The sequence below is a fragment of the Homalodisca vitripennis genome, chromosome X (assembly GCF_021130785.1).
Source record: "Homalodisca vitripennis isolate AUS2020 chromosome X, UT_GWSS_2.1, whole genome shotgun sequence".
NCBI classification, from domain to species: Eukaryota; Metazoa; Arthropoda; class Insecta; order Hemiptera; family Cicadellidae; genus Homalodisca; species Homalodisca vitripennis.
The window spans coordinates 5,675,863-5,747,951 of NC_060215.1; the positions used below are offsets into that span (position 1 = coordinate 5,675,863).

Sequence of the window (72,089 nt, forward strand, 5' to 3'; positions counted from 1 at the left end):
AAGTTCAGTCGGGAAATGGCTTCGCGTTCCGTTAAAGAATAAAGGAAGTCATCTCTGAGATGAACACAGATACCACCACCTCTCGCCCCTCTCGATCTGCAATATGACAGAAGTCTCATAGCCCTGAGTACACAGTCCGTCACTAAGTCTGGAGTGGAATGCTCAGACAAGCAAACTATGTCAATATCGAGACTGTGTAGTGCTGATTCTATTGGGCTGATTTTATTTGTAACTTACTGCAGATTCTTATATAATATATTTACGTGTGAGTTGATAATTTTATAACCAGTTCGTTGTTGTAACTTAAATACCGCATAACCGAGTCATAAATCTTCTACCTGATTATTCGTTTATAAATAGTTGTTATTATATTAAATTAACACTGTATTTAAATGTTTTTTGATTTTAAAATATGAAAAAATTTAATGCTTAGTACAAATATTACTCGAATTGCTTAAAATAAGAAACTATGTATAGGATGTTGCTCTATGTTGTTGGCCTGAGTGAACAATCAATCTCTCGATAATTGTCGAACCTAAGTAAACAGAAACCACCCTTCTCCCTGACCTAAATTCGGCAGTAAGAAAGGCTACAACATCTATCACACATGCTTGCTGCTTTTGTAGATTTTAAAATAGAGTTTCATACTCAATGCAATTAGTTAACGATTTATATCCAAGCAAGTTTACTATGAAAGTTGAAACTTTTGTAAATGATTGAAATGGATTTTTAAACCTTTCTCTTTGGTTTGTTTCTATTCCCAAGTAGATTCAAAAATTTCAGTAAGATGTTGCTTACTTTAACTTAAATAAATTTTTCATTTTCATGCGAAAGCCTGTCTTAGAAAGTTTGACGACGTCGTGTTGTGTGAATTTGGCAGACAGTATATTTAGAGGCTCAGATTATAACTGAAGCTCATTTGCAGAGAAATGGCAAAGTGTAGGATGTTTATACTTACAGGGTCTAAGGGCGGGACTACTACTAAACGGACTGTAGGTACACATTGTAAAAGTGTTGGGACCTTTTCTTAAATACTTCTTAAGGGGTGGACACTGGATCCACGGTCCCGCCTTGGACCCACTGTCCGACTCATTAGTTTCTTTGACAAGGGTTTGTACTCACACCGTAGCACTTGAACAGATGTTTCGAGATATATATTGTACTAAATATATTTAGACAGTAATACCTTTAGCAAATCTTACAACATCTTTTGTCTTTGTTTCTTTGTTGCCGGACAAATATAATGAAATCATGCAATGAAAATCATACGATATTACAAAATGCCATAAATTAGTAGGCCATGGAGGCTATAATACAGGATGCAGTCGGTCATGCCTACCGTAATATAATTAATACTTAACAATAACGATGCAATAAATAAGATATATACTAGTGAAGAATTATTTAAAATATTATTAATAAAGTCTAACTTGCAATAAAATATTATCACACAATTATAATATTCAGTTCTTTCTGTCTTTACAAGTATCCGTTTGTTTACTTACAAGAGTTTCAAACATAAGTTATTTATGCTACCGTGATTGGAATACAAGTAATATAGCGGTAAAGAGTTAAGCAAAATCTATATACATTAAATAATGTCGGGTTGGTTACATCATTTATAACTCAAGAATGGCTTACAAATTATAATGATCTTCATTTGTTTTAAACGCTAGTCAGTTTGATCATGTTTCTCTCCCAAGATATGATGCTGGAATTTTGCATACGGAGACTGTGCGTTGAATTCTATCGCGTGGCGTGATACACGTGATGTTGTATTACAAGAAGCCTCAGTACATTTTAAGATAAATTTATTTAGGAGGAGTTATTTTACAGCAGGATCTGACATGTAAGTGTGTTGAACTTTTAAAAAAAGCTGGAGTTTGGGAGGAGGGGCTTTACCTAACTTACTCCTAAACTGAACATTGACGTCCCCTTGTATTAGAAAACAAACTTATTTTGTATGGATTAGATAAATTTAGTAATTTATTATGACAGTGCTACAATGGATTGTTATTTAGTTTCGGTAATGTATTACATATTTAATTCGTAGTTGCTATGATTTGTTTAAGAATGACTTGAGGTGCTCTTAAAACCGTATGCAATAGGGATTAGGGATTCATATTTATGTATTATTTAATTAACCCTCGTCCCGTTATTTTGAAAGTGTTATCCTCAAGTTCAATATTGGCAAATAGTCGATCCACAGAAGTACTTCATTTTTCAGGCTCGAAATATAAACGTACATTAAAATATTTTTACACGAAACAAAGATACTGATTTATTGATTATTGATTGGTATGTAATTAGTATTTAGATTTATTTAAGTATATAAATAAATTCAAAGCCTTAATTTAGATGTACCTAATTTATTCAAATTAATCACAATCTATATTAAACAACACGTGTCAGAATGTTTTACTAAAATGATGTGAAAAGTTTCCAATACACTTTGCCACCATTGATTTCTTTACATAGATTGGCAGAACGCAATGTTTTACATTTTATATTAACCATTTGACCCATTTGTGTGACACTTTAAAAGAGATTATTTTAGTTTTAATGTACATAAGAGAGTGGCAGATCCATACTTCAAGTGGGCACGAGTATAGAGTAGAATTTGTACAGAAGCGAACAAAGTGTAGACAATGAAGATATTCATCACTTTAACCCATTTATACCTTATAAAGATGGTGGCTTTGTTTTATAAAAGTAATTCCAACACAAACCATGTGGGCACGACAATAGAGTAGGATTTGCGAAGAAGTGCGAAGGAGAATTCCTTGACTAAAGCAGACGATGCTATTTACAGAAACAGAAAATAAGAATTTTAGTTAAATCAATAATTTTCTGATTTATTCTATTCTAATAGTTATATTTTTGAATAAATTTTCTAAGGCACAACGTAAAAAGCTTCATTCCAAGATTGTACTCATCGATATAAGACATCGTTATAATTTAATCATAACTATATTTGATCATTAATTTCGATTTAAACGCAGACCGAATGAACACTCCTATATATTCCACGTAAAAGCTATCGTTTCAACATGTCTGTTCTCTCAAAAGTATCTCTATGTTTTTACCAAGCATTTTTGGGTTTTCCACTGAAATACAGTTCAGAATCAGGTACAGACCGAAAGCTCACGTTTTCTAGAGCAGTGTTTTGGTGGGGATCGACACTGACTTTTATACAAACAGGATTACTGTGTAGTAGCATTTACGCGTACTTATCATCAGATGAAACTCTAAGAGTCCTACAAGTTTCTATAACCATACTTATAATCTCTGTAGTGATTACGGAAGTTGTAATACTCCTCAGCTCTGTCAAGAAATATCCAAAGTTCATTGATGTTTACAACACTCTGGAGAGATTTGACAACAATATACAACTGGAGCCACCTAACAGTTGGATGACAATACAATTTATTTCTTTAGTCGTTGCTTTAACAGTTGTTCCAGTACTATTGGACGCAAATGGCACATATCGTTTATTACTTTTGGCAAAACATTACAAAACAATCATCCATCTAACTGTAAGCTTTCTTTCGTTTGTTATGACAAACTGCAGACATATTTGTATGTTGATCCAATTCCATGAGATCACGTATAGTATTGCCACGAGGTTCAGACTCATTAACGCCAGGATCAGACAAGAATTAATCATCCACAGCTATAGGCAGTCCACGAGATACCAATACCTGCCACACATCAGTCACAGACCAGACACAAGATCCATTACTAAGATCAAGTCCTTCATGACCGCTTACCAAATGTTGCGTGATGCTACATACAAAGCGAATAGCTTCTACGGTGACATCCTAACAAGTTTAATCTTCTGTAAGTTTGTCTATATCACCGTAAACTTCTTCATGTTTTTCTTGGCTTTTGGATTGGAACCTTTCATGGGCACGGTTTTAACAGGAACCTGGACCCTATGCAATATCTGTTACTTGGTACTGATCGTCTCCTCGAGTTCTGACGTCACTCAAGCAGCGGACGAGACTGTACCTATAATCTGCAAGCTGATCAACAGACATCTAGATCCGGTATTGAAAAAACGATTGGAATCGTTCTTGCTGCAGCTCAATACTCAAAATGTGGTGTTTTCAGGAAGAGGATTATTCCAGATTACAAGACAAACGCTAGCTACAATGGCTGGAACAGTGACCACCAATCTGGTAATCCTTATTCAATTTCATTCCCAATTTAAAAACTATAATTTTTAACAATATAAATGGTAATTGATTCAAATTGACAATTAATTAGGTAGTATTAACTCCCACAAATCATCTTAGAATAGCTCATCACTACGTAATTGTCTAAGAGATAACACTATAGGATGAAACTAAATCAGTTGAATGTCTTCGTGTTATACTTTAGATTGGACAATATAATACAAACAACACAACCATGGGCATTATAAGCTAACCTTTCATGTCAGGGTAAGTTGTTTAGTCATGTACACAGTTTTAACGTGTCTGTGTGAATTAGTATGTGTAACTGTTCTCTATTTTTGTAACAATGCTCTTACTTTATTTTATATTGATATGTAACTAAAAAATTATACTTGTTCAAAAACTCACATTCAGATTACGATTATTAAATAGGCTCTTTAAATAGCCGACTTTTGAATAGTCCTTGGCAGCCATAATTAAAGACACATGACCTACGATGTGTTGCGATATACACAAATTTTAATGCGCCGGGTCTTGCTGCCGTTTTGAGACAACTAAATTAAATTCGGTTCATTATTATTGACCGGACAATATTGTTTATATATATATATATATATATATATATATATATAATATATATATATATATATATATATCTAATGTACTGCTCTCGCTCTCTAAAATACTAAAAGATACAGCCCTTTTTAAGGTGTAAATACATTTATAAAATTTGTTACACTTTGTGAATTCAAATTTTAACATTTTGATAAATGATATGAGCACATGTCTAGTACTTCTATTCAACAGGATTCTGCTCTGGAATGTTCAGTAAACTCACATCAACCCGGAGAAAGCTATTTAAATATAAAGAACATTCATGACTAACGAAGCGTGAAATTTAAACAAGACTTTTAAAGATCATCACTGAAATAAATATAATTCGATACCGTCATGTAAGGTATAACATGAAAAAATACCGCAAATCCTATTTATTATGGTAATTATTTGGTTTTTACTTTATCGAACTCAGTTCAAAATTATTGGAGGTATGTAAATATAACTATTAAAAATCTCGAGCAGGCGTTTTTGTGGTGTATAGCATTTCAGCATATTCTGCTGGCGCAAGACGCGGAAAACAGCGATTGTATTCATGACCTTGACTTAGCCCTTCTCGCACAGTACGAGCTCTTTTGAGAGCCGTAGGCGTCATTTTAGTACATGCTAGTTTAACTGGTATTGCAAATCCATGCTTTTGGCTGGTTTTATGTTATAGAAGAAAATATTGTGAATAAAAATAAAAATATCTAATATTTCGGGTCCTCTACAATGTTTAATTGTTTAGACTTATAATCAAGTGCGGGGTGTTTTTTCTTCTAAGAAATTTCCACTATAAGTTTACAAATAAATAAACTATATTGTATGGCAATCATGCAAACAGTAATATTTTTCAGCCCTCAAATTGTTACAGCACACGTTGCTCATGACTAGTAACACAAAAACTTGACTACAGAAGCGAGCTCTGTGCTTGTAAGGACCCCTAGGGCATAGCTAGGGGTATAATCATTCTTCCCGTATAGATCTGAGTGTTCTATCCATTCATTTGGTTTCAAGATAGCAATTCTGTACCAAAATGTATGCGGCCCACGCAAAATTCAATACGTGAATAGCTTACTAGAAATATCCCCATTAGAATACTTGCATATGTAGTGAATGAAATTTAAACGTTGTTGCTGGCCAGAACTTCATGTTATTGTAGGTAAATTGTGGATTTCATTAAAACGTTCCTTTCCATAACCTGGGGCTGAGGTTGTGTTATTATTTACAAAATCTTGGTTTCTTGTTGACTCTATTGGTATCATTCTTGAACAAAATGTGTATGCAGACATTTTTAAAAAATCTCATATTTATATTTTTTAATATCTTAGATTTTTGGACCTGTATTTGTAATAAATAGACTGTTTACGATTATGGGGAACTCATAAAAATAACGTTGCAAATCTAAACTGTTTAATTTAGTGAAATTGATTTATTGAGTATTAATCCTTTCATTCCATCCTTTATCTTCTTTGAGTCTAGTTAATTATTGACCGATTAAGAATATCAGCTGGCATGAATCTCGTATTAGAATCGTTAATATCACTTACAAATTATCTATAAATGTTATACCTTAGCCATAACGTGTGCAAATATTAATCCGTTGAAGTATTCGAATGTTTGATCAATCAAATATAATTATAATAGAAATAAAAATATATTGTTGTTTTGTGATACATCATATTTAATATTATAATATGTAACATTTGATCTATTTACGTTTTTTAAACACTCAGCCTTATGCAGGAGTTAAATAATTCAATAATTAATACTTTGTTAAGACACTTACTTATGATTTAGGTATTTTTGAGTTTACTAACAATCAATGTACTATACTATAGATAAATTGTATTGTTAAAGAATTTATTTGTATTGTAATTTAATTGTGATAAGCAGCAATTTTGTTTCTTACTCTTAATTATGTGTTATTCTAAGTTTATAATTCAATTGACTTGAAAACCAACTATCACGATTTTTAAGAACAGATTAGGAATATTGTACCCCACCGGAAGAAATGAAGTAAACAATATGTTCCTTATAACTGAACTGACTACTCAACCAAAAATAAATTATTTTATAATCTGTAAATTCCCGATGAGACCAAGAACTTAAATTCATAACCTTAGGTTATTTTACATGTAAGTGTATGTTGGCTAAAACGCATCATTATAATTAAAACTATCCCAAAAACACACAGTTAATAGATTTTAGTGTTAGGCAATTTTAAGAATAGACTGAAGTTAAAAACATTTAGTTGTTCATGGATGTAAGAATAAGGAGAGAAATTCATATACCTAGTTAAGACAATTTAGAGTTTGAAATTAAGTCCATACTTAAAGAAAATTATGCAGTTCTTGCCAACGTTAATGTTATAACTTTATGACCAAGATAAGCCATCACTGATATTGGTACAGAATTCCAATTACTTAACTATCAGCTATAGAAATTACATAATGGTTCTTTGCAGGAAGGACAAATAAAATTTAATATTTCCAGAATAATAATTTTGAAACTAATTAATTTTTATACGAATTATGTCAAATAAAGTAAGCATGTTACAAAAAAGGTTTTATTGAAATAGATGAAAACAAATGTACAGATCAGAATACGATATGTTCAATGCTATATAAGAAAAACTTTATTTGGAATAATAACTGTCCTGTAGAATACGAATATGTAATTTATTAAAGTTTTATCAAATAAATATGTAATATTATCAATATTCTAAGCTAGTTCTGTAGAATTTAGTGTCATTTTGTTTCAATGTTATATTGCAGACAAAATGTATACAGTCAAACGAACATGATTGTTGTGTGATTCCTCATGTATGCGTGTTTGAACGCACTTGTGGGATGTAATTATTTAAACTTAGATTGTAACTTGATGTTAGGTTAGTTATCCACCTGAGGAAGAGATCAGTTTGCAGATTTCGAAACGATGTGATTCCTTATATCACTGTATAGTTTCAAATGTCCGGAAAAATGTATGTATAAAACTTTAAACTTTTGCATCCTATATTTTACTGTAGTAAGTATACATTACTACAATACGTGTATATACTGTATTAATCATTAATTTTATTTAAGAATGTTTATCACAAAAACGAATTGATGAAATAGTACTAAAATACACGTTTCGTCTTTATTTTTTCATTTACTAGATACTTAATTATAATAAAGGTGCAGTTTGGATTATATCTCGTACATTGTTGTTTTATTTGTAAATTTTTAAGAAGAGATTACATAAACATAATTTTTATTATCAGTATTTCAAACTGTGTTTGTTAATACGCCGTCTACTTTACATTTAATGAAACTGTCTGATACTGAAATAATGTTTTACAAATTACACACTTTAATCAAAATAACTACATGTTTTACTATTTTTATATTAGGCTATATTAAAGAAAACTATTGTAATTGTAGGAATATATATAAATTAGTTCCTATTGAAATAATGGTTTCTATAAGGAATGTGCTGACATGAATAACGTTTACAAGTTTTTTATGTCAGTATCATACTACACTGTGTCTATACTTTATTATAATATAATTTATAGTATTGTGTAATGTATTATGTTATTATTTTAATGTGACTTTGTAATTTAATGTTAAATTTTGTTGCCAATAAATATAAATATTGCACAATTAAGTATTATTTCATTACGAATATACTATACATACATATACAGAATTTATATACAGTCATGATACTCTTCTGTTACTAACAAAATAATTTTTACAAGGTTTCAAAAGTATCAACAGCTCCTTTCATCAATTGCATATCCTTTCGAGATTTTTCATTCATAAGAAATTATTTTGCACAAACATTGTCCAATACTAAATGTGACGAAAATTGTACAATTTTAGAATCGAGATTTGTTAAAAGTTCCACTAAACTTTGTTATTAAATCTATTAGCATGCTGATACAGGCTAAATCAAGGTGGCCACCCAACCTCATGGACGAAATGGGATAAAATAATAAGTGTATTACATAATTTTTATAAGTAATTGATCCCTTTATTGTATTAAGTATGTAGGAATTCTTCGGTTTCTTCATTAAATCTATTACGTTTTTCAACTTTAATTTGATAAAATTAAACAAGGCAAGATTATTGATATATTAAACATATTTGGCTGTAGTGTATACAATCCTATGCCATTTTATTAAAGAATCTCTTAAATGAATGAATCCTGTTCAAAAGATATAGATAAAAATAAAATTTGAATATGGTTTGAAAATGGAACAGAGAGATAATTACCTTGTCTTAAGTCAAAAGTGCTGATGGAGACCTCCCAGTTCTTTAGGAGTCTTGTGTAATACCTGGTGCAGCGGGAATTGATATAGTCCAGAACGTGATTATTTTGTTGGAAGCAAGTAAGTTTTGTGGAATATGGAAAACTGTTTATGGTGATTAAGGTTTCTGCCCACGACTTGTATTTACCTTATTGATTTATCTAGATAAGCTACTCAGTTAATATATTTCTTCCATTTTGGATTAGTTTTTATAATACCATCGTTCAAGTACAACATAAACGTTTGTAAAAGACAAATGTATTCTTACTCAGATTTCAATGCTTTGATTGATCGTGTTTTTTTTATTGTATTGCACAAAATCAGAATACCCAAATATGAAGTATATGCCCATACTACAAATAAAATCACAAAGCCATTACAAAAGCCAAAACGAGGATCACAACGGAAACTTATCTTTTATATTAATTTATCCTCAATATTAAGGTCTAATTTATTCTCAATATTAAGTATAGGTTTCTTGGTAAATCAAATTTTAGTTATGTCTCCACAGTGTAAGGCTAAAACTATAATTATTAAAAATATCTCCCATCATAAACTGATTACGATGGTTGTGGGTCTTAGAAAGAAAAGGTTATTCCCCGGTAATTTCTGGTAAAAATAACCCAATTTATATCTGCCATCGAGCATAACACTGTAAATAAAATTGTTTTTCTACTATAAACTTGGAAAAAATAATAATGAACTGCCCTTAAAATAGGTCGGCTGTTGAAATAAATAACAAAAACCTAATACAATATAAAAGTGTGACCGCGTCACCTTTTTATTAAACTGCTTGCTTTCACTAATATTAAAAGGAATAAAGCTTTCATATTGGTGTTGAGTGTTTACATAATATTGTCATTTTATAAAATATTGTAATTTTGTTACTTATCAAGAATATTATTACAAACCAAAGAGCTGTGTTACTACTGTAGTATTAGACTGAACATTTTAGAGATGAGGTATTGTCCAAAAATGAGTTGAAAACGGAAATCTACACGTCAAGGTGATAGTGTACGGGAAAAATATAAAATGTATTTATTCGTAAAGATTTATTACTATTGAATATTCAAATACACTGGCTGGTCAATCAAGTCAGAAACTAAATTGACGTTAAACATTGTGTCTTAGTCTAAACCTATGGTTAAAAAAACTTGTTGCCACAAAAATAGGAATGCAAATAATGCCGACACACCGCAGACGCCGCGGGCCGTGTGGTGCGAGAAACGGCAGAGGTTTCTCCCAGTTGTAAGCAAAATCATCTCCAAGATGGAAGTTAATTTAAACTCAGAGTCGGACAGGGAATTTAACATTTTTACAATTCTTTATTGTTTATAAAAATAACATGAAATTCAGCATACTGACAAAAGATATTAAAAGACGCGACTTGGTTAAACATAAGGCAAAATACAACTTTAGTAAGTGAAGAAGCGAATTTAAACAAGGATAAACTCACGACTGACTACAGGTCTTCCCTTAGCGGGCAACATTCCCTAGCGGAGAGTGACGCTCAGCCAAGTAATCTTCGTCTTGCATCATTTTAAGTACAAACATAAGTTTTAGGGGCACAAGCCTCCATTTAACAAATAATATTTATTGTAAAAATTCATTATATATAGGCCCCTAACCTGTATACAAGTAGACACAAACAGAGTCCACTTGCGTTTGCAAAACTATAGAAATAAATCAAACCTGCATTATCCGCTGACAAGCATCTACAGGTATGTTTTACAGGTAACAGAGAATATTAGCTCCGTTTTAAGTATTTGAAAATTTTACCTCCTTTTCTGACACGGTAACCATTTCCTAAGTTTCATGAAATACCTTTTATTTTTTTTAATTATGGTAAATGTAAAATTATATTTTAAAACTTGTTTATTCATGCGCGTAGTGAAAGTTATTTCAATTAAATGTAATTTTATCCTCAACTCTTAATATTAGTTTTCTCTACACCAACAACTGTGTTAGCTTATATAAACATTACTTTCCCAAATTATAAGGTATTTTGGTAACATGAAGCACAGTCCTTAACGTGAAATAAGCGAATTTCGACTTCATTTTACAAACATACTTGTTTGTCATATTATTTTGTCGTATTATGTCTGAGTTTAACTTTCGTATATTATTATAACGTGATATGCGAATTTTATTATAATGATATTGACATATTAATCTATTCATATTATATTAAAGGCATTATCAGATTGTGACTCAGACTGGTATAGATGATTCAATGTGAACGCACCTGTCGGTCACGTCGCCTGCACACCTCTACTCTCCTGATATTCCAAAGAACCTGAGCTACCTACCGTTCTCTCGCAGAGTGATGGGCTTACCTGTTACTTTTCCATAACAGGTCTACCTGTTACTTCCACTTAAGAGACCTGTTCTTTCTTAACAGGTCTTATCTGTTTATTTTGGCTAATAGGTCTAATCTGTTATTTTTACTAACCGGCTCCGGGCCTGACCCTGAACTGAGCTGTTCCTTACCTGTTATTTCAGTTCTGTCATTATTACAAAAATTGAGTATTCCAAGATAGAGAGATACAAATACAATACTGTTCAAATCCTATAAATTAACAAACTAATCACTCTTGGACTTTTAGCTAATTGGTTAATATTTATGAATTTCAGCTACCTATGTTAATAAATAAAACACATGATTCAATGATTCAATAAATCCTTTTATTTAACCATGTCACACACAAATGAGATGATTAACTGACATTGTTAATTTTAAATATAATTACAAAAGTATTTATTAGTTTTTACAAAAAATGGTACCTAATTTCTCAATACTTACATTAATAAATGATAAAAATATATTTTTAAATTTGCAAAATAGTTAAACATAAATAATTAATAATAATAACTAATTGCTACTCATCAATACTGTAAAGACACAATAGAAGAAATGGTGAAGAATACATAAATAATAATAAATCAATAAAAAATGAATAATAATAACTAATTGGTATGGTACATATACTAACGAAACATATTTTAAAGTTATAAAATATGAAACGGTGGACAATAAATATATAATAATAAATCAATAAAAATTAATAATAATAACTAATTGGTACATATACTAACAACAAATATTTTAAAGGTATAAAAATGGGTGGACAATAAATTAATAAAAATGAATAATAATAACAAAAAACTTTAAATGTTGGGACCAATTTTTAACGATTTTGGAAAATGAGTTCATTCCTCATCATAATCATAAGAAGATTTATTTCTCATTTCCATCAAGTCATCTGGTTTATTATGGAGGAATGAGGAATGAATGAAACTCAACTCAAACCGGTCCTAGTCCTGAACAATGGAAATGGAATGGATCAATACTAGAGAAATAGAATGAAACAGAAGAAACTAGAAAGAAAGAAGAACAGCCTACCCAACTAGTGCTGCAGTCTGGTGGCCAGATAGAAAACTGGACCTGTTATTGAGACCTGTTTAGGCTGTTTTGCTGGCTGGCATATGCGTGGGTAACAGATAACGGCCCGGACTCCCGGTCGGTAGGTCTGTTCTACTATTCTGTTTCCGTTCCGAGTCCCACCAGTCACAGTTCTCGGGGACCTATTAAGACCTGTTAAGAGAAACTGATCGATAACAGGTCTAACCTGTTACTTTATTTATCTGTTACAAAATAACAGATCCGTTATTTTGGACCCATCACTACGGAGTCGCAGCACGCGCCACAGTACCTGATGAACCAACTTGGCTGACTACGTCTCCTGCCAACTTCTGTTCTCCTAATACTCTCTACATTAAATTCTTCCTGTAACAGTAGTATTTTAATTTAGCGATTTAAAAACACGCCTCCACCACATATCACTTTGCACAGTATTTCCAATAGTTTGAGTTTGTTGGTTGTCCGGTAGGTCTCTTGTGCACTCCGGGATCCAGTGAGTGATACAATTATAGAGAATGGATTAACATTGATGGTCTGTAAATTTTTTAAATCCTGAAATTTTTATAAGGAGTACTTTAACACAAAACTATATAATTTACTTTGCATTTGAGGGCAATTTTGACGTTAAGTTGAGAAGATTCATAAAAGACTCATATGAAATACTACAGTTTAATTAGTTATACAGTAACTTAAATGACCCTATACTCTCGCACATGTAGAAATACTTCAATTTCATAAATTTACAGTAGCTTTCCAGATACTATTATAATTACATCTATACCTCACTGTAGGCTTCATTAACATTTGTAAATAACCTATGTGTATATTTGCTCAACCAGAGTTACTCTAATTCGCATAAAAACATAAAGAATATAAATAGTTGCTATAAGTTGGTCTCCAGGTAGTCTTTACCTGTAAAGAAAGCAAAGGAATTTAAGATACCATATAGGACTGTCATTAAAATGGTGTTGTGGGGCAACATTAAAAAATGCTCAAGACAAAGAGAGTCCACTTCACGTGCTGTAGCCATCAGTCACTCAGAATAATGATTCAAAATAATACATCTGTCAATAATCAAAATATAGTTGCTTTATAATATGTATTACGAATTTTAACTTTACAAATTTTAATTAACAATCCATCTTAATTTCCTAAAATAGACGTTCATTGTGAACAACAATTATGTAAATAAGTAATAAGATATGTTAAAACAATAATACAACCCATTCTATAACTTTAAATTTAAAAAGTTTGAATAACATTTTGGAGCCATTATGACGAATTACTAAAGTACTGTTAATTTGTTACTGTTACTATATATAACATTTATTTATTATTATTTTTTTTTTTTAAAGGGGAGGCCGATCCCCTTTTAAGCCTTATTCTGTCCGCCCTCATGGGCCACTGGCCTGTGCGAGGATCTTATCAAACAGAATAAGGGGGAGAGTCGACACAATACAAGGTCAATGGTACTGATAAAAAGTGCAATGGTCACAGACAGGATTTGAACCTGCGTTATCTCTAACTCAGGCCCAAAGTCCAACGACTTAGACCGCTCGGCCATCGGCACTCCCAATTTATCTCCACTCTCCATTTATGGTTATCAGGTTTTATATTTCACCATTCTGTATATCAGTTTAAGTTTAATGATACTAGTTTAATAATAATAATCAGTTAGTATTTAATAATACTTTATGTTAATAAAAATCGTTTTTATGCTAAATACGTATATATAAACAGAATCAATCCAGTGGCCGTCACTCCCATGACAATGGTCGGTTAGCAACTAACGCTCAGCGACAAGGCTCATAAAGTCTACTGCAGGTCGCGATTCTATTTGACTACCTCAACCTCATTCCCTTGGCTTGTTTTTTCTATATAATTGTGCTCGTTAATTGATTGCCTCACGAATCCAGTGATTACACTTCCAAAAAAGGCACAGAAAATTGTTACAGCAAAGTTATAATTATTGATTTATGTAAACGTAAAAAGAAAATTCATATTTTATTTACTCAATCTTCTTTATAGGAATATATGCTTCTAAATGCATTTATTTCTTTACATTGTTTTGGATAGGTAGGTTTAGAGGACTGTTTAAAAATGTATTAAATTATCACTGATCCCAGGGGTGCCAGGTAACCTAAGTTAAAGCAACTTAGAAAACGCACCAGATTATTTTCAAGTGTGTTAATATTATTATCACGTTTCAAATACATTGTATCAAATATGTTTCACTATAATATATATATATATATATATATATATATATATATATATATATTGATAATAATTATAAAACATGAAGATTTTGGAGAAGAAATGTTATAATTACATCAAACTATGACAACCCACCAAGTGAAGAGATTGACATTCCAGTTGAATCTCACGAACTATCCCTTTACAATGAAGAGATTTGAAGTATTTCGTGAATATCTTTATTTATTTCAATTATACAGTATTAGCCAAAATAAACAGTACTGAAATGGTAATATTTTATTATAGTAAACACAGTTACATTTAATATAGATTTTACCAATAAATACAAGTCAAAGGAAGCAAAATCGGTTAAACTCAGGTATTAACATTTTCAATATGATCCCCGTTCAGTTTTAGGCAACACTCGTACCGTTCTTGTAGTTTTGCATCATTTTTATGAATAGGGATTGTTCCAATCTCCTTAATAAACATGGTTATGTTTTCTTTGAGTTGACCGATGGTAGACGGTGGGTCCTCGCGGAAAATATTTTCTTTCAAAATTCCCCTGACGGAGGCGTCCGGTGTTGTAAGATCGGAGAGTGGGCCGAGTAAGGAAAGTTTCTAATGGAGATGAGACGGTTTCCAAAGGTTTGTTGGAGGAAAGCAATGTTGTTAACGGCAGTGTGACTGGTTGCGCCATCTTTCTGGAACCACTGTGAATTTAACAGCAGGTTTCGTGCAAGACAAAATTTCCTGAGGTCTCTCACAAAAAGATCAAGAATGGCCCTATATCTTCTCAAAAAAAAACTCAACAAACAGAAAAAAAACAAATTTTGGACAAGTACAGTCAGCTCTCAAATGAACAATTTGGGTTCAGAAAGGGCAAATCGACGACAGACGCAGTAGTGAGTCTTGTCGATATGATTGTAGAGGGAATAGAATGTCGGAACCACCCAATGAGTGTGTTCTTAGACTTTTCCAAAGCATTTCGACTGCGTTGACCATATAGCATACTGCTCGACAGACTTGGGCCCCATGGCATCAGAGGCGTGCCTCCTTAAATGGCTTAGCTAATTTCTAAGTCATAGATCCCAAGTTGTCCAAATATCAAATCAATCGTCAAAACCAATAGAACTGAGGTACGGTGTTCCCCAGGGATCCATTCTCAGTCCTGTGCTTTTCCTGCTTTATGTCAACGACATAGGATCATCACTTCTGCATGGAGGACTAGTGCAGTATACTGATGATACGGCTCTCTGTTTTAGTGCAAGATCAAGTGAAGTGTTGGAACAAGAGGCCTTTGTTGACATCAATAACTGTGTACAATACTTCCAAAGTATCAATTTCACAATAAACACCTCAAAATCCAACGTTTTTTAAATTTTGCTTTGCGCGATGTAGGCAACCATTGTGGATCTGCCGTCTTCTTAGCTGATTCCACACTGGAATAAGTCCTCTCTTCAAAATTTCTAAGAATAACACCTTGATCGATGGTTAACTTGGAATGAACACATCAATCATGTTTGCGCAAAAATTTTCTTAGGCATTTATGTCTTGAGATCCTTAGCAAAATACTGCCCAAGTCAGGTACTGATAACGGCGTATTATGGCTTAATTTACCCCCATTTGTCTTACGGAGTGGTCCTGTGGGGAGCGTGCGCAAGCTCTCAGTTTCAGAGAGCATTCAAACTCCAAAAAGAAACTATTCGAATAATTGCAAAAATAAAATTCAGAGAATCGTGCAGGCAAGCTTTTAAGGAATTACAGCTGTTAACTCTCCCGTGTCTGTACATTTTAGAAACCACATTGTTTTGTATGTATAAGTGTGCCTTAACCAGAGGCCGAGACATACATACGCATGAGACACGAGGTAGAGAATTACTAAGAACTGCAAGCCACAGAACAGTGGTTTTTGTACACCTGCCCTCACAGGCAGGTGAAAATTTCATTAACAGACTGCCAAATTCAATAAAAAATTCCCTAACGCCCAAGGCGTTCAAAAGGCGCCTTAAACACATCTTGGTGTCACAAGCATTTTATAGTGCATGGGAGTTTTTAGCATTTAACTGGGAGACCGCCCAATTACACGACTGATTCTGCTGTTTATAGTGGGATATATTCGCGAAGGATGAAACGAGCATAAGTGTAAAATTGTATGTGTAAATGAGAATTTTGTGGCATGAATGTAAGAAATTTTAGATTACAATTTTTGACATTTGCTATACATTGTAATATTGTCGCTGCGATAAAGCTGATTTGATTTGAGTCCGAGTTTACAAGTAAAAAAGGATGGCAGTTGTCAATTGGTAACAAAGGGCTGTCACATTGACTGACTGACAAATGTATGACATTACTAACAACCAGACAAGCGTTCAGAATATTATCATGCGACTTAAGATTAAACAATGTCACGAAGTTAAATAAATCTCTAACCGAAACGCTGCCCAACAGCATATTGTAGTTCAATCCATTAATTTCGGGAACATTTTATTAATTATAATAGCGTAGGATCAATAAGTTTATATACATAAAATTATTAACGCAATTGTCAAACAATATAAAGTAATCATTGTAGAGTTCGAGGACTGTTGGGAGGGAAATACACAACTTTTAAATGTGCTGTTAAGTCTGAGTCAGGCGTGCGCACCTACAGTAAGACACAATATAGTTTGTAAGTAAGGCCCCTTACATTCTAATAGTAAATTTTTAACTGATTATTATTCATGCTAGGTTACCAATATAGAATTAAAAATACATAAGACAATAGTAATTTGTTTCAAACTAATCGACTACACATATTTGTTAGACCCATAGTTGAAATAGAGCCTACTTTACAATGGAAACACATATTTAATTCCTATCCTCATCTTCACCAGACCTTGTTTTCAGCGCTTGACTGAGACTCTTTCCTTATTAGTGTAGACAGATCGCTCTCATAATTCAGCAGTATGATACTTCCGTTCTCAGTTTTTCCTCACCATGATCTTGTCTACACTGTCAGCCCGTACAAACTAATAGTTGTAATCAGTCCTAGTTTTACGTGCCTTGGCGAGGAGCACTCGTCTAGCCGGGGCTAGAGATGGGTTCACGTAGATCTGCATGTCAGTAGTATGACCTGGAAGATGGCGCGTAGAAAAGTCTCTTTTTGCCTTCCGCTTGTCAAGTAGTTTGTCATCCTCACGCCACAAGAATTTTCTATGATGTCTGAAGTTGGACGGTTGCTGCCATCGTTGAATCGATGGCAGGCGTCAATTCCGTCTTCCTTGAAGGTAAACCCCTAGAGATGATCCAACATCAATCACAGTCCCTCTTCAAGGACGAGTCCGTTTCGGTGGGTGAATCTGATACGCCAAAGATTTCTAGGGTATTTCGCCGGTAACACTGTTCCAGATCACTTTACCGCTTGGACAAACTCTAGACTTGCACTTTGTTCTTTGTTCCCTGCTTCCAGGACATTATCCACTTCCTGCTGATGGTCAATCGTTTTTTGCTGCCGTATAATAAGATAATTATTTTTCGTGATACACGATACACTCAGAACAGTCTTCCAATGATTTTACAAGCTGCTTCTCAATGTTACTCTGACTATCGTACGTAGGTTTGAAGGTTGAACAATATTGAGGTTAGGTTAAGCCTACTTCCCAAAACCAAACACATAGGCACAAAATCATGTCCACAAAACCATTCTTCATTAACTGGCGCAAATAATTACTTGTTATCAATATACCACACAAAAATAGTTAAGTTTGAGTACCGAACTTTACACAGACTGTTTACGCAGTAGCGAAATTGTAGTTAGATGTTAGTCATTTCACAGTGACTTATTATTATTTTAATTCTAGTACGGTATATATCTGTATGTCACGATGATATTTCTAGGGCACATCAAATAAAATTCCAAGCAGTTGAAACCATTTGTCACGTTCACAAAGAGATACGTATAAAATTACATTACGGAGACATTTGTAGATGGAAGGACGGGTGAGACATGAGTTATAAAGGGTGCATTTGAGGGTAAATGCCAACTCACTGATGTTGAACTTGGTTCTTGCCTCGCTTCAACCGAAGGGGGATGGGGGAGAACTTCCAGCTTGGCCAGGGGCTCTAGAGCTGCAGTGGGAGCCACGGAAAAGCATGTCATTATCAATAAGAATCTTCACTGGCATCCGCTTAGGAACAAGTGTAGAGAGGAACCATCACGAGGGGTAATGTCTCCAGCACGGCTCCTACGGTACAACTGTACAACGAATACGAGAAAATAGGGCATAGGGATCCAAGAAGGCACTACTTTGCCCGAGAGAAAACACAGTGCGAGATTTTGGAGTGACCGCGGCCGGACCACATCTCCAAAACGGCTCCGACGATACAATCACGGCCCGGTCAGCCCTTGCTACGTCAACGCCGTGATATCTACTCCTTCTGCACCCGCGAAGTCAATAGTCTCTCTCCAACTTCACACTACGTTGATTTTACCGTTGTGAAATCACTGTTACTACTTCTACTCCTGGTTTACAAAACATTTTAAGTTGCGAAGATACAAGTTCTGACGAAGAAGACATTATGATAGTATGATAAAGCTTGCTATGAGCTAATCAAACAAGAGCAAGGTACTGGAAACGACCTGCACTGCTGAGGGTACGTTCGGAGAGTGGAAAACACTTTAGACAAATTTTGGAGACCTTGTAGGAGGAATATCCCTAACCCACCATTCCATCACCTCCCTTCCGGCCTTCTCGAAATGTTGAAATGCATGCAATCAAATGGACACCAGCCCTCTGCGAACGGCCTTGCGGCCTCGGTCGACTCTTGGCACGCCGTGCTTAAGGGCTCCTGCCTGGACCGTACGCAGACAGACTGAACCATGTGATGTGCCAACCAATGAGAGACTGCCATCAAATTGGACTGTAGGTACAACGGCCACTTAGATAAGCTCACCAGTATAGAGTTGGGCATAAGAATGGCCTAAAGTATTAAGATAACAAGGAGTTTTCTATTGAATATTGAAATCTAAAACCTACTTTAATGGATAGGCTATTTTGTTAAACGTTAAACACAAAGGTTTACGTAATTAGTATTTTTTAAACTTTTCTCATTGTATATCGTTAGTTTCGCTATAATATTAAAGCACATTAAGTTATTAGTTTTTTGTAGGTTTTAATCAGTAATCAACGTTCTAAAATTTATATTTCAGTATAACGGTTACTGCAACAAATTATAACCAAGAAGTTATATTATAGGAGAGTTGTATTTATTTTGAAACAAAACTAATACCGAACTGTAACTGTGATAACCTTGAACTCATAATGTACTTTAAAATTAAGACTTAGGTACTGCGGCAAGAGGTAGCCTGCGAAGTACTGTACTGTATTAACTCTTTTAATCAAAACAAGTAAATAGATTACAACATAACCACTCGTAATTTATTTCGCACATAAATTCGTAACACACCCTAAAAATAATAAAAAAAATTGTAGTGTGTTTAGAAGTGTTCACGGCTCACTACTGACCCGTTTGGTTTCAAGCAAGAGTAATTTGACAGTTGGCGGTGTAGAAAACTTGATCGACATGGTTTCAGAGGGCTATAAGATCGAAGTGTTTTGATCACAAAACATTGTTTGACCTGCCACTTCAACGGTTCCAGTATTTTCAAGTAGCAGAACCTCATACATATTTAAAAGTTTTCAAATCTAGCCATGTTACTATATGAAGTCTTATAGGAATCTATGGTCAGCCCAACTCAGTTTTTTGTATAAATCAACGACATTTGTTCGTCTCGACAGTTCTGAAAGTCTTAATGAACGCATACGAAACGACTCTCTGTGTCAGTAAAAAGTCAGGTCTAATACAAAATCGTGTATCTGTGGATTTAAATTGTTGGGATCAGTAATTCAACCAGATTAATTTAAAAACCAACATTTCAAAATCAAACTTTATCGATTTTCTGCGCTCTTTATATCTTGACTGCGGTGCACACGTCATATTGAATGACAGTATTAGAAAGTCCCACGGTTTAGAAAGTCCATATAGATAAATTCCTAAGAGTACATCTTGATTAAGTTTCGACTTGGGATGTTCACAAAATGGGTCACTACTGCGCACTGAAGTAGTGATTATGAGACCCTAGAGGGATTGCTCCCAGGGATGACATTGAGGAGCGCTGCTAGAGGGACTTAATGTCTTAAAGTATCTCGGCTTCAAAACGCAATTGATATTTTAGAACACAGACACTCATGCAATTGAACGTTCAGTAAGATGCAGTTATGGACTTAATCTTGCCTCTAAGATTTACAAACACTTTTCTCTCTCTCGAAATGTGCCCTCAATGGGGTGCGACATGTACAAGTGTGAAACTAAAGGCATCTATCGTATTGGTGGGCTTCATTTCGTCAAAATTTATTTGGTTATTGGCCTCAAGACATAATTTCCAGAGGCTAATTTTGAGCAAAGATGATTGATGTTAACATTCCATTTCAAACCTTGATCAAGGTAAATTCCGGTGAATTAGACTTTTTCTTGTATTTTTATCCACCGAAACAAAACTAGGGACATACTCGAAGTATACTGAGCTTAGAGCAAAATTCATGAGAGGCTGTAAAAAGTTTTGGACACAATTTTTTTATTCCAACAAAAGGGATTTGTTCCAAAACTTATTTAGAAATTTCGTCGAAACGACGAGTCGCATCATCACGCATAGGTTACGATTTTCCCGTGTGGCAGTGTTGATAAATCTAGAAACACACTTTTGAAGTGTGATTTTGACATAACAATCCTCTATTATCATATCGGTAAGACTCATAAATATGGCATTTATTGTCGGTTGACCATTTCTGAAGCTGAATTGCCCACTAGAGCTGTCTTTGTTTAAAAAACTGAATTGGTACAATCAAGACAAGCCGACAGCTAGTAATGAGGATATGGTCTTCTTTTTGAAAATATGGTTTATTTTGTGACATATTTTGGCCTTTCTCTCACTTGCAAAAACGTCAATGTTAAAATAATGAATAATGTAATATGAAATTGTTATTAATAAAAATAAGCAAAATTTTAAGCGTCATATAAGTGACAGAATCCCAAAACAATAGGTTCAAAAACAATTTATATAAGTGCTACAGAAATTTACTGTAGTTCCATAGAATAAAACTGTAAATATTAATTTGTGCATAATTTATTGACGTCATAATGACATATGTACATGAAAAAGACTGACATTAAAATCAAATGCCGCCGTTTTATTATCCCATGAGAAAATGTTTTATCATTGAATGCTGTAAATTCTCCTATCAATATATTACATAATGTAACATTAGTTTTCGTATTTTATTTGATATTATAATATTCAATTTTCCGCTTTCTGAGGAACAGCCTTTATAATTTGTGATTAGGTATTAGTGTTTATTTTTAATGGATAACTGCCAGAACACAAGCACAAGTATGTAATACTAACAGAGGTCATATAATAAAGCAGTAGAAGCAGTGTTGGTAATCACTTCTCCTCTACATACTGTAACAAGGAGAATTGTGTGGAGCCGGAAGGTATCTTTGACTGTCAAAATAAATCTGCTTATCTCGGTAGAAACTTTACATTACGTATCACATTACGAGGTAACGCACAAACTTTGATATTACAAGAGGAAGAATAAATTATTAATTAATATTACTTTAGGCAAGGACTTTACAACTTTTATGTTAGAGACTTTCACACACTTATCCTATCGAATGTCTAATTAAGACTAAACCAAATTTTCAAGTATAGTTAAATATTTTTATCCATTCTTGTTTTCTACATGTGCTTAAAATGTTTTTAAATATCCTTGTCTAACTTTACATATGTATTTATGTATTATACATTACTACAGGGATTGATGCAAATTTTAATTTCATTTTAAATCTGCCACACGCTTTGCTTAAAAGTTAAACATATAAAAGCTAGATTTTGTTTGATAGTTTTCTCCTAATATCAGTAAATTGAAGCATTGTTCTGTTTAAAGTTGTATGATAACCTAGATTTATTACAATGTACAGCAAGTTCAAATTCTTGTAAGCCGCTCTCTCTTGGCGGCGCGGCGTTATAGTCGCCACATTTGTCTACATCTCGTATTTATATTTATAGAAAAATTAATATACTTGATTTCTGTGGAAGTTTTACAGAATAAAACTTTTGTGATCTTCAGAGTACAAAATAGTTGGTCTTTTGGTCCGAAAGGTTATTATGTACTGTCTCCACTTATGAGAATTGTTTAAAGGAATAAATATATTATACTGATGATGAACATGTATATCCATAAAAATATTAGTAAGTACCGTGATGAATCTGTAAACTTGTGTTCAGTTTCTTATTATATGACAAAATGAAAACTGTGTAGTTAGAGCATGTACTAGGACGTGTGCTAGCTTGATATCTCTGCTGGAATCAACTTCTGACTCCGCCCTAATTATAATAAGATCCCACTGTGATTATAATGAAATTATGAAAACACCACCAACCCTTGCTCGTTACGTCCGCTCTTTTTCTGTCTGCTCATAATGTTGCAATGACTTGTATATCTTTACGCATATAAGCCAATATATTGCCTCCTAGTTTTGAGATATATGACTTCAAACATATTAACCTCATGTCGGAAGACACATTTCTTGGCATCCTTAAAATTTACAGTTATATTCAGATTAACAAAGGTAATGACTTAAATCGTACAACCTGGCGCAAATATGTAAGGTATACATATGACATGATATAACACCCATAACGCTTAGTTTGGAAAACATACGACTTGCCAAATCAATTTATAACCATTTAAGAGCTTCAAATTTAAAAAAATCTAACAAAGAAATAAGTTGAGAGTCACAAAAACATGCCTGATCTATAACGTGATGGCTTAAACATAATATGAAGAATTACGCCAAATACTAAAGACATTCTATTCATTAGGATGCCTATTATACAGTTTCATAACTCAATAATGGGTCACTTTTTATTAAAAATAATCAGTGGATTAGATAGTAAATAATGTCATATATAAGCCAGTACTTTTAAATTAAGTTATTCTGTATGAGCATTGTATCAACGTCAATTTTAAATAAATAGGAGGTTGAGAATTCAGCTTTGAATAAACTGAGGTATGTAGGACTGTTATTTTGCTCAGCCATAACGTAACCCTGATTGTACGATTTAATACTTTGAAAAAGCAATGAGTCAGCCGCATCGCTCCGAATAGACAGTTAATAAGATAATTAATATCAGGTACTACGGACACTTCACCGACGTTAAGTGTAATACCTCTTATACGTGTCATTGAATTTGCTTGTATAATCACAAATGTACGTTGTTACATATTTTGAAAAAACATGCCTGTTTTAACGAAGCGTTCATGATTACTTAAGTTTTGTAAAACCTAGCCAATTAAAGTATTATATATATATATATACATATATATTTGGTTAAATTCAGTAATCGACAAGTAATTATTAGTGTATATAGATTAATAAGACTCAAGAACAGATCGTCATATAAAAGAAAATTTCACATTACAAATCGAAACAAACATCCTCCGGATGTAAGTTGATGCCCAAGTCCGTCCACACTACTCTGATACACGAATAGGAAATTATACCACAAGATGTTCAACAATTATGCAGAAACCATTGACACAGACAGTAACGCCTGAAATAACAAGTTCAGAGAGTTCGTGGAGTAGCCCCATGTTGATATAAAAATATTGGTACTCACCGATAACTATTGAAATATTTGGCAAGCGAGCTGACGGGGCTACACTGACAAATCTTGGAGAACAAGGGGAAGATCGGCAATCATCTGGAAGATTTAACGGCGAAAGGAAGAAATTTGCAGTGCGAGTGAGAGTGTTAGAGTGAGGAATAGAATTTATTTATTAGAGGCGTTTGTTAGTTTCAATTGAAAATAAATTTCTTAAAAAAGTTGTACCTATTTTGTTTTAAGTGTGGAATTTTCTAAAATATCAGGGTTTCATTAATTGTCTTGATATGTTTAATTTAATTTTCCTAGGTATCTGTACCTAAAGTAGAATAACTATCTGGTGTAGAGTTTATAATAATAGTTGCTTTTGAAATACATACGATTATTTATCAATTTTTTTTTTTCATGTAAATGTTCATAATTTGGAACAATAAAATAAATTAATAAATTACGTACAATTTTTTATAATATATGTATATATATATATATATTTATTTATTTATATTTATATATGATGAAGATGCTATGATGCAACTGAGACTGTTGCAGAACACGGAGGTCACACGACAGTAGGCTAAACTAGACTACTTACTTAGAACTTTTATAGACTTCTACATCTCAGAACGATAGAATTTCAATACGTATCATCACAAGATTTGACAAGGAACTACACCAAAATCTATACAGTACTCTGAATGGGAACATCTGAATGTCATTTTGTCTGGACTACTCTGCGAACAATTAGAAAAGAACTTTTCAAATGCTCCCATACGCCACTAAACAATATGATCTTGGTCTAATGACAATTAATTACTAATCACAGAACCAAATGCTAATGTTCTGGGATATAATATACGGGAGAAAAATGAAATGATTTATTAACATTACGAATTCAAATTATACATGAATAAGATTATGAAAATGTAATAATGTTCTTTGTTTATTAAATACGCCACAAAAAGAAAAAGTAGCCTAAAGCTTCATTAATCCCACTTTTTAGACATCTCCGACTTCAATCAGTTTCAGTTTATCTATTGCCAGTTCGCATCGAAAAAATATGTTTTAAAACTATTTGTTTCATTTTATGAAATAGTTTGTTATCATTTTCATTTTCCTCTAATGTAGCAAACAAAATTGTAAGGAACGTATCCAGCAGAGTCTAAATATAGCTTGTACCAATTTTAAGCGCTTTTTGTAAATTGTAAATTAATACTCAAGGACGAATGAAGTAACTTTTTAAAACTAACAGCGAAGAGTAATAAAGCAGGCTTATTTCTATAACCGTCGTCTGACCTTACAAAACTTTTTTATTTAAAAGAAATAGATAATAGAAACATATATAATAGTAGATGGTAAACAGATTCAAAATTTTGAATCTATTTACCTCCAAAAAGGAGAACAAAGGTCGCAGCTGAGGTGTAGATGATCCATGAACATATTTAATTTCAATATCATGTATGTAACATGGGGATTAGGAACGTTAAAGAGTAGAGAAGTGAATCTCTTTCGACACCTAGCTGCATCGGTCCTCCCGGCGGTGTGAGGCGCGCGTGACTTTATAAAGCGACATTACACGACACGGTCCCACCGAGAACTGCATATTTTAACCTCTTTCTCCTTATCGTAAGTTTTTTCTCCTTATCGGTATATTGTTATTTAAAATTTTTTTATCTATTGATTTAAATAACCATTTTCTTTGTAATTAGAATATTTGGAAATTTTATCAGATGATCAATGGATTTCAAAGGTAGGACATTTTTATTTTTATTTAACGCCATTGACGCTGTAATACATTCAACGACTTTTAACATAATATTTTAAAGATTTTACAAAAAAACAGTGCAATTTTCATAATAGCAGGTACTCTTGTATTCTAGAACCAACTGCCAGGAGCACAACAAACCATTATTATACACGAGCGTTAAAGCATAAAAGTTAAAAGTAACAAAATTACAGTTAGGTCATTTATTATTGTCCTGCACATACATCTATCACATATTACGGTGACAATATTTATAAATATATATGTGCGTATACATACAGGACGTGTTTTTAATTTGGAAATATTGATATATTTAAAAGAACAAGTTATATAATGACGTATTGCAGCAGGCATCTACTTCCATGGGGAAACTGTTTGCATTAAAATGTAATACCCACTCAATCCTCTTTTCCCCCCATCACAAACAAATTAAATGAAATGGGAGGGAAAATTTTGATTACAATAAAGATTTAGTTCGATAAACATCTATAACAGAAAACCCTTTAGCTTGATTTTTATAACTACCCATTGCGCTAGCCTTGCCTCTATTGACATTTTATTAGCCAACCTACTTACATTGGATAAAACTCGCGTATTTGCATGATTAGTTTATTTTCATACGTAATTGAGTAGTATACATGGTTTAAACACTGAAGCTTCATATTCATTACCAACTAAGAAAATATAACTTTAATGGTAATTTTAAAGACTTTATTCTCTTTGGTAAAACCTACGCTTTATTGTTAGATTATACCAGGTGTCTGTAAAATGTTTTCGTTCGCGAGCCAAATGGAAAGATTTCAGGAGACAGGCGGAGCAAGTATTTTCACATGAATATTGATGAAAGTTAATATGTTTAAAGAGATATACTAACTACCAATTATTATACATTAGAAGGATTACAATTATTTTTACAAGGAGCGGCCGATCCTCTTTTAACCCTTATTCTGTCCACTCTCATGGGCCACTAACCTGTTCAAGGATCTTATCAAACAGAACAAGTTGGTTGACAAATATGTGTTGATCTAAAAACTGAAAACAATCAACACAGACTGTTTACGCAGTAGCGAAATTGTAGTTAGATGTTAGTCATTTCACAGTGACTTATTATTATTTTAATTCTAGTACGGTATATATCTGTATGTCACGATGATATTTCTAGGGCACATCAAATAAAATTCCAAGCAGTTGAAACCATTTGTCACGTTCACAAAGAGATACGTATAAAATTACATTACGGAGACATTTGTAGATGGAAGGACGGGTGAGACATGAGTTATAAAGGGTGCATTTGAGGGTAAATGCCAACTCACTGATGTTGAACTTGGTTCTTGCCTCGCTTCAACCGAAGGGGGATGGGGGAGAACTTCCAGCTTGGCCAGGGGCTCTAGAGCTGCAGTGGGAGCCACGGAAAAGCATGTCATTATCAATAAGAATCTTCACTGGCATCCGCTTAGGAACAAGTGTAGAGAGGAACCATCACGAGGGGTAATGTCTCCAGCACGGCTCCTACGGTACAACTGTACAACGAATACGAGAAAATAGGGCATAGGGATCCAAGAAGGCACTACTTTGCCCGAGAGAAAACACAGTGCGAGATTTTGGAGTGACCGCGGCCGGACCACATCTCCAAAACGGCTCCGACGATACAATCACGGCCCGGTCAGCCCTTGCTACGTCAACGCCGTGATATCTACTCCTTCTGCACCCGCGAAGTCAATAGTCTCTCTCCAACTTCACACTACGTTGATTTACCGTTGTGAAATCACTGTTACTACTTCTACTCCTGGTTTACAAAACATTTTAAGTTGCGAAGATACAAGTTCTGACGAAGAAGACATTATGATAGTATGATAAAGCTTGCTATGAGCTAATCAAACAAGAGCAAGGTACTGGAAACGACCTGCACTGCTGAGGGTACGTTCGGAGAGTGGAAAACACTTTAGACAAATTTTGGAGACCTTGTAGGAGGAATATCCCTAACCCACCATTCCATCACCTCCCTTCCGGCCTTCTCGAAATGTTGAAATGCATGCAATCAAATGGACACCAGCCCTCTGCGAACGGCCTTGCGGCCTCGGTCGACTCTTGGCACGCCGTGCTTAAGGGCTCCTGCCTGGACCGTACGCAGACAGACTGAACCATGTGATGTGCCAACCAATGAGAGACTGCCATCAAATTGGACTGTAGGTACAACGGCCACTTAGATAAGCTCACCAGTATAGAGTTGGGCATAAGAATGGCCTAAAGTATTAAGATAACAAGGAGTTTTCTATTGAATATTGAAATCTAAAACCTACTTTAATGGATAGGCTATTTTGTTAACGTTAAACACAAAGGTTTACGTAATTAGTATTTTTTAAACTTTTCTCATTGTATATCGTTAGTTTCGCTATAATATTAAAGCACATTAAGTTATTAGTTTTTGTAGGTTTTAATCAGTAATCAACGTTCTAAAATTTATATTTCAGTATAACGGTTACTGCAACAAATTATAACCAAGAAGTTATATTATAGGAGAGTTGTATTTATTTTGAAACAAAACTAATACCGAACTGTAACTGTGATAACCTTGAACTCATAATGTACTTTAAAATTAAGACTTAGGTACTGCGGCAAGAGGTAGCCTGCGAAGTACTGTACTGTATTAACTCTTTTAATCAAAACAAGTAAATAGATTACAACATAACCACTCGTAATTTATTTCGCACATAAATTCGTAACACACCCTAAAAATAATAAAAAAATTGTAGTGTGTTTAGAAGTGTTCACGGCTCACTACTGACCCGTTTGGTTTCAAGCAAGAGTAATTTGACAGTTGGCGGTGTAGAAAACTTGATCGACATGGTTTCAGAGGGCTATAAGATCGAAGTGTTTTGATCACAAAACATTGTTTGACCTGCCACTTCAACGGTTCCAGTATTTTCAAGTAGCAGACCTCATACATATTTAAAAGTTTTCAAATCTAGCCATGTTACTATATGAAGTCTTATAGGAATCTATGGTCAGGCCCAACTCAGTTTTTTTGTATAAATCAACGACATTTGTTCGTCTCGACAGTTCTGAAAGTCTTAATGAACGCATACGAAACGACTCTCTGTGTCAGTAAAAAGTCAGGTCTAATACAAAATCGTGTATCTGTGGATTTAAATTGTTGGGATCAGTAATTCAACCAGATTAATTTAAAAACCAACATTTCAAAATCAAACTTTATCGATTTTCTGCGCTCTTTATATCTTGACTGCGGTGCACACGTCATATTGAATGACAGTATTAGAAAGTCCCACGGTTTAGAAAGTCCATATAGATAAATTCCTAAGAGTACATCTTGATTAAGTTTCGACTTGGGATGTTCACAAAATGGGTCACTACTGCGCACTGAAGTAGTGATTATGAGACCCTAGAGGGATTGCTCCCAGGGATGACATTGAGGAGCGCTGCTAGAGGGACTTAATGTCTTAAAGTATCTCGGCTTCAAAACGCAATTGATATTTTAGAACACAGACACTCATGCAATTGAACGTTTCAGTAAGATGCAGTTATGGACTTAATCTTGCCTCTAAGATTTACAAACACTTTTCTCTCTCTCGAAATGTGCCCTCAATGGGGTGCGACATGTACAAGTGTGAAACTAAAGGCATCTATCGTATTGGTGGGCTTCATTTCGTCAAAATTTATTTGGTTATTGGCCTCAAGACATAATTTCCAGAGGCTAATTTTGAGCAAAGATGATTGATGTTAACATTCCATTTCAAACCTTGATCAAGGTAAATTCCGGTGAATTAGACTTTTTCTTGTATTTTATCCACCGAAACAAAACTAGGGACATACTCGAAGTATACTGAGCTTAGAGCAAAATTCATGAGAGGCTGTAAAAAGTTTTGGACACAATTTTTTATTCCAACAAAAGGGATTTGTTCCAAAACTTATTTAGAAATTTCGTCGAAACGACGAGTCGCATCATCACGCATAGGTTACGATTTTCCCGTGTGGCAGTGTTGATAAATCTAGAAACACACTTTTGAAGTGTGATTTTGACATAACAATCCTCTATTATCATATCGGTAAGACTCATAAATATGGCAATTTATTGTCGGTTTGACCATTTCTGAAGCTGAATTGCCCACTAGAGCTGTCTTTGTTTAAAAAAACTGAATTGGTACAATCAAGACAAGCCGACAGCTAGTAATGAGGATATGGTCTTCTTTTTGAAAATATGGTTTATTTGTGACATATTTTGGCCTTTCTCTCACTTGCAAAAACGTCAATGTTAAAAATAATGAATAATGTAATATGAAATTGTTATTAATAAAAATAAGCAAAATTTTAAGCGTCATATAAGTGACAGAATCCCAAAACAATAGGTTCAAAAACAATTTATATAAGTGCTACAGAAATTTACTGTAGTTCCATAGAATAAACTGTAAATATTAATTTGTGCATAATTTATTGACGTCATAATGACATATGTACATGAAAAAGACTGACATTAAAATCAAATGCCGCCGTTTTATTATCCCATGAGAAAATGTTTTATCATTGAATGCTGTAAATTCTCCTATCAATATATTACATAATGTAACATTAGTTTTTCGTATTTTATTTGATATTATAATATATTCAATTTCCGCTTTCTGAGGAACAGCCTTTATAATTTGTGATTAGGTATTAGTGTTTATTTTTAATGGATAACTGCCAGAACACAAGCACAAGTATGTAATACTAACAGAGGTCATATAATAAAGCAGTAGAAGCAGTGTTGGTAATCACTTCTCCTCTACATACTGTAACAAGGAGAATTGTGTGGAGCCGGAAGGTATCTTTGACTGTCAAAATAAATCTGCTTATCTCGGTAGAAACTTTACATTACGTATCACATTACGAGGTAACGCACAAACTTTGATATTACAAGAGGAAGAATAAATTATTAATTAATATTACTTTAGGCAAGGACTTTACAACTTTTATGTTAGAGACTTTCACACACTTATCCTATCGAATGTCTAATTAAGACTAAACCAAATTTTCAAGTATAGTTAAATATTTTTATCCATTCTTGTTTTCTACATGTGCTTAAAATGTTTTAAATATCCTTGTCTAACTTTACATATGTATTTATGTATTATACATTACTACAGGGATTGATGCAAATTTTAATTTCATTTTAAATCTGCCACACGCTTTGCTTAAAAGTTAAACATATAAAAGCTAGATTTTGTTTGATAGTTTTCTCCTAATATCAGTAAATTGAAGCATTGTTCTGTTTAAAGTTGTATGATAACCTAGATTTATTACAATGTACAGCAAGTTCAAATTCTTGTAAGCCGCTCTCTCTTGGCGGCGCGGCGTTATAGTCGCCACATTTGTCTACATCTCGTATTTATATTTATAGAAAAATTAATATACTTGATTTTCTGTGGAAGTTTTACAGAATAAAACTTTTGTGATCTTCAGAGTACAAAATAGTTGGTCTTTTGGTCCGAAAGGTTATTATGTACTGTCTCCACTTATGAGAATTGTTTAAAGGAATAAATATATTATACTGATGATGAACATGTATATCCATAAAAATATTAGTAAGTACCGTGATGAATCTGTAAACTTGTGTTTCAGTTTCTTATTATATGACAAAATGAAAACTGTGTAGTTAGAGCATGTACTAGGACGTGTGCTAGCTTGATATCTCTGCTGGAATCAACTTCTGACTCCGTCCTAATTATAATAAGATCCCACTGTGATTATAATGAAATTATGAAACACCACCAACCCTTGCTCGTTACGTCCGCTCTTTTTCTGTCTGCTCATAATGTTGCAATGACTTGTATATCTTTACGCATATAAGCCAATATATTGCCTCCTAGTTTTGAGATATATGACTTCAAACATATTAACCTCATGTCGGAAGACACATTTCTTGGCATCCTTAAAATTTACAGTTATATTCAGATTAACAAAGGTAATGACTTAAATCGTACAACCTGGCGCAAATATGTAAGGTATACATATGACATGATATAACACCCATAACGCTTAGTTTGGAAAACATACGACTTGCCAAATCAATTTATAACCATTTAAGAGCTTCAAATTTAAAAAAATCTAACAAAGAAATAAGTTTGAGAGCAAAACATGCCTGATCTATAACGTGATGGCTTAAACATAATATGAAGAATTACGCCAAATACTAAAGACATTCTATTCATTAGGATGCCTATTATACAGTTTCATAACTCAATAATGGGTCACTTTTTATTAAAAATAATCAGTGGATTAGATAGTAAATAATGTCATATATAAGCCAGTACTTTTAAATTAAGTTATTCTGTATGAGCATTGTATCAACGTCAATTTTAAATAAATAGGAGGTTGAGAATTCAGCTTTGAATAAACTGAGGTATGTAGGACTGTTATTTGCTCAGCCATAACGTAACCCTGATTGTACGATTTAATACTTTGAAAAAGCAATGAGTCAGCCGCATCGCTCCGAATAGACAGTTAATAAGATAATTAATATCAGGTACTACGGACACTTCACCGACGTTAAGTGTAATACCTCTTATACGTGTCATTGAATTTGCTTGTATAATCACAAATGTACGTTGTTACATATTTTGAAAAAACATGCCTGTTTTACGAAGCGTTCATGATTACTTAAGTTTTGTAAAACCTAGCCAATTAAAGTATTATATATATATATATACATATATATTTGGTTAAATTCAGTAATCGACAAGTAATTATTAGTGTATATAGATTAATAAGACTCAAGAACAGATCGTCATATAAAAGAAAATTTCACATTACAAATCGAAACAAACATCCTCCGGATGTAAGTTGATGCCCAAGTCCGTCCACACTACTCTGATACACGAATAGGAAATTATACCACAAGATGTTCAACAATTATGCAGAAACCATTGACACAGACAGTAACGCCTGAAATAACAAGTTCAGAGAGTTCGTGGAGTAGCCACCATGTTGATATAAAAATATTGGTACTCACCGATAACTATTGAAATATTTGGCAAGCGAGCTGACGGGGGCTACACTGACAAATCTTGGAGAACAAGGGGAAGATCGGCAATCATCTGGAAGATTTAACGGCGAAAGGAAGAAATTTGCAGTGCGAGTGAGAGTGTTAGAGTGAGGAATAGAATTTATTTATTAGAGGCGTTTGTTAGTTTCAATTGAAAATAAAATTTCTTAAAAAAGTTGTACCGATTTTGTTTTAAGTGTGGAATTTTCTAAAATATCAGGGTTTCATTAATTGTCTTGATATGTTTAATTTAATTTTCCTAGGTATCTGTACCTAAAGTAGAATAAACTATCTGGTGTAGAGTTTATAATAATAGTTGCTTTTGAAATACATACGATTATTTATCAATTTTTTTTATTTCATGTAAATGTTCATAATTTGGAACAATAAAATAAATTAATTAATTACGTACAATTTTTTATAATATATGTATATATATATATATATATATATTTATTTTATTTATTTATATATGATGAAGATGCTATGATGCAACTGAGACTGTTGCAGAACACGGAGGTCACACGACAGTAGGCTAAACTAGACTACTTACTTAGAACTTTTATAGACTTTCTACATCTCAGAACGATAGAATTTCAATACGTAATCATCACAAGATTTGACAAGGAACTACACCAAAAATCTATACAGTACTCTGAATGGGAACATCTGAATGTCACTTTGTCTGGACTACTCTGCGAACAATTAGAAAAGAACTTTTCAAATGCTCCCATACGCCACTAAACAATATGATCTTGGTCTAATGACAATTAATTACTAATCACAGAACCAAATGCTAATGTTCTGGGATATAATATACGGGAGAAAAATGAAATGATTTATTAACATTACGAATTCAAATTATACATGAATAAGATTATGAAAATGTAATAATGTTCTTTGTTTATTAAATACGCCACAAAAAGAAAAAGTAGCCTAAAGCTTCATTAATCCCACTTTTTAGACATCTCCGACTTCAATCAGTTTCAGTTTATCTATTGCCAGTTCGCATCGAAAAAATATGTTTTAAAACTATTGTTTCATTTTATGAAATAGTTTGTTATCATTTTCATTTTTCCTCTAATGTAGCAAACAAAATTGTAAGGACGTATCCAGCAGAGTCTAAATATAGCTTGTACCAATTTTAAGCGCTTTTTGTAAATTGTAAATTAATACTCAAGGGACGAATGAAGTAACTTTTTAAAACTAACAGCGAAGAGTAATAAAGCAGGCTTATTTCTATACCGTCTGACCTTACAAAACTTTTTTATTTAAAAGAAATAGATAATAGAAACATATATAAATAGTAGATGGTAAACAGATTCAAAATTTTGAATCTATTTACCTCCAAAAAGGAGAACAAAGGTCGCAGCTGAGGTGTAGATGATCCCATGAACATATTTAATTTAGTAGAAGTACCGCCACTATAGCCCAAGCCTCTGATTGGCCGAGAGCTCCGTGACGGCGACCAATGGGAGAGCAGCAAGCCCCCTCCCTGACTCCTCCCACACTCCAGAGCGATGGCGGATGGTGACATGTGGTGGTGGCATACGACTCCTCCCACACTCCCTTCCCTAGTAGATAAAGAGCGATGGCGGATGGTGACATGTGGTGGTGGCGTGCGGCGCGGCGCGCCATACGACTCCTCCCACACTCCCTTCCCTAGTAGAGCGATGGCGACAGTGCGACCGTAAATGTTCTCTCTCTTTAAGAAACACATTTTCCTAACACAAGGGGGTTTTACACGACCGTTATCCCACATGGACAGGGGCTTGGGACTGTCCAGACGTTAAAAGAAAACGCCCCCAGGTTAAGGTATTACATAGTACGCATGGTCAGTCCAGAGATACTGGTTGTCACCATCGTGTACTATGTAATACCCCCCTCCCTTATTTAGTGGGAAGAACGGTCCACCTACAGGAAGAAGAGATCCAGGATACCGACAATTGGAACCCTGCATACAGGACACCTGAAGAGGCGGTGACTGCACGATGGACACAGTACGTGGCCGCAAGTTCTCAGGGCTACGGTGGGAAGTGCAGTTTGGCACACCACGCAAACGACCAGTCTAGCAGACTCCTGTTCCCTTTCAGTCCTTTGCAATCTGATCCTCTGCAACTCCGTTTGGACCCTTTCGGTAGCTTCCACGAGTAGTGTTTCCAGGAATGAACGCAGTACATCCCACATCCGCTCTGCATGAAGGAACAACAAATCCATGTCTGATTGCAGAAACCGGTCCACGTAGCGTGTCAGATTCGTGAGATCGTTTCTGGACCCGTACCACCGCGAAGAGAGCGTGGGATGAAACCCTTAACCCATTGCACTGTCCACGGTTCTCCTGTAGAAAAAGAAGTCTTTCATGGACAATTGCACACCAATCGGTCAAATCGCAAAAGCGTCAATAAAGACTAATTTTCCAACCTGAAAAAATCTAGCGATACGACGTCTCTGCCTATCTTCTTCAAGACATACGGTACAATGACGGGAACAAGGACCGTCGCCAGCGGGTGATGGTGGTATGGGATCTCGGTGAGATGGATTAGTCAAATCTATAGGTTCATCCTGAGGGGGTCCGTCTATCAGTGCAACGTGGACTGCCTGTAAAATTGTGTGATTCTGTAGATTACGGAAACTAGATCACTGAACACACACACACACACACACACACACACACACACACACACACACACACACACACACACACACACACACACACACACACACACACACAAAAATTCCACTAACCGAATCTGAAGAACTCGAAGGAGGAGGAGTTCTGCGTCTGCAGCTACCGCGTGATGGGAATTCCCAAGGGTCAGATGACTGCTGTAAATAGTAATAAAACGTTACAATCTAAAGATATTGCAAAAAAATACTATATAGTTAAATTACTTTCATTCAAAACAATAACATGTGTGCGAGTCTACTAACCTGTTCTTCTTCTTCTTCTAATAAAGCCTCAAAAAAGTCCTCATCGTGCTGGGCTCCTGGAGAATCGGGTGAATCGGGTATCTGGTGGTGAAAACCACAAAGATAATATTATAGTAAAGATCTTCAGTTTAGCAATCGGATAACAATACAATCGATAAAAAACCAACTTGTTTGTTCCATAGTAAATAAAACGTTACAATCTAAATACATTGCAAAAAGAACAATATTGTTAAATTACTTTCACTCAAAACCATAACATGTGTGCGAGTCTACTAACCTGTTCTTCTGCTATTAAAGCCTCTAAAAAGTCCTCAGCATGCTGGGCGTCAGGAGAATCAGGTGAATCGGGTATCTGATGGTAAAAACCACAAAGATAATATTATAGTAAAAATCTTCAGTTTAGTAATCGGATAACAATACAAACGATAAAAAACCAACCTGTTGTGCTTCTCGCTGCCGCTGACCGATAGGAGGAGGAGGAGTCGGCGGTGATCCGATGACTCCAGGCAGTATAGCAAAGAACAACAACAATAACACTGAACAGTACATGTTGGAAACTCAGACTGAGCGATTGAGCGACTGAGCGCTCATATACTAAGCACAGCGGGGGGGTGAAGGAGTTGCAAAAATAAAACACTTTGTTTGACTTCGTACTGTTTTATTTTAAACTCACTACAGCTGTTGTACAAACCACATGCAAAGTAATTACTTCCATATCCTTACGTCCGCTGAAAGTCCATTAGATCCGCTACACCGAACTCTAAACTTTTTTGACGTTGTCATCTCTTGCAGATCTTCCTCGTTAAGGCATCTCTCGAACCTAGCAGGCAAAAATGTTACAGCCGTCTTCGATCCATCCTGTTCTATCACCAGCATGACAGCCATCCTGTCAAATTTGGTGTGAACCTTCCTCGCCTCAAGAATCTTGTATCCTGATTTCCGCGTTAATTCCTTTATTGAAATCTTTGGTTGAATTTCACCCTGCTTTTCGAGGGATGTCAGTTTTGACGAAAGATCCATGATTTCCTGTAAACAAATTCCAAACTATAACAATAATCCGTCACAGAGCCTCTGTTAGCTAAAAATACAAAGTAAAGACATGGTCACCTACCTGTAACGGATACGATGATCACGATACGTAGAGATTGACTGTGACTGTCAGCTTTTCTCGCGATATTTTATACCTGATTGGAAAGGTGGGAGGTATCCAAGGTGCAATACCATGTATGGTAATAGGTGTCACATTTAGACTGGAATGCAGCGTGTAAAATTGGCCAACTACTCCGTCACCCCTGTAGGCTTTGTGCCATGCAACACCCATATATGGTAATCGCTGTCATATTTAGACTGGAATGCGGTGTATCAGGTTGACCCACGTTTCCATCACCACGGTAGGCATTGAGCCAGGCCGTAGGGGTCTCGGCGCGTTTTTTATTATAGTGAGTTTCCCCAGGAGGCCTAATCTCACTTAACAAAGAACACTGAACACGTTCAAGTTCTCAACTCAATGCCGAACCTCTCCGTGTCACCTCTCTTTGTCTTGGGAGTGGGCCCCAACCATCGCCCACTCTGTCGTGATGGCCACTCCATAACAAATTTGCCACCTCCGAAAAAAATAAACTTTTTTTTTGTGTCCTTGCGAGACCGTTCAGCGAGTTCGTTTAAGTTCTCAACTAAATGCCGAACCTTTCCGTCTCACTGTCAAGTACTTCGCAAAAACTTTTATATTTTGCAAATTTTTTTTAGCCCACGTGAACTTTGAAGTTTTCAACTTAATGCCAAACTCCTCTGCTCTCGCAGCAAATGGCTTTTCCTCTTCCACGTGTCAGGAGTAGTCCTCAACTTAATGCCGAACCCCTCCTCCTTCCGAGAAGGGTTTTTCTTTACTAACCTACAATATATACTACATCGTCTAAGGCGGACGCGACAAGTCACTTTACTTGGTGAAGCCTTTCAATATGACTTGTCTCATCCAGGTGAAGCTGAAACAATCTCTCAGCAAGTTTCATACAAGCCACTTTACTTGGAGAAACCTTTCAATGTGACTCGTTGTAAACTTACATAGGATGTCCCATTAGCGGATTCAGATTCTCAGCAAGTTACCCAGAAGCCACTTTACTCGGTGAAGCCTTTCAATGTGACTCATCAAACACTTACAAAGAATCGGTTATAGACCACTTTACTCGGTGAAGCCTTTCAATGTGGTCTAATTCTTCTAGCTGGAGTTTCTACGGAACATATCACGCTTCATCACCATAATAACTACTATGGTCCTGAAGAAACTTTCCACTAAGTTGTTGGTACAATAGTATGTAATCCCAGTCCAACTGTTCAGCAAAATCGTGTATAAACTGTTCTGAAAGAACCTGGTGACGACTTATTACTATCCAACAGTAGGTGTCAAAGTTCGGTACCATTTCACGCAAAAAGAATTCAGGAAGGCGAGCATTCTCTAAAACCATGGTCCAAATTACTTTATGCTGAAATATTCTCAACATGTCAAAGGAAAAAGTATAGTTTGCCGATATAAAAGCCTCCAATTTAGAAAGCGACTAAATTTCAAAATGAAGGCATCAGTGGAGCACACCGACGACAGGAGCTTTTGGCTCTCGAGAAATTAGGTCCCAAACATCAGGCGGTAGCAAGCAGCCGTACTCCCCATGCTAGCACGATGTAATCTCAACAGTGACCGTTAACAGAATGACTACTAAGTGGGACTGGTGAACCTGTTTTTAATCAGGATTTCAAAACTAACATTTAGCAGCGTGCATTGCACACCGTACATCTTCATCACGGTCATTATGTTGCGGTAAGGAGCAGGAAAATCGATTGCGTTCCTTTACGACTGCACAACGTAACTATTTTCGTCACATGTCAAGTTATCTAGCTCGTAAACGTTATATTGTGAAATTGGTCTTAAAAATTTCACCTTCTCGTGTCCGCGTGTATAAATTATAGTAAAAGGCTTGCACAAATTGCGAATGACACGACCGCAGTAAGGGAAATCACCTTCTTCCCACAAGGATCTTGTGGTAGTTTCTTTTTCTAACCACAGAGCTGTCTTTCGCATTTTCTTGTTTAATTTCTCCACGCGGAAATGGAGGTTTGAAAAACAATTTTGACATTGCAATGAATTAGACACAAATTGCAAATTCTTTTATTATAAACTGCTTTTTATTACCTTGAAAAGCTTGAAATTCAACTACTGCCGCATTCATTACCTCTGGGATTTGGCCAACGTTTGTAGCACTGGACGTCATCAAAAAAGTCTATCGCAAAGGTGACGTGGTAAAGCCTCAGGCGGATCAACGTAACCCTCGTCCGGACTTCCGTTACTAGTCAGAGCTAACACATCACTGACGTAAGATCTCAATAGATCCTCCGTTAAAAACAGCTCGTTGATTTGACGTGTTATGCAGGGCAGACAGTTTGGTGAACTGTGTCCACTCGTCTACGGACAGAGTTAATGTATTCTTTCCGTCGTACAGTACAACGTACTGCTGACCAAACACCCTGCGTACTACCATATTTTTTCTCCACTTTTCGCTTTTAGAACTCCTGAAATCTATGCACGCCTGTCGATTCCAAGAGACCAGTGATTTGGTTCGCGCGCGCACCCTAATAAAATGTTGAACATTTCCGGTTTCCAAAACGCAAACGTTCCCCTTTTACCCTTCATCAAGATACCGACACCATTGTCGTGATTCAACAAACAATCCTATCAATCAAGTATTTGGAACAATCAGGATTCAAAAAAGTAAAAGAGACTTTAGAAACACTCCGTAACTAGATTCGGGAGATTTCGTTTTTGGAGCTTTTACGGATTGATTTAATCTTGTCTATTTCCATCGGTTGACTCACCAGCTGCTTCTCCTCCTCCTCCTTCAACACAGCAGCAGCGACAGTAGCCTGTATGTCTTCACTCTTTCGCTCCATGATCACGAATGACTCTGTACACTTTGAGCAAACCTTTAAGTACCTGACGTAATTAGTCATCTGACTTATACAATTACATATCTCCTCCTTCTCCCCCTCTCCCTCTTCCATAGACGATACCGTATAGTCACTATCATCTTCTATGACATCGTCGTCGTTTTGCACAGTGTTATCGTTAAATTTTCATTTAACAGTCTGAATATTTCATCTTTCCGCCTGTCAATCATTACACATACACAAGTGTCTGGTACATCTTGACAATCCGGTGTGGTATATGCACATTCGCAATTAATGCATGTAGCCGTCACTTGTTCGTTTCATTCATTGTTGTTAACTGGTGATTCTGGATTAGTCTACGGATTTCACCGACCAAATCAAGGACGATATTTATCTTACCGTGAACCTTCCATCGTGGCGTCCAATTTGAAACTGAAAGATTCTGTCATTTGAATCGTGTTTTATTCACGATTACATCATCTTCTTTACCGTGCCCTTGAGCATTGTGTAAACGAAATACGAGTCATGAAGCAGTAGACAGTAGGGCTGTGGTGTTGGCCTTGAACGCTTCCCGTAAGCCCTCAAATTCTATCCGCACATCGACAGTCCAGACTTGAACCGAATCATTTTTGGCGTGAACAATCAATCACATACAGAGGTGTTGTTTTATTTTTAAACGTGTCCAGACTGACGTCAGGCCACCGACGACCACCTAAATCGCCATAATAGGAGTTTTGAAATCTTACAAAACATTTCCGTAGAATATAGCTGCGTCTTCCGTGAATGTTGTCCATAAGGGGAAATATTGTGTATTTAAATATAGACGGATGTTTCGATAACTTACAACTGTCAAAACATGACATGTCTTTCTTTAAGTTGTTTTTCCCTTTCTGTCTGGGAAAGCTACAATCACGTATCGTTGGTTTCTCCAATTGAGAAAGAGGTTTTTATAGTCCATGATTGACGTTCAGTTTGCGGCAGTACAGGGTATTCAATGCAACTCCCACGATCTAAACGGTATATGTATTGGAGTATCTTTTTCAACTAGATGTAGGATTTTAGCACGAAACAAGTCGGATACAGAGATGTGAGGCACCCGCCAGTACAGATTGGTGATCTTCAACGCGTGAGGTCACTGCATCCTCGCTAATAATAGCGTTGGCATCTGTCGCCGACCGCAGCAGTATCAACTCTTGTTTTACATTCACAATTATTCGCTTGTTAATCCTCTTGCGAATCCCAAACAACAATCTTAAAGGTACAGAAAACGAGAATTTGTCCATTTCTCTCTTTCCACCGGGGCCGAACCAGCATGCATTTTCCAGATTCTTTTCGTCTTCTGCACGAGCTGATAATATATATTTTTTAAGGAACTGGCTATACCTAAATTCTTTGTGCGATCAATTTCCACACCGCCAATCTCGTATTCGGATATCATCAAAGAGAAAAGCGATAGCATTGTTAATCCAAAGACACTTTAGCATCTGTTGTAACCGTCTGCTTTCTTACCGCTTACTGTACCCATAACGTGTAGTGTACTTTCGAAAGGAGCTGTTATTAAGTCCTGATAACTGATTGGTATCCGTATTTCATCGTTATTATTAAAGCGTGGTTGAAGCATACGGATTATGTGTGTGATATTTCCAGTCCGGTAATGGATTTCATTGTACTCAGCGGGACTCTCTATATCGAGCATTTCCACGAATTGCGCCGGTGTTAACTTTAAAAGCCAAGAGAGCGCAATAAATTTGCGTTAGCAGAAGTTAACCACTATCAGGCGCGGGCGGTCTAATGACCTTAATTATGTTCACACCCTCCTTAAATACTAGACCCCATGAGCACCCCACTTTCTTTACATGCAACCTCAAAAGATAACGTTTCACCTCTGAGATTCACAGGATTGTTGTCTTGATCTTTAAGCTCGACATTTATGGTGTGCACCTTCTGAACGTTGTTGAGTGGTAAATAAATCACTGTACCAGGTGTCTCGACTATTTTATACCCCGCTCTACTTGTGGAAAGAACTCGTGAATAACGTGACTCTCTACACCGTTATCAAACGAGCCGCGAACAACGTTGCACTCAACTCTTATGCCTGTTCACCTTGAGAATATTCACAGGCAGGTCTGAAGTGTGTACTTTTATTAGCTTGCAGCACCTTTTTGCTGAAGCCCAATATCGATGCAAATTGTGCCTTTCTTGCTGAAATCAATCTGCACGTTGCTTTTAATCTCGGTCTTAAGAGTATTGTTATTTGCATTCAAGCGGACTGTGATCCCCTCCGGTAGTCTCCCCTGTATATAATTCGCAATATCTTCTACTTCGTAAGAACCTTCCTCAAACATTATCACTTCATCATGGTTTCCGTAATAAAATTTATCGTTTACATTCTTTTCAATATTTGGGAATGGAATTGAATGTGCTCAGATCTATCAATCCAATTACGTAATCGCCATCACTGGTGTCGTATGGAGGAAATACGTCACAAGTTATTCTTGAACCTTTCCCGCTCAGGCAAAACATTCTTTCCGCTGAGAAAACTCTAAGCACAGATGTCCACATACAACTGAATCAATCCCCTGACGACTTTGATAATTATACTGTATATCAGCGGTGGGTCCGAAATAGTATATGAGTTCCCAAGGAGGGCGAAGATTTCCGAAACTGTCAAAAATAGCTCACGTATTATGCCCGGCGTTTTCTGTAGCAAACCCAATGAGTACCGTCACCCGTAACTTGAGTCCAGATTAACTATAGCTGACTCGTATTTTCTAGGCCCTGTTTGAGGTAAACGTGTCACGCATAAACACCCCTCTAAAATTGGGAATGCTTAGTTGTTTAGCGTAGTGGATCAACTCGAAATTTGTCAAACGGTCTTATCGGGATCGAGATTTTTTTTTTACAACAACTCCTCTTCTTTTTTCTAACACCAGCCCCCCTCTTTGGATACGGTTTTTAGGTAAAGGCCCCTACCTTTCGTCTTTTCCGCTCTTCTTAACAACTTTCCTTCGTCTTTTTCCACCACCCGGAAAGCCGTTTTAGCTTTCATCGCACCAGTTACAGCTAAAGCAGCTGCTCTTTCACCTAAAGTAGTCGCGTCTGACGATTTTACTCTATCCCAAGCCCGCTTTGCCAACTCTTTGTCTGCTTGATTGCGATGCTCCGAGTCACTGTATTTATCGTAAGCTATATCGTGAATACCGGCAGGCATCATCCAATAAATTCACCCCCTTCTCACCCCTAGCGATTCTTTTTTTCAAAAATGTGCCAGGTCCGCAGAAGGAATAGCTGGGGATGTGTGCTTCAAAAGGTAGAAGGTCAATCGCCTTGTTAATAACACTAGAGATAACACCTCCTGCTCCTCCGATGGTTCGCTTTCGTCTGACGGGACGACCCCTTGCGCTTTGCCATTTTATCCGCGCCGTGGCTAAAACCAGAACTGCAGTGTATGCCTTGCAATCACAGTTTATATAATTAGTCTTCCGATCTCATTATTTTCGTTTTGGAGTTTAAGAAAAAACGGATCAACAACGTTTTGAACGAATCCACTGGTCTTTAGCGACCGATCTAACACTATCACCAGGAGGAGCGAGACGTATATAGAAAACTGTAAAAACACTTCACTTAAGACACGAACGAGATAGTTCATTGTCACAGCATCTTGCATTTCGGTAGGGTCTGCAACTAACCCTAACTTTTTGTTTGCAAACTCCCAACCGTCTTGCTTCTTTGTAACTGTGTTTGCGTTGAAATAGTTGAGCGTCACAGCGTCACGAAGCTCGACAGGATCGGCCACTAGCTTTAGCCTTTTGTTTCCAAGCTCCCAACCATCCTGCTTTTTTTTTATTGTGTTATTTTTGAAGTAACCGAGTGTTTAACGCGTACCATCGTTTTGTTTAGGCTCCCAATTTGATGTAATCTAAAGCGATGAAAACTTGTAAGATTTATCCTTTAAACTCTTTTGACGGTATGTGTTCGGCCAGTTGAGCGAGTGGTAGAGGCGTCATATGGCCTTGTAGCTTTACTTATATTGCTCAATCTCTGTTTCCGACAGTCAATTCCATCTTTCCCGATTATCAACCGATTTACTGGTCAGCGTTTGTAGATTTACGGCGTCGAGATCATCTTCTGGACTTTTTACATGTCTTAGCCGCTTCCCGTTTAAATGTCGTAGTCACCTTCGGTCGTCAGCTTGAATCCCATCTCCTTTCGGTCCTCTTAAACCCGCCTTTTTCCTACTGCCTGGATCGCCGTCCAAACTTGTCAAACACTCATTGTGCAAGTGATGACGAGGTCACGAATTTTACTCTTTATAAATATCTTATCCCAGTCGATATATGTATGTGCATCAACGTTAAAGTGTGCTTGAAACCTACCAACAGCTACGGTACTGTGTACTCTTATTGATCCAATGGAACAATTGAACCGCTAAAAGTTTCATAGAATTTTTCTTGTGAATCTTTCAAGCTGTTTAAACTTGTCGGTTAAAGTAATCATTTCCGGTTTGCAGAGCTCCTAACTTACTGATCAACGTCTGTAGATTAACAGCGTCTAGTTCATTTTCCGGGTTCCCTAGATTTCTTAGACGTTTTCTCTGCACGTCATAGTCACCTTCGGCAGTCACATTGAATCCCTCGCCTTTCGGACCTTGTTTTAGCCTTTGTACGCTTGAAGCGTCGTCCAAACTTGTCCACACTCATTTTACAAGTGATGAAGACTCTTCCTGTACATTGCTCTTTATAAATATCTTATCCCAGTCCAATATATGTGTTTTCATCAGCATCTAAGGCGGTGTGGAAGCGAGCTGGAGGTACGGTAGTGTGTATCTTGTTGATCCAGTGAAATAGTTGAACTGCTAGACGTCTTATAGCTTCTTCATTTCTATTTTGTAAGCTGTTTATTTGAATCCTGCTGAATAAGCGCTTGATTTTGAAGGGTTGATAATTTGAGAGTACATGTCTTCTTACATCTTTCTTTAGCTTTTTGTTTACAGTATTCATAACTCTCTGGATGTCTTGCTTCTTCAGATATTGTGGTCTCTGACCAAACTTATTGACGGTCATCTCATCAATGATCTGAATCTCGCGTTTACCATCACCTGATATAGTCTTTGATTCTTTCAATTCTTCAAGGATATTTATAATCTCGTTCTTGTGGTTCGTGTTTCCAGCTTCAGCGGATGCCACCAACAGCCTAAGACGGTCGCACAAACTCATTTGGATCGTTCCAGTAAACCGTATCGGGATCTGATAGTGATTTAGTCACACTATGAGCTTTCCTGTCAGCTCCAGAACCCTTAACTACTTTTGGAAATAAGTCTGAAATTACATACTTTATACTTTAGCCGACGTGTTGCGATTGATAACTCCATTTGGGTTATAGTTTCTTTTATGAGCGCTAGTTTTCTTCAGTATATCTTTGTAAGCGATTTTGTCTTCGTCATTGTAGATTTCATCATCCGGTATTCGCTTGAAAATCAACTCGTACAGACCCTCTTGTGGCTTATACGCCACATCATCTATTCGAATACTACCGTCCTCATCAAACTGCAATTCCTTATTGCCAACCATTAAAGTATTTTTTTCGTAACGAGGGACCGTAAAGATGGTCAATTTTAGATGAACGCCCACCCAAATCCCTTCATAAGCTCTTGCATGTACTTTCTGGTCAACGGATGAGCAAAGCTATCAGCGATCTATTGGGGACGCCGTCTGTAGACCCGTAGGTGTTGAAAGCATTTTTGTAATTTTCGTTGTTTCCACCATCACCTTTGTCGTCTGTCTCAAACACTTCTTCTGCTCCAGAATCAAGTCTAGTGGAGACCGATGGTTTTAAATGAGGAAGATTAGGCGAAGAAAAATACATTTGGTAGAAACTCTGAGTTTTCATCATCGTCATCATCTGCATTATCTTCCTCTTTCTTGATTTCCTTCTTGACATCGGTGTGTAAAGTGCGTGTCTCCTTGGTGTCACGCAATTCCTTGATCAACGGCTGGTATTTGCTTTTCAAACATCTCCTCGGACTCCAATTCACCCCGCTTAAAACCGATTATACTTTTGTTTTATAGATTTCTTTAATTTTTGATATCTCCGTCATAAGCTGCTTCTTGTTTTCGCGTCATGATTGACACTGAACCCACAGCCTGTTATCTGTTTATTTATATAGGATTTCCTCATATGCAATATAATGAGAAGTATCGATCAATCTGCACTCTAGTCTCTTCATGGTAGTTCTACCTGTCTAAAAAATAATGCCCGCTTCTTGTGTTTTCTAAATGTAACGAATCACTTCTTTAAGTGAAACAACCTGAGGACAGTGGTAGGCCAGAATAGTATCTGTCACTTTCAACGACTGAATCTAGGAATACGTTCACGTTACGTCGTGATAGGTCTTTGAAGATAAAAGTCCTTTTTATACCGCCTCGCCATTGGGGTTATTTCAGCAACAGTGTACTGGTCGTTTCGCTATCGTTTTTGTCCATATACCTCTTCAGATCCTGAATAGGTCTTTCCACGTCAGTATTGTGCAATAGGTATGAATTTAGGAGCAGAAACTCATCTGAGTTTGCACCGGTAAATTCGTGCCAACTACTAAATAGTTCTGGTCGTGTTATTCTGTACTCACCGGATCCCTCTACTAGAGAGAGACCGAATTTTTTACACTCCAAAGGTTACCGTGGGTAGAGCACGTCTTATGAACTCTGTTGTGTACAGTCCTTGGACATAAGTTATTCACTGCAGCAAAACGTCTTCCCCCGTTTTCCCTGTATACTACCAGGAGTTGGCCCGTAGTGTACGTTGTAGCTAACGTCTATGTAAAACACTGTGAACGTTAGCGCGCGTCTGTACACTGTTACAGGTGATCTAATCGGAATGCTGCGACCCGTTAACACTATACACTTGGCTGCGTAAGGAATACTTACACCCATTACTTCAACATTCTCAAAGTATATCTGAGTAAAGTTTAAACTAACCGTGAGCGTTACTAAGTTTCAATATCGGTTTTGCCAAATAGGTCTGGAAACGGTCTGAACCGAGACAATAAGTTCATGGGTTCACGCAACAGTACCGTTTAGCATGTCTTCGTGGTACAATTAACTAATTCTATTGGAACACCCCTCTCCTGACATTCGACGATGAACGATAATCCATTTTTCACGGTTGTATATACGCTCGTCCGACGAAATCATTAACAATACTATCGGTGGTAAAACTGCGACTGTAGACCACCCTGTCTCTTGTGACGCCAACACCTCCTGTTATAAGCATCACCGTGTTTACCACGTCTAACTGCAAATAGTTCCCGCAAAATCCCTTTCTTATCCTCATAATACCATTGTACAAGAGATTCGAGCGGACTTTTGCCGGTCTCCTGACTCCGTCGCTATTGACGCCTGTATATTTTCCAATATCATTGTAATAATAGATCCGCGCACTCATAGTGACTCAAGAAAAGTGTCAACACCAATACGGTACCGCCCTTTATAAAATGTCACGGTCTTTGTCAATGACTAGAAAACCCGTGGTTACTGTCGTTCCAAGCTTTAGCGCACACCTTTTTAAATGAGTCGAAAGGCATATCTGTATTGACGTGATCGGCGTAAACATGTTTCAGATTCATATCGTCCTGCTTAAATATAATTATAAAAATTAGTGTTATCCACGTATCAACTGCTTTAGGAATACGACTGTAAGGTCTGACCGTGATAGAAACACATCAATATTGTTGTGTCTGCCCCATAGTGAAATAGGCTCTAAATGTTGTCATGCTTTTCACAGGGCTATGTCATCAAACACCATGATTGAGTTTTTTTTGGCGTCGTCAACTAGGGTTTATCACAGTGCTGTTATCGTCCGATGGAAAGTACCCGATCTCTTTAGGTAACACTTTTGCAAGGAATTTATATTTAGGCTGATACAGTGATTTAGAAAAAAACGTAATATTGTTCTCATAAACCAATCCATTGGGATCAAACAAGAGGTTGAACAGGCACGTTAGTTTTGCCACAGTTGGAAGGTCCGGCAATAATACATCGTTATCGAGTTTGGCAACAGGGGACCGTGCTTACTACCTATTTTGGTCATGTCACCTCCCCCCAGTAACAAACCGATCAAAAATTAGACACGGGAAGCTCCACGGATTGTTTTTACCTACACGCATTGCAAACAGATACTGAATGCATCACAGGAAAATGGCTAAATTTAAATATAGTCACCTGCTCTCTCTCTCTCTCTCTCTCAAAGAAATGTCCTTTCTGTCAATCCCATGTGTCACTTGTTTTATCAAATCCTGCCCATCTAACTAGTACCTTGTCTTTTCTTTCTTCTCAACACTTTTTCAATTAAATAAAACGTTTCCCGTGTTCGCCTTGGCCAGTTCAGGCTCATAAAAATCCCACCTTTCAAGATGGTTCCTTTGTGAGTCTTGCAGGATATAAGTTCCTTGGGATTTGTCGGTTTTAACAGCGTACACTGTAAATATTTCATTTGTCCAATTAGGTAAATAACCTTTTTGAAAAACACGTTTGTACTTACTTATTTCTCACTTTATCGTTCACACTAAATTTGGCCTTTAGGTGTTCTTGTTCTCTGGGTTTTTTTTGCACGATTTATGCGCTCCCAGAATGGTTTTTCACATGTTTTTGTCGTTACATCTTTCGGTTTCATACCGGATGGTTCTGTGAATAGTAGCATTGTAACCCTTAACTATTTTCGGCAGGCAAAAGACTAACCCATTCGTAACTACCTCGAGCAGTGAATATTTTCCACATTTTCTCTTTTAATGTTCGGTTGAGGCGTTCAACTATGGCTAGCCTTGAGTTCGGAATATGTATTGAAGTGATTGATCCCGTAATGCATCATCAATTTATTAATTGAGTGAACCGTTGAACCATTTCTTTACCCTGATCAGTCTGGAAGTTCTTCATCTTGTGTTTTTTGTAGAATGGGTTCCAGCGCTTTAGCTACCTCCACTGCTGCTTTACTTTTTAACGGTACAGCTATTGCGAATTTTGTCAGACAGTTTATAATTGTCAGTATATACTTCATCCCCTTGTTTTTCACCAGCGTACGGTATCATCTCCACGAGATCTGCCTGGTAAAGATCGTCCTTACCTTTCAGAGTGACACTTCGTCTCCTGAAATTACGGACGAACTGGCCTATGTAGCTCGTTAGCTATTGCTTGACGTCTCTCCATTTTGAAAATGAGAAGAATGTGGCAGGACTTTTATATTTAACCCCCAAATTCTACAGCCCCTCCACCGCTGTAGACCGTGGCATGCTCCAAAAGACGCTAGTTTCATGCCTCCGATTTATCCCCCTAGTATTACCGTTTCGGTTGTTCACAATCAGCATATAGACTGTAAAACAATTCGACCGGAAATACCCATACAGCCTCCATCCAACGCTGTATGCTGTGGTGGGCAGCCGAGTTTCCCACCTCCCTTCCTTGCATCACGGTTGCTACCGTGTTACAAGGGTATTTCATCACATTTACACCTTCAATCAGGTACGGAACATGACCGATATTGAAGTACTAGATAGCGTGACAGGAGATGACCATTTAGAATTTGGAAAAGCTCAACGGTTTTGAATTACTTCATTTTCCCTCGTGGAAGTAGTAGCTGAGAACGATTAGGATGCAGTTTTTTACACTGCAGAGCTTGGGTAAGGTTGGATTCAGCAGGGTCTTAAATACGTGTCCATGGACAAAACTATTGCATATTCTGAAGACTGCGAGTTCGAGATACGACTGCAGGATGAAACAATGCTTTTGAAACATATACTGACGTGAATACACATGTACAATAATAATAATAATTCCCCACATCTAGATCTACCGGAGCACTTTTAAGAGGTGGTGGTCACTCGAGATAACCGTCCAGTGAAGTTTTTCACACATCTACATGCGTGAGTCCTCCCACCTTATATGGTCACATCTCACAGAGACCGAAGGAGAAAAAGTTTGTTTCTACAGTGTTTAGACCAACCTCCTCATCACCCCGGCTCTGGAGTCTATATTTAGATAGTGCATCTATGCAGGAGATGCACCGCCACATGTGGTGACCACATGCAGTTTGCTGGTGTTTTATAAATTGTGGGTTCGTCTCCACTCAGTACTGTGTTCGCGCCAACTCGAGATGATATCAGTAATTATTGCTGCTTATTCTTTGTATTTAAGTGTTATTGACCTGTTGTCGACTCCATCACAACCACCGTGTCCCCTTTCGAGATCGTCCTCATTCACCTCTTCAACAGTTTCCTGGGGTAGTGTTAGTAGTGGATGGGAGTTTTTGATTCAGGACTCAGAATCCGAGAGTGGATATTCAATACAGGAAGAAGAAGAAGAAGACGAATTCGATTTGCGTGATGGCGGTGACTGGAACGGCTGGAGAGAGTACTAGGATAACGGCTACTTAGACTTCCAAAAGGGTGAGTTATTTTTATTGTTGTCTCCGATTATCATTAACAGATCACTACATTTCACTGTGATAATGTTTCCGTCTCTAGTACACCACCAAATACCTCCTTTAGACAGCTGAAGATTCCAACTCTAGCTGGTTTTAGATTTTTTTACAATAACCGTACGGTAAAAGTACCATATTCACCTTCAACGCTTGCGTTTTTGGGCCAGTAATTTTGAAAAACCTTTGTTTCTTTGACGGTCACTATCTGTCTAGACCTTTGTTCTCCTAATTCTGTTTTCTTCAATATCAAGCGTTACCCAGGTTTCAACTAAGAACCATTTCTTTAAGTTTTTCATAAAATTTAAATTTTTGGAAGTTTTCAAGTTAAGAGTCAAGCCCTTAATTTTGCAGACACATACAAAATCATTTTTGTTTGTAGATAAAAAAAACACGGTAAGCGTACGTCTTTGGACCACCGGAAACGAAATTCGATAATATATGAACCGGGACCGTAGTCTTTAGCCAGCTCGTCTGTCATCTGCCCTAGATAGTCACCGGTATTTACTCTGTATAAACCATTTTTGTATAGGTACACAACGCTATCTGTATCGTAGTACAATACTTGTTTACCCAGTGCTTCCAGGTGATCATAAAGCTTTAATCGGGCTTGACTTGTAGTGTAGGCTGCTAGGACAAACGTTTACCGTACTTAATGATTCGCCAACCTCCTCTAGATGTTGCCAACTGACCAGAACAACGTCTTCACTGACTTCCTGTATTGTGTTGACGATAACTCCTGGAGTCCATGCATAGTCTAAAGAGTTCTTCAGGATCCCTTGTGATGAGAGTCTTTTGTTTGGTTTTCCCTTTGACCAAACTTGCCCCAAAACGAGTTAAGCATTAGTTTTTGCGAGAGAACGGAGACCTTCGTTTTTTTCTCTTATTTTAACTGGATCTAGTCTGATTCCTTCGTGCTCGAAGTAGTCTTGAACATAACCTCTCTCTATCCTCATCTGTGACGCACCAGGAGGGATAGCCAGATGCTTCTTGTTTTATCTTTAAGAATTTATCTATAAATTCAGTGAACAGTCCCACCTTTCTTCGAAGGTGGCCATCTTTGTACTCCCACAACTCGTACATTTCGACAACTTTGTAGCTTTTTTCAACTGCTCTGGCGTATTTCATCCATCGTCCATGTGCCAATCAAACGCCCTTTCGTCGTCGCTATGTTGACATTACTCCGCTGTTGAGCTCTTCGCCGCAAATCATTGCACAGTACGAACATTAATTTGTCATTCATTCGAGCTGGAAGCACTGGGTGGTACAGATCTTTTGGAGGAAGCACTTTGCACTTTAGAAGACCCTCAGCTTGCATTCCCCTTTCCCTGCACTCTTTTGTCACCAATGTAGATGGTAGGATGGGGAAATCGCATATTTGCCCCGTTTACAGACGTAGGGATAGAGGGAACATACGTCTACGTAGTGTATTTGCTCATCTTCCGTACACCTGTGGTTATGTCATCGCATTCCCCGTCCTTCCTCCGAAGAAAGCGTCTCGGGGATTGAGCGGTAAGGTTTGTCAACACGGGATGATTTTCCAAATGTGTGAGATCCTCGATCTCTTTTCAGATTGTTAAAATCCGCATTGCCACATCTCTACTAGTTCGTAGGGGGTTCGAGAGAGTTTTTCCATTTTGGCTTTTGTCCTCTCGTATCTCAATTCGAGGGTGTCAGATGGGTCTTCTTTCAGAGGCCTCTTCTCTTTTTGTACGGAAAGCACTTTGGGCAACCGTGGTAGTAGCAACCTTGAAAACTCATATATTTCGCGCCCCATCAAAACCATCCACCTTCATCCCCTCGATTTTAACCTCCCGCTCTCGACCAGCATGCTGGATCCTCACACCCCGCTGCCTCTTCCTCATAAGCTAACCACTGGAGTGCAGCAGACGACTGGGTATCCACCAACCTGTATCCTTTCTTCGGTATTATGCCTATTGTCTCTGGCTTCAAGAAATTACGTCTAAATGCCAGGTTACACGCGCTAGCTATAGTGACAGCCTCTAAAAAATGGGTCAACATTGCATTCGGATATAAAGAGTGATCTAAATTTAATACAAGCTTTAGCCAAGATGTCAACATCAGATATACAATATTCAATTAATTCCTTCTGGAAGTCAAATACATAGTTATTGCATACCTGCTCGTTGTGCCACTTTTCAAAGTCCTTGTTGTTTTTCTCAAACATTGAATCAGGACAGTAGTACTCTTTTGCAGGTATAGGTCCTGTGTAGTTCTGGTTCGCGAGTGTATTGAAGAGATGCGGAAAGTAGCCTTTTTTCTTTTCAGGGCCTAAGTCGAAGGCTTTTAGGTAGGGCAGACAAAGCCATTGGAAAGTAGTTGAGGGAGTCTATAAAACGTACATTGTCAAGCTCCATCAATATCACTTTAGTCCCCCGTGTGATGACTTCTGGAGTAAACTTTGTTTGTTCTAACACGTATTTCAAGACAAACTGGAAGTCGAACCCTTGTCCATTGTGGGCAATAACGCAAACGTCTTTGTACGGTTTGCGCACTTCCATTACGTAGTGCATAAAATTAGATATTGGGTCTTGTTCAAAGATTTTTCTACGCTGCACGCAGCTGTCACAAGACTCGTTGCTGTGTATGCACCGGTTACAATACTGTTCAGAGACACACAAATTAACTTTGTGTACCTTGACGTTGGGGTCACTCTCGAGGCAATCATCCTGACGAGTCTCCAAGTCAAAGAATATGTATAAAAAATTGTCGGTTTTAGCGGATTGCTTTATTTTGACGCATATAACATTGGTGGTTTGAGGGTTTGAAAGCAGTGCAAACGCTGCAATACACCTCACCGCATTCGTGGCTTGTTTTCCTTAGTCTTTTGTTTATGAGTTTACCGCAGTCTAGACACATTTTCACGTTTCTACATAGGTCACTTTGATGAGCGATGAAGCAGCGTTGGTTTTTAAAGTGACGATTACACTCAGGACAAGTTATTCCCGCATGCTCGAGCTTGCAGGGGGGTGAGATTGTGCTACAAGCAGAGCAAATTGTTGAGCATCTGTGTTCTCCTTTATGTTCATACGGCACATGGCAGGCTTCACAGTAAAAATGACATGAAAAAGCTGCGGTCAAGTTGGTAATTACATTGTAGTGACCGTCGTGAAACAACAAGTTGATGTTGTACAATGCGTCATTATTATTTCCACTAAAGTATACATCACGGCCTTTTGTATTATAACTATAAACTGTTATCTTGTATTTCTTTAAGTGGTCTTGAAATTTTTCGAGTTCTGCTATTCCAGCCCCTTCTTCTTCAGCGATATTAACTCGAGCTTTTGCCATTAATTTTTGAGCTTTTAGTGTTTGCCTCTGACGTCTGTCTTGACGTATAGCTTTATACTCCGGATCCTTCTTTACATGGGTTTTTGCCTACGACTAGAGCTCTGGGTAAACATAGATTGTCTTTATTTTCTACAACGACAATAACCCTTTCGATTTTTGCATTCTTCGCTATAGTTGCTGTACTTACCGGGTCTATTTTCTACCTCTACCGATAGGAAGGCTGACAACAGTACAGGTCACCTGGAATGTGTCACTAGACGTAATGGATTCGGCATTACTCTGGACTATCCCACCAAATATCTGCCATAATATATCAAGTGTTACGTCAGCGGCTGGTCTAAAGGCTACATAGCCCGGTTCTTTATTTTTGAAATTTAAACTGGTCAGTGTGAAACCTAGATAGTCTGTGTCTGAAGCGTTCACCTTCATACGATCTACAACTTCTTCAAACCCTCGCTTGATCCAATCTAACTCGGTCGTACCGACAGGGGGTCTGTTAAACTTGAACGTAGTTTTCATGCCGTACAACCTGAACTTTCTGACGTAAGTTTGATTGGTGTTTACAATATGTACAGGCTCTACATTATTTACCGACATAATGGAATCCGGAATGCTTAGTTCTGTAAAACTGATATGTTATTAAATTATTTTGGGACTAAACGCAATTCTATAACCGGTTTAACGCGGTTAACGAAGCCGTGGTATTTATACAGCTTGCAGGTGAGTATTTGTTAGCCAACTAGAGATAGAGAAAAATTACCTATGCGAAAAGCAGCCAAAAACAAGAATGCTACAGCACAGAGGTTGTGGTGCTCTTTTTATACCATCGCCCACATCAATCCATTTGGCATCTATATATAACTAGCCAACAGTTGCAACTGCTATATCAAGCCTCCCCGGAATGCACGCATGACTATTTATAGCACGAGGTGATGCAATCAACCACACTGCTCTTTTGGAATGCATCCACTCTCCAGCTGGCGGACCGCCGCCATGTCACCATCGGCCATCGCTACCGTCACTTAGTGTCCCTACCTTCCAGACCACCGCCACATGTCACTATCCGCCATCGCGCCATGAACCTCCGAGGGAACCACATCTGTCACCATCCGCCATGGACTACCGCCATCGCTCTAGTAGGGAAGGGGAGTGTGGGAAGAGTCATCTGGAGCGCAGCTCCCTACCACATGTCACTAATCGCCATCGCGCCATGACCCTTCGAGTGAAACCACATCTGTCACTATCCGTCATGACTGTCGCCATCGCTCTACTAGGGAAGGGAGTGTGGGAGGAGTCGTATGGCGCGCGCCGCGCCGCACGCCACCACCACATGTCACCATCCGCCATCGCTCTTTATCTACTAGGGAAGGGAGTGTGGGAGGAGTCGTATGCCACCACCACATGTCACCATCCGCCATCGCTCTGGAGTGTGGGAGGAGTCAGGGAGGGGGCTTGCTGCTCTCCCATTGGTCGCCGTCACGGAGCTCTCGGCCAATCAGAGGCTTGGGCTATAGTGGCGGTACTTCTACTTATCATGTATGTAACATGGGGATTAGGAACGTTAAAGAGTAGAGAAGTGAATCTCTTTCGACACCTAGCTGCATCGGTCCTCCCGGCGGTGTGAGGCGCGCGTGACTTTATAAAGCGACATTACACGACACGGTCCCACCGAGAACTGCATATTTTAAACCTCTTTCTCCTTATCGTAAGTTTTTTTTCTCCTTATCGGTATATTGTTATTTAAAATTTTTTTATCTATTGATTTAAATAACCATTTTCTTTGTAATTAGAATATTTGGAAATTTTATCAGATGATCAATGGATTTCAAAGGTAGGGACATTTTTATTTTTATTTAACGCCATTGACGCTGTAATACATTCAACGACTTTTACATAATATTTTAAAGATTTTACAAAAAAACAGTGCAATTTTCATAATAGCAGGTACTCTTGTATTCTAGAAACCAACTGCCAGGAGCACAACAAACCATTATTATACACGAGCGTTAAAGCATAAAAGTTTAAAAGTAACAAAATTACAGTTAGGTCATTTATTATTGTCCTGCACATACATCTATCACATTTTACGGTGACAATATTTATAAATATATATGTGCGTTTTATACATACAGGACGTGTTTTTAATTTGGAAATATTGATATATTTAAAAGAACAAGTTATATAATGACGTATTTGCAGCAGGCATCTACTTCCATGGGGAAACTGTTTGCATTAAAATGTAATACCCACTCAATCCTCTTTTCCCCCCATCACAAACAAATTAAATGAAATGGGAGGGAAAATTTTGATTACAATAAAGATTTAGTTCGATAAACATCTACAACAGAAAACCCTTTAGCTTGATTTTTATAACTACCCATTGCGCTAGCCTTGCCTCTATTGACATTTTATTAGCCAACCTACTTACATTGGATAAAACTCGCGTATTTGCATGATTAGTTTATTTTCATACGTAATTGAGTAGTATACATGGTTTAAAACACTGAAGCTTCATATTCATTACCAACTAAGAAAATATAACTTTAATGGTAATTTTAAAGACTTTATTCTCTTTGGTAAAACCTACGCTTTATTGTTAGATTATACCAGGTGTCTGTAAAATGTTTCGTTCGCGAGCCAAATGGAAAGATTTCAGGAGACAGGCGGAGCAAGTATTTTCACATGAATAATTGATGAAAGTTAATATGTTTAAAGAGATATACTAACTACCAATTATTATACATTAGAAGGATTACAATTATTTTTACAAGGAGCCGGCCGATCCTCTTTTAACCCTTATTCTGTCCACTCTCATGGGCCACTAACCTGTTCAAGGATCTTATCAAACAGAACAAGTTGGTTGACAAATATGTGTTGATCTAAAAACTGAAAAACAATCAACTTGTAAATTGCTTTCTTCTCCTGAAATTTGAATCGTTCAATTGTATTACTGTTGAACCCGTTGTCATATGGCAGCAATGACACGAGAACTCTATAAGTTTTGCCAGTCTTCTAAAGATGCCCGCCATAGAGTTTCATGTCCAGCCTCCCGTCGACCACATCGTTGGTCCCTGCTAGAATCACAAAAGCAGTGCTCCGGTGACTCTGTTGAAGCAAGGCGTGTGTCGGCAGTACAGCTTTAGAGATTTGGATGTGACTGTTCCCTATTTGAACGGAAATAGCACGTTTAAGCGTTCCTATTGATACACGTGTAGATTTTCTTTCTTTGTTGTTTTTGTGATGGATTAGACAAAGCTTTAGTGTTTTATTCTTTCCTAAAACTTTTCAAACTGAACCTCAGGACCTTCGCTTATACCGTTATGTAACACTTCAGAACAATTGCGAAGAGGTATGAATTGATGGACAGATTTCAGAGGGAGGAAGTTTTATTTCCATTTCTTTAATTTTTCCAAATCTGTTATAGAAGAAGCTCTGTTTTCCTTCTTTTAGAATTATACAGTTTCTGCGCGCGCTATCTTTACTTTTCCAGAAGAATTATTTAGTTTTTCCAGCTTCTAAATATAGTTATAGCATATTATTGGTATTTTTAAAAGACTCCAATAGTTCTTCTTGTTTTATTTCCGTCTCTTCAGTTAATTGTTCTGTCTGAGTTGATTGCTCAATATTTCGTGGTGTCAGTGATTTTGATAAAAACGCCTTATTGGTGTACAATCTGACCAAATGGAGTTGTGTAATATAGCTTCCTTTTCCATTTGGAGTTTAGCAAACTGTTCCTTCAAGGCAGCAATATCCGATAGCAAGTCGGGGCTGGGCCGGAGTATGCGGTGTTGAAGGGGGTGGTGCACGATGATGGTGACCGCCCAGGCGTCACGACGCGTTGTCGGTGCCGTGGAGGGATGAGTCTCTGCTGGTATATGCCCAACGCCAGTACTTACTTACAACTATATATATATCGTATGGGGGACAAAGGCAGCTATCCATGAATAAATAAATTAAAAATTACAATTATTAAAAAGTACGTAAGAACAAAGTTCTTGAGTCATAAATTAAAAATAATATTAAAACCTCCCGTCTTTGGTAGCTGGACCGTCACTCTTGTGATCTCCCAGTTATGGCAGCTATCGAAGACCAAACTAAACAATGCTTGCTCTTAAAATCAGCCATTGTTTTTTTCCCAGCATCTACCTTAATCCAGCTATTACATCCTTGTAACAACAGCGCTAACAAAGTGCACCATTATTGCTGAAGTAATTGTTTCTCTGTACTTATACCTATTTTGGATTAAATATTGCTTCCTAGCAGCATTAATAATTTTTGAAGTTCATTTTCGTCACTAATGCCAAATGGGGCAGTGTAGCGGGTATACGGTATATCGTAAGACAACCAGATCAAGCAACGTCGAGCGTGGCTGCTGCTTGGATTGGTGACCGCTACGCGATCTTGTCCTTGCAAGTTGAGTTACAATTCAAAAACTTAGAAGACAATTTTATTTTCCATCTGAACGAGAGCTGTCCCCTAAAAACAATCCATCAAAAGACTACAATAAAAAAATGTGAATGGATTACAAGGGGCATTTTGGTTTCACGGGAGAAATTACGATTTTACTCTGAAAAAAAACAAGCACTCGAGAGACGAGGCTTTAAAAATTTTATTTTACAAATTACAAGCGGATTTATAAAAAGGTGATCAGAGCTGCAAAAGCATATGACGTCACCAAACAATTGTTTCACGTCAAACAATTTTTCAAAAAACGGCATGGGCTATCATCAAAGTCCACCAACTGGAAGACAAATTGATCTTCAGATTGGAAACGATCAAGTCAGCGATGCAGCCAAAGTCGCGGACCACGCTTTCAATAATTTTTTGCTTCGGTTGGTGCTGACCAATGATTCAGTCCAAAGCAGCACCAGCCACATTCCACTTTGGTACGGAGCCCAACAGCTTCCATGGCTCTGGCTCCTACTACAGAAGAGGAAATTGCCAGAGTGATGAGAGACCTTTCTTTCAAAAAAATCAAACGATTTGAATTATGTTTCAATGTGGCATCTTAAGCAATGTGCACAGCACCTGTTGGGGCCGCTTGAACATTTGATAAATCTCTCTCTTCGCTCAGGAATATTTTGATCTTCTCTGAAAAAAGCCAAAATCACCTCGATATTCAAAAAGGTGACCCCAAATTAGTTCAAAATTATCGTCCCATCTCAATTTTTACCAGTTTTCAGTAAAGTTTTTGAAAATATCTTCCCAAGTCGACTCTTGAATTTTTTGGAAAAACACAACTTACTATCATCAAACCAGTTCGGTTTCCGAAGTGGGAAGTCGACAATAGACGCAGTCGTTGGGCTGTTCGAGATAATAGTAGAAGGAATTAAAAGTCATAGAGACACACTTAGTGTGTTTCTTGACTTATTTAAAGCATTTGTCTGCGTTGATCACAACACACTAATTCACAGACTGGAGTATTTACGGGATACGAGGAGTGCCACTCTTGTGGCTTGAATCGTATCTCAGTGATAGAATACAATTCGTAACAATTTCTGACGTACGGTCGGAGGGGGTGAGCTGGGTTGTGGTGTTCCTCAGGGCTCCATTCTCAGTCCTCTGCTCTTCCTATTGTATGTAAACGACGCTGGCTCATCTTTGCACCAAGGACGAATAGTCCAGTATGCCGATGACACGACTCTCTGTTTCAAAGGAAAATCAAACACACAACTTGAAATGACAACATTCACTGAGCTCAACAACTTAATTCAACATTTAAATGAGCTCAATCTTAAAACAAACCAGTCAAAATCGGTGTTTGTTCAATTTTAGTTTGCGGCCGACCGTCTCTGATCAAAGTCCTATAGTGATGTTGGAGGAGACTGAGATCGAAGAAGTCTACTCGACTAAATTCCTTAGTATACACCTTGATCGAGGATTGAAATGGGATAGTCATGTAGACAACGTTTGTTCAAAATTGTCCTCAGGCATTTATATTTTGAGGCAGCTATCCAAATACTGCCCAACTCAGGTACTGATGACGGCGTATTATGGATTGATATACCCCCACCTGTCATACGGAGTGGTCTTGTGGGAAGGCTGTACAAATACACATTTCTCTAGAGTGTTTACACTCCAAAAAAAGCCGTTCGAACAATTGCAAAACTACAATGGAGAGAGTCGTGCAGACCAGCATTCAAAAATCTGAAACTGTTGACATTACCCTGCCACTACATTCTAGAGACGTCTGTGTTTTTCAAGTCAAAATGCAATCTCATCAGAGGTAGTGATATACACTCATATGAGACTAGAGGCAGGGACAACTACCGAACTGGGAGACACAGGATAATACATGAGCGTTTGCCTTCTCAGACAGGAGGTCAGTTTGTCAACAAACTGCCAAATTTCATAAAAACTGCCGCAATGCCTAAGGCATTTAAAACTCATCTGAAAACTGCATTGCTCTCAGAAGCTTTTTACAATACAGATGAGTTCATGGCACATGTTTGGGTGACCACATAATTGGCTGACTGACGCTGGTGCTAGAGTGGGAAATTCGAATAAATGAGCAGTAGGATGGATGGAATAAATTGTATCTATGAAAGTAACCTAGATGTCATGTATGAATCCAAAATTTTAGCTTATTTTTCTTCTTTGACAATTGTTATATAACATGTACATGTTCTAAAGCAATAAAATTATTATTATTATTATTAAGTATATAGTCCTACCCAGCCGTTGGTAGTGGTTCGGAAGTCACCTTTAAGCCTTTAGTCTCTAGGTTAAATGTTAGAGAGGGCTTCTAGCCCTCTGGTAAAATAAGGCATCTTCACTTTACTTTTACTTTTAATAATTCAAGATTAAACTTTAAAATAAATAAAAAAAATTGAATGGTAAAACCTAACGTTTTAGTTAATAGGATAAATTCAAACATGAATTAGAATGCATAAATAGCATAGCCAAATTGATAGCACGTAGCTCAAATCAAATCAAATCAGTTTTATTGCAGCGACAATATTACAATGTATAGCAAACGTCGCAAATTTTAATCTAAAATTTCTTACGTTCATACCCCAAAATTCTCATTCACACATAAAATTTTACACTTATGCACCTTTCATTCTTCGCCAATATATCCCACTTTAAACAGCAAAATCAGTCGTGTAATTGGGCGGTTCTCCCAATTAAATGCTAAAAAACTCCCCTGCATTATAAAATGCTTGTGACACCAAGAGGTGTTTAAGGGGCATTTTGAACGCCTTGGGCGTTAGGGAATTTTTTATTGAATTTGGCAGTCTGTTAATAAAATTAACACCTGCCTGTCAGGGCAGGGGTTCAAAAACAACTGTTCTGTGGCTTGCAGTTCGTAGTAATTCTCTACCTCGTGTCTCATGCGTATTGTATGTCCCGGCCTCTGGTTAAGGCACACATACATACAAAACAAAGTGGTTCCCAAAATGTACAGATACGGGAGAGTTAACACCTGCAATTCCTTAAAAGCTTGCCTGCACCATTCTCTGAATTAAATTTTTGCGATTATTCGAGTAGCTATTTGTTGGAGTTTGAATGCTCTCTGAAACTGAGAGCTTGCGCATGCTCCCCACAGGAACCACTCCGTAAGACAAATGGAGGTAAATTAAGCCATAATATGCCTTTAACAGTACCTGACTTGGGCAGTATTTTGCTAAGGATCTGAAGACATAAATGCCTGAGGAAATTTTTGCGCAAACATGATTGATGTTTTTATTCCAATTCCACCCTCGATCAAGGTGTATTCCTAGGAATTTTTAAGAGAGGACTTCTACCAGTGTCGAATCAGCTAACCAAGATGGCAGATCCACAATGGTTGCCTACATCGCGCAAAGCAAACTTTGGATTTTGAGGTGCTTGTTCTGAGATTGAGGCTTTGGAAGTATTGTACACAGTTATTGATGTCAACAAAGGCCTGTTGTTACAACACTTCACTTGATATTGCACTAAAACAGAGAGTCTTATCATCAGCATACTGCACTAGTCCTCCATGCAAAAGTGATGATCCTATGTCATTGACATAAAACAGGAAAAGCAAAGGACTGAGAATGGATCCCTGGGGAACACTGTAACTCAGTTCTAATGGTTTTTGACGATTGATTTGATATTTGGACAACTTGGGATCTAAGACTTAGAAATGAGCTAAGCCATTTATGAGGCACGCCTCTGATTCCTTGGGACCCAAGTCTGACAGAAGTATGCTATGGTCAACGCAGTCGAATGCTTTGGACAAGTCTAAGAACACAGTCACTGTGTGGATCCGACATTCTATTCCCTCTACAATCATATCGAGAAGACTCACTACTGCGTCTGTAGTCGATTTGCCCTTTCTGAATCCAAATTGTTCATTTGAGAGCTGACTGTATTTGTCCAAAAATTGAAGCATTCTTATGAGAAAAAGCTTTTCAAACATTTTGCTCAATACTGGCAAAATTGAGACAGGCCGATAGTTATTGATGGAAGATTGATCGTCTTTTTTGAAAATTGGAACAACTTTAGCAATTTTCTGGAGGGAGGGGAAAAACTCCTGTTTGGAATGAAGAATTTACCAATTTAGTTAAAGGTCTCACCAAATGCTTGCAGCATTGTTTGATGAGCCATGTGGACATTAGAATAAGATCATTTGACTTTTTGCTGGGAGCTGCTGAATAATTCGGTGAAGCTCATCCTCGGTGACAGGCGTCAGCAATATTGAGGCTGCTGGACTATGTCTTCGCGAGGGACGTATTTGCGGTTCAGATGGCCGAGGACCTTGCCCAACAGCAACGGATGCGAAAAATTCGTTAAACTGATTGGCAAACCTCAGTTCCATCCTCCACAAGTATATTTCCATTTTTAATTTTGATTTGTTTTTTAGCTTTTGTTTTATTGTTAATGATGTCCCAAGTTGTTTTTGAAATATTTTTAGAAGAAAGAATAGATTTGGAGACATCGTATGTTTTCGCAGCTTGGATCACTTTCCTGTAAATCTTTTTGTATTTTTTGAAGAATGTTTTGAAATTTTCGTTACAAGTACGTTTGTTAATTTCAGAGAAACATTTCACTTTCTCTCTCGAGACCATAATACCTTTCATGATTCATCTATTTTTTTAAGTTTTTTTCGCAAATATTAATCGTTTTTTGTAGGGCAGCGTGTGTTAATATGGAAATTTAGGACGTCGTTAAATGTTTTGAACTGCTGATCTACAGATTGAGAAGAGTGAAGGAAACTCCACTTTTCTGTTGACAGGGAAGTTTTGAGGTGAGCGATGTTTTCTGGCCTTGTGTCTCTTATTGTTTCGTTAATTTTGGGCTCCCTTTCAAGTTTAATTCCACTGACGACAGCTTCTTGCCCGTAGTGGTCAGATATAGCTGTGTTTACCACAGATACCGCGACACTTGGATGATTGGTGATGATGTTCTCGATAGCCGATTGGGTTGTAGCCGTCACTCTCGTCGGAGTTTTGACTAACAACTCCAGGTCGAATGACCTAAGTAAATCAACTAATCGAACTGTGGAATGGTGTGTGTTGTCCTACGCGTCAATGTTGAAATCCCCCATCACGACATATTCCTGACGTTGATCTGTCAGGTCTGTTAGTAATTGTTCGGATAAAAAACATCTTAGTTTCCACTGGGAGACCTATATATTCCGATCCCTACTAATTTTGATTTGTCTGTTTGAATTTTGATCCCGACTGCTTCAAAATCTTTTTCGAGTGATTCTTGGATCGGAAAGGAGGCAAACGTGAAATTTTGTTTTATAAAAATAGCAACCCCTCCTCCTTTGGAGTAGGGTCTACAGTACGCGGAATCCAATTTGTAATTTGTAATTTTGCACAGTGCGATGTTATCACTGTTGAAACCCTTTTCAGTGACAACAAGAAGATCTGTTTTGAGATCCTCGCACATGAGTTGAATTTCTTCCAATTTGTTGGTTGCAAATTGAGCATTTTGATGAAGCAGTTTTAATTCAATTTGTTTGTAAATTTTTGTGTTAGTTCGTTTTTGATGGCGATTGTTTGCCAATTTTGACCGCTGATTTAAAGAGGGGCTCTAAAAAAGCAGTCTCAATTCTTTGCTCTTGTAAATTTGAAGCTGCGTTTCTTCGATCTTCTTTCATGGTCACAATATACAGTCGCCATCGGGGGCTCTGGAGTCAGCTGTATAGACTGTGTTCGCGCTGGCGGTGACGTTGACAGTGACGGTGGCGGAGGCGGCGGTGGCAGTGACGGCGGCAGTGACGGCGGCGGTGGCGGCAGCAGTGGTGGGACGGCAGTGCGGGTGTCAGGAGCAACCTCAGCCTTCTTGGCCGCAGCATTCGAGGCGCTCAACCCGCCAAGAGCCCCCACGATGAGTCTGGCCAACTGCCACTTCTCTCCAGTGTGGAGATGCATCCCGTGCCTCGTGAAGTGCTTCCGCTGCAGTCTGTTCATATCTAGGACAGAGATGTGGTGCCTAGCAGCCAGTTCTTCTATATAAGCATTCAAGAGGGCGGTGTGTGCTGGTTAATATCGTGCGTAGAGGGCAAGTCATGGCGATGGGGCAGCGTGGCGCAATTAGCCTGTTATGAGATAGTACGGACGTGATCCTCTTCTCTAGGTTGTCGTAAATATTCCGCTGCTCCCCGGCCGCAAGGTCATTGGTTCCGAGGATCAGGACGCTGCATCGAGTCCCTCTCGTCACCGGCTGAGGTTGGGATGAGGTGATCTGAAGCAGCCTCGCCCCAGGCTTGCAGACCCCTGTCACAGAAAACGCGTCGAGACAGTAGCTGGGATGTCATTCCAGCGATGTGGTGGATGTGGCTATCTCCCTTGATCACAACCGACTCAAAAGGTATGGGGTTAGATACAGGTAGTGGAAGAGTTTTTGGTTGTTTATTTTTACATTTTAATTGGAATTTTTGCAGGCTTTGATGGTGAAAATGGTGTCTAGTTTCTGAACTTTAGGGTAGGTTAGGAGGCTGAGAATTACTTGGTTTAAACTGTTTTCGAGGGCTGCTTAAAGATAGGAAATGGATTGTTTGTTTTTTTTGGTGTTTTTTAAACGACTTTCCAGGTTTCATTTCGTTTCGCATTGTGTATGTTGTAGTCGCAAACATTCAATTTCACTTTCCAATACTTCCACTGTAGTTTTTAAACTGTCTATAATTTCATTGCTATGGTCAGGAACTGGGATAGAAAGAGGGAGGGTTTGAGTTTCATAGGTGATTAGAGGGATTGGGTAGTACTGTACCGTCATTGGATTCTACGGGTTTTGATGACTGGGAAGTTGCGGATGCAAAACATTCGGATGTGTATAGACTAAGGCGCTGGTCTGACTCGATAGCATGGTCTTAATATGGATTTGAGTTCGGTCTGTAGGCGTTTTTATTCTTTCTTCAGAAATGTTCTTGCAACAATGAATAGAGGTCAGAAAGCGGGTGAGTTGATGAAAAGGAAGTGTTTGTACAGATTGCTCTATTGGTGTGTTGTAATTGGGCGCGGGTCGAGGGGGGTTTTCGGTGCGGCAGGTGAAGGAGTTGGTAGGGTGGGTGTTGAGTGGTGTGGCGTGAGGGTGGGTGCCTACGATGCCGGAGACTAGGCCGGTGAAGCAGCTGCAGACATACGTCTTAGGGTGACATGGTGTTTTCCAGTCTGCTTGTTGTTGGTAACACTAACCACCGTCACTCCTAATAGATGCATTGCAGGTTTTCCCCAAACAACGCCAGGATCACCGTTTTTAATACTCTAAAATGTCTATATTTATGGTAGTTCGTATAATATGCACGGTTTTCCTTTGGTGGTGTGTTCAATTTTAAATGACATTTCATAAATCGGATAAAAATTATTTAATGGAATAAATAAGTTGATATAATAAATAAGTTAAAATAATGAATAGGTTAATAAAATAAAATAAGTTAATTAATTAAATGAGTTTTCACGAATAATAATAAATAGACTAAAATAGAGCTACTGCGGACTTCAAAATGTTGCTGTTAAGGCTCGTAATTAAGACTCTGATTGAGCGTGACCATATGTGCCAAGTATGTGTTGGTTCCTCTTAACCTAACTCGTTAAATTATGTTAATGTGTACGTTGAGTTTTTGAAGCTGTTATTAAAAGCACAATAAAAACCGAAGAACAATGCAGGTAATGAAGTTTCATATTAACACTATTTTATACCTACCAGATTTATGATTTAAAAAAAGGTGCAATATTTACAAATTGCTGGTAAATTGGCGCATACGGACGCCATCCTCACACCCCTTTACTCACACGCAGTTAATAGCACACCATACCTTCATTTTCACCTGGGTGTGAAGAGTACCCAACAAAAAAGTTTAATACTGCTGTTCCAGGTTTTAGGGAGGTCAGGGACCTTTCACTCTACCTTTTCTTCACTTCCGGTGGATTTACGTCGTTTGAAAACAGGCTTACTCGTATTTTGTGCTATCGAGAATGTGGTATGAACAGATCTTCTTGGTGATGACCGACTACAGAGGGACCTTCCATTTGATCAAAAAAATCGTAGCTCTCAGTTTAAAATACATATCTAAATTCAAACCATGCAACCATATGCATATTTAACTCAAAAAATGTTTGCAAAATTCGTCAAGTTGAAGTTTGCGAAAGGTCGAGTACTTGTGCACGGCGAGGAATTGACTGCCTCGGGTTCCTCTACACTCTTTAATGGACAGTGGCGACGTTCTCGATAGATCTGCTGTTTCTTCGACGTCTGGGTATTTACCGAACCGGTGTTATCGAATCTTACCAAACGGTGAAGAGTTGAAATTGAAGGGCTTCCGCGTCTGCTATAAAATGGTCGCAAACGCACGTAACGTTTTAACTGGTGAACACTCATTTTAAAAATAAGTGTTTCACGACTGACAGCGATATCCGTGCACGTTTTACCTTTGTCATTCCACCGTTTATTTTGTTAGTTGGGAATTTGTTTTACGTTATATTATTTTAAAAGACACTTATATTTGAAATTGCAAATAAAATATGTTATACAGATTAACACAATTAAATCATTACTTTTAAATAATCAGTTATCTACAAACAGTTAAATTAAACATGTCCTGTTTTAATGTTTTGATTTACCCCTCGTTTTAAGAATATTTCAATTGAATTATCATTTATCTTACACTCAATCGTGCCATCACATACGGGGCTGATTTGTTCAGTTTGTTGTGAAAATATAGTATTAGAATTATCACTTACTTGTTAAACGGTTGTCGACGTTATTAAGATCGTTATCATTCCTCAGTTCAAAGTTATCCTTTTCATCGAAAATTTGTTTTATGATCACTACTTTCTCTGTTTGGACCTCTATCGGAATTTGCATCTGGTGACCTTAGAGTTGCAACTTAAAATGGCTATAGAGTTGCACACACTCCAATGCGTCCGTTTGGCATTGATATGTCTTCCCTGTATTGTCTTCTAGATAAACTCAATGAACAGCTAATAGAGGGTAAGTTATTTATTTCAGAATTGGAGTTAAAGCCTAATATACAATTATGTAGAAATATGTAAGAATAGAGACAACAAAAATGATGCTTTGTTTGTAGTATGTAGTCAGACATTCCGGGAACATAGAAACAAAAAAATAATGATTAGAGTACTCGTACACAAACTTGTACTACTTTGGCTCAATTAATTTTATTAGAAACTATGATGATCGATATCGAAACGGACGTAATAAGGGTTGTCTGTTTTAACGTCTATTAAGGCTACCGGACGTTAGCTATCGTCCACTATCAACGCTCGAAGTTCATGATCACATGGTACAATGAATCAGGGTTGAATCAGTTAGTTCCGGTTTCAAGATGTAAAACTATCTCGTAATCGACTTCATGGCATATGATTGATTTCAAATGAATCTAGATTTCCATTTAACCTTACCCCCCCCCCACCCCCCCCCCCCCCCACCCCCCCCCCCCCCCACCCCCCCCCCCCCCCACCCCCCCCCCCCCCCACCCCCCCCCCCCCCCACCCCCCCCCCAATTTTTGAGAACCAATTACTTCATTTTAAAATCTTCGCTGAGTTTTCCCATCCCTTATAAACCGAGTGATGGGTCTTCAAACCATGTATTCCGACCAAAGAAACTCATACCAAGGTGACAGTTGCTTGCCTACAATACGAAAACAGTTTGAGTTTGCCGAACCAAAATATGCAATGGATGATTCGTAGTTGATTTAATTATTCCACAATTGATTCTGGTGTAAGAAAGTGTTAGTTTCAGGCCCTTTTATTTTCAAAATTCATCAGCGGTTTTATTGCCACTGAATCGTAACTAATGTATACTTAACGGCACTAGTGTAAACTGTCTTCGGGTTATTAAAATATTGTATAAAGCTAGTGAAGTTCATTTAGTTTAATTTAAAGGCCACAATGACACCCTTTTTTATCATACCCTCGAGCTCTGATTGACGTGACACTCTACTCAATCCCACAAAGTCGCAGGCTAACAGTAACATACTCGTTCATCTCAGTCTGGAAACCTGTGCAGCGATTTCCCAGCCTCCCGCTAAATGTGTTGTAACAGATTAACTATACATACCCCAGAAAATACGGCTCGTCTTCTAACATAGAGCATCTGTAATACAGCTATAAATTAACTTTGTCTATGCCTTACTTATAATCTCCAATTCCTCTGGTGCATGGATAGTTCTAATAAGGGATTACTGCGTGACTCAAAGTTTTGTATATATAAACACACGTATGGTGTTGTTTTAAGGACTATCAATGTTTCATTGACACGCACTTAACGAAGCCTACCCTCCAGTGGTCCGCAGTTCCTATGGATCAGCGGAATTGTATGTTTCATCCGTTACATTGTAGTTAATGGCGGGAGTCACACAAGAGTCATCACGAGCGGATTACATGGCGTGTACATAATAGCTCTTGTTTTAAGTAAGCCAGCTTTTGTAAACCTGGTAAGTTTGGAGCTCTAGACCTACTAAAGACAAATGTCTTGTCACTATCACCCCAAAGAGGTGTGTTACACCATTTTGTGAAACACCCTCAATGTGTATATAACAAGGTGTTTGAAAAGTATGGGTACGCTTAAATTATTAAATAAATCCATAGCAGATAACATCTATAAACTTTGCACACTGTCATATGGCTAAGTAAACTATTTTTCCATGCTATTCACCATGAAATGCCAACCATGGGGGGACGGGCCCACTAGAGGAAAACATGGAAAATCTTAAAATTAAAAAGGCATGGGTCGAGTGAATCTCACTTTTCTTTTAATAGCAAAATTAGGTCATAAAAAAACGAAACATCACCAACATTCATAAACACATTTATAACAACATTAAATAAAACACCAATAAATAACGATGTTTTGTAGTTTTATTTCATTGTGTTATAATTTTTGAAATAATTTGCTATTAAAAAAAAGTCAGTGTGAATACACATCGGGTTAGTAAGTGAAAACGCCGCCTACCGCATTCAGAATACACGAGATCCAGTAGAAAATGGCCACGCGAATATTGTAGTACCTAAAACAAGCCGCCATTTCTGAATGGATAAACCTTTTGAGATGCAGGTTTTGCGGCATTCAAATATTAGTAAGTGAAGCTTCATTTAAATGAAGGTATCACTCGACCCATGCTTTAAAAATTTTTTAATGATTTCCATGTATTCCTCTGTGGGGCCGTCCCCCATCGGTTTGGCTATGTCATGGTAATAGCAGGAAAAAGATAGTTTTACATATGCCATATGACAGTGTGCAAAGTATTTATAGATGTTACTCTGCTATGGTTTTTAAAATATTAAGCCGTACCCCATACTTTTTCAAACACCTTGTAATGTTGATATATATCTGATAAAATTAATAATTTCAACAATGGCAGGAGATCAAAATTTATTCGTAAATTGGGAGAAATATATTATGTTATTGTTTGTTTATTGCTACATTTTAGGTGTTTATCCTCTTTATGAGAGAAAAAAATAAACAATTTCATAACTTATACACAGTACAGGGTATAACAATCAAAGGGAATTACAAATAGACAAAGATCCGACGTGATTTCATATGTTATGGAAATATTGTTAGGTTGAAACCGCTTTCATTCAAAATATGAATAAAAAATTTGTAACATACAAAGTGGTTGTTACTTGTGTTTAATGTTGCCAAGTTGCCAATCACGCAGTGTTGTGGATACGACTGTTATCGCAAGATATCCGAGTCAGCAACATCGAGCCTGACCGCCTGAGCTATCCTGTCCTTGCAAGCGGCCCACTTGCTCGGCCATTGGTGATGGGTTTTTGAGTCACCTACAATCCTTTGGTCCCAAGGTTAAGTGTCTGAGAGGGCGTTCATAGTCATACATCGTGGAAAAAGTTGTAGCTTGCCCAAATCAATGAATATATGAAATTAGAGTATATGTTACTAAAAAAACAAAGTCTGGATTCAGAGCAAATAGCAGTACTTGTACTGCCCTGGTAAACCTTTTCAGTGAATTAATAAACCAAAAGTTAGTTCTAGGAAAAATGTATTATTATGGCTTTTGGAGCGGGTTCAATTGAGGTGGACAATAATACTTAGCAGATATAACGCAAGTCACGAAGTATAAAGGTGATATTCATAAACTGATCTTAAGTGAGAGCGAGGTGTAACTCAGGGGGGCTGCTTGGGGGCCTATATTTTTCAACCTGTACACATTAAATTTTCCAAACTTGTGACCAGAGCTGCACGCGACATTTATAAACGTTGATTATTGTCAACTGCACTTTTCCTACCTTCTTGAGTTGTTTCAGGATTTCCAAATTAATACTGACACTGAAAAGGTCTTGTCTTGGTGCTCCGAAAATAGCCTCAACTTAACATAGTTAAGTGTTCTGTGTTACATATAGCCCCACAATACCACATACAGTGAGAGTGAAGGTGGTTTACAGGTCGGTCTTGGCGGCGAGAGCCTATCTATTTGTGATAGGTCAAAACGCTCGTAGTCGATCTTATACAGTGACCTCATCTATTGCAGACCACTTGTCTTATAATATCCAGCACACCATAGGCAGGTTGAGGGGTTTGTATCAGTTTGGGGTTTGTTACCTGAGCCTATAAAAACTCCAGCTCATACAGTTTTTAATACTAGCAGTTTTATATTATTGTTAGGCCCTTCCAACGGGAAACAGTATCATGATGCACTACGCTCAGAGAATTCAAAAACTCCCAAATCACAACACTGAGGTATGTGTACTCTCTGAGACGCAATGACCATGAACATGTCACAGTTAACATGTTTTCGCATGGGTGAACTTCTGCAAGGTGTTGACAAACTGCACAAAGTCACAAAGTCCTCCTACTCAGGGAGCCCCAGTACCTGAGTTGAGAGGACTGCGGTATCGGGATGAGGTCTCGCAGCGTGTCAGCCGTGACCAGAAAAAATTTACTTCCATATACTGAGGCTTCAGTTATGCCGAACAACATTTTTCCTATTTTGGCCGAGATTGTATAATAACCTTGCTGATTTCCTGTATAATGAAGTCCCTTTCCATTAGTTGTTTTATGAAGAATGTGTAAGAGATGCAGTTAGAAAATTAAAGTATGACTTGAGTTGTCCATAAACCAGTTTGACTGAGGAACGCTAGTAAAATCAAGGCATTTTATTTATTTAAAATTTCACCTGGTAAAAGAAGTCATCATTTACGTTTAGCTTTACTTTTATGTTGCGTGCCATTAACTTTTAAAAGCTATGCAATACACATGTTTTACTATTTTCGAAAAGAATCACCAAATTTATTGTTTACATTTACTTCAAAGAGAGGAAAAAGAAAATAGTTTTCCTAGATGTAAGGAATACAACAATAAATTATATGGACTTATTATAAATTATATAGAATACATAAAGTTAATTTATGTGATATTTTGCTTGCTTTACTTGTACCATATTGTATTTTTACTAAATTCTAGTACAAAGCCATCTTGTCATGTATGTTTTTCATAAATGACATTAGCATGAACATAGAAATAAAATAAACATATGTTATGATTTGTGACAAGTCTTCACATTTTAACTAACCAATAAAACTTCGTGCAATAGTAGAAGGATTGCGCTTGCAATATTTCAGTTATATTCCAGTATCAGGATACCAGGAGTACAAAGACGATTAGAAGTTCAGTGAGCAGAGCCTTGGCGATGTATCTTAATCACCTATCTGTCTCTTTTGGCTTCTGCTAGTCCCGCCTTTTCAGATCAGACAAGTATCAGGAATGCAGGAATCTGTGGTTGCAATGTTTGTTGTTACCGTTGCCGAGGTTATAAACAGCAAAATCTTCTCATTGAGCATTTATTCAAAAACACTT

At 37.2% G+C, this 72,089-nt stretch overlaps 1 long non-coding RNA gene across 1 annotated transcript; it reads right to left on the reverse strand.

Moving 5' to 3' along the window:
• Positions 1-35,894: 35,894 nt before the first annotated feature.
• LOC124368473 lies at positions 35,895-36,720 on the reverse strand. Its single transcript, XR_006922948.1, has 3 exons — positions 36,402-36,720; positions 36,125-36,205; positions 35,895-36,019 (listed from the first exon to the last, which is right to left on the reverse strand). It is a non-coding gene; the product is annotated as an uncharacterized LOC124368473 (long non-coding RNA).
• Between the last annotated feature and the right edge of the window lie 35,369 nt (positions 36,721-72,089).